Raw genomic sequence first — 72,089 nt, 5'->3', positions numbered from 1 at the left:
AGTTTCCACACAGGATGACATGAAGAAGATCTGTCACAGTGCGGACCACAAGAGTGATGGACGGACCCCATGGACTGTATGACTTTCCATCATGGCGTCCTGATATTTTTCTGTCGCTTTCCACAGTATGTGCAGCATAGGATTCTAATAAAAGCCTTGTATGTGAGCAGATGAGATGTGAACAGTGTCATATATATGTTGATATTAATGGAATCTTCCTCTACTCTTGTAACATATTACCTCGGCCAATCAGCCATATCTGTTCCTCTTATCACATAATATAAGTCACCCCAGGTCGTCCTTTGTTGTCACTTAGGTGTGTTAGTCCTTCTGGTTAACCATTATTGTGATAAGCCGTGATAAGACTGTGGGGATTGTCCCGCCATCATTCTATGTCCATGTGTAAGCCGTCCACACCATTAGGAAATATCAGAAGAGCCCCATAAAGCTGCTCATACACCCCCAAACCTGTCCAGTCTTCAATGAGGAAAGGAAAGTAAGGGCCCTATTAGGCTAAGGCCCCATGGGATGATATACAGCACTAAAGCGCTGCCGGAAAAGTCACGGTGGGAACGCATTGTGGTTCTTCTCGCAGCGCTTTGAATAGAAATTTCACAGAGTTTTCCTCCTCGGACTTTCTGTTACAATGATACATATAGGAAAGACGCCGGAAACCGCTGAACGGATTTGAATGAAATTCGGCAAATCGATAGACATCGATTTAACCTCGATTAAAATATAGTCTACTTTTTATCTGGTAAATGACATGGTTTCATGACTGTTATGAAATTTTGTTCCATACTATATTACACAGCTCTTAGCAGCAGTCTTATCTCAGCCAGAGCTGTTATCTATATGTGTAAACACACTTAACCCTCAGTGTGTACACACCTTTGCATATTATCTGATCTGCTCCAGGCAGTGCAGACAAACTGACCTGGGCAAACACCTTTGATCCACGTTGGCAGTTTGCCAATTTTAAACATGCCTGGAAAAAGAAAAGCTAATTTATTGCAAACAACAAGAGCTATGAAGGAGCCAGAAGTCACAGAGTTCTCCTCAAGCGGACCTGAGGGGGATCATTGACGCCAACAACACGCTCATTATATGGCATTACAGCGAACTGCTGAGATGCCTGAACGATCACGGCCACAGAGCGAGGAACGAGTTCAGTGGCAGGCCAGCTTGACAGCTGCCGAAACGCCGGAGTAGGTGGATCATCAATGCCAACAACACGCTCATTATATGGCGTCTCAGCGAGCTGCTGAGATTCCGGAACAATCACAGGCACGGTGTGAGGAACAAGTTCAACAGCAGGACAGCTTAAGAGCTGTTGAAATGACGGAGCAGGCAAACCATCGCCGGCAGCAATTTGTTAAATATAGGCAGATCATCCACTCCAACAACCCGCAGACGAAGTCGCGGGCAGAGGCTAGTATATACACTCACCGGCCACTTTATTAGGTACACCTGTCCAACTGCTCGTTAACACTTAATTTCTAATCAGCCAATCACATGGCGGCAACTCAGTGCATTTAGGCATGTAGACATGGTCAAGACAATCTCCTGCAGTTCAAACCGAGCATTAGTATGGGGAAGAAAGGTGATTTGAGTGCCTTTGAACGTGGCATGGTTGTTGGTGCCAGAAGGGCTGGTCTGAGTATTTCAGAAACTGCTGATCTACTGGGATTTTCACGCACAACCATCTCTAGGGTTTACAGAGAATGGTCCGAAAAAGAAAAAAACATCCAGTGAGCGGCAGTTCTGTGGGGGGCGGAAATGCGTTGTTGATGCCAGAGGTCAGAGGAGAATGGCCAGACTGGTTCGAGCTGATAGAAAGGCAACAGTAACTCAAATAGCCACCCGTTACAACCAAGGTAGCCAGAAGAGCATCTCTGAACGCCGCACAGTACGTCCAACTTTGAGGCTACAGATGGGCTACAGCAGCAGAAGACCACACCGGGTGCCACTCCTTTCAGCTAAGAACAGGAAACTGAGGCTACAATTTGCACAAGCTCATCGAAATTGGACAATTGAAGATTGGAAAAACGTTGCCTGGTCTGATGAGTCTCGATTTCTGCTGCGACATTCGGATGGTAGGGTCAGAATTTGGCGTCAACAACATGAAAGCATGGATCCATCCTGCCTTGTATCGGTAACGGTTCAGGCTGGTGGTGGTGGTGTCATGGTGTGGGGAATATTTTCTTGGCACTCTTTGGGCCCCTTGGTACCAATTGAGCATCGTTGCAACGCCAAAGCCTGCCTGAGTATTGTTGCTGACCATGTCCATCCCTTTATGACCACAATGTACCCAACATCTGATGGCTACTTTCAGCAGGATAATGCGCCATGTCATAAAGCTGGAATCATCTCAGACTGGTTTCTTGAACATGACAATGAGTTCACTGTACTCCAATGGCCTCCACAGTCACCAGATCTCAATCCAATAGAGGAGCATCTTTGGGATGTGGTGGAACGGGAGATTCGCATCATGGATGTGCAGCCGACAAATCTGCGGCAACTGTGTGATGCCATCATGTCAATATGGACCAAAATCTCTGAGGAACGCTTCCAGCACCTTGTTGTATCTATGCCACGAAGAATTGAGGCAGTTCTGAAGGCAAAAGGGGGTCCAACCCGTTACTAGCATGGTGTACCTAATAAAGTGGCCGGTGAGTGTATATATATATATATATATATATATATATATATATATATATATTTACATTTGGGGGTAGTTTAGCATCAAAGGTAAGCGTTTTCCTGGACAAGGAAAGATGTAAAAAAAAAAAAAAAAACATTTATACTCACCTTCCCTCACATCTTTTGGGCCAGCTTGCGCTCTCTCTCTCTCTCGGTCTGCTTGGTGATGTCATGTGCCCGGGGTCATAGATGAGGTCTATGATTTGGTCGAGCGCCATGACTGTGTGACCATTGTGGCCCAATCACAGGCCTCAGCAATGACTCCAGGCTCATGTATGTCACCAGAAGGCCCATAGGGGTTGAGGGAAGGTAAGTATAAATGTTTTTTTAATTTTTTACACCTCTCCTGAACCTCAACCTGTTGTTCTCGGATGTGAATGCCTAGAAAACGCTTCCATAGAAGTCTATAGAGGGGCTCCAGGAGACAGAACATCCTAAACTATTTTAGGCAATCTCCTATGCCTATAATGGGGTCCACCGGGTGTTTCAAAACTGAAAGCGAAAGAGAATAAAGTCCTCCGTGCAGGACTTTTCTCCCCAGCTTCTGCAAAGGAGCCATCAGGGCAGATGTGATCCCAACCTTAGTGGCAATAAATGGAATTGCAAGATTTTTAGTATCAATATAGATAATAACATGGAAGATTAATAAAGCAATTAATAAAATATGTGTAATATAAAAACGTGATTTAAGCGACAGGACATTTGCTGGTGACACTTTCCCCTTAATTTCATACTCCACCCTTGATAAACAGCTTATGGGTAAGTAATTGCAGGTGAAGGAATAGTAATAGATCCAAGGAACCATCGTACGTGATGTGCCCTGACTCTTACCTTGACATAACCCATTCCTACAATTCCTTACTCCATGTGGCGGTTGTATATTGTACAGCTGAACGCTGCTCCGTGCTGGCGTCATAATGATCGTAACACCCAGGTGTGCGCTGCCACATAATTGCAGACTCCGGGTTAATGTAATTAAAGGTGTTTAACCGGTTGCTACGATATGCATATGTAAGACTGCGCTGCCGGCGGGATGAGCCTGTTTTGCTGCTATATTTTTAATTCTTTGATGAGTCTCATGGTAAATGAATATGGAGTCAGGGGAAAATAATTTCATTAGTCATAGAAGATAATTCTGCGGATCTGCTGTTACTGTTGATAAGGTGCAGATTGTTTAAATAAAAACAAGTAATGCAAAGAAATTGAGTTACATTAAGAGCAACTCCGCACACCCCGACTGCCGCATGCAGCCAAGAGCCTGTATAACCCGCAATGGCCAATGACAGCGCGATTTACTTATCTACTCAAATGGTGACATCGTTGACCATCGTCGTCATTGACCATTGGGTGCGTCTTCAGGCACATGCTGCAACCTAAGGGAAAGTTCACATGGGGTTTTTTGGTCAGGAACCTGAGGCGGAGGCCGCCAAAAAACGGGTAGCCGTGACTGAATGCCGGTGCACTGCATCGGCATCCAGTCGCGCACTCCGCTCCGGATTAGGCCCAATGAATGGGCCTAGTCGGGAGTGTCTTCAGGCCGAATCGCGAGGTGAGCCTGGCTGCATCTTCGGAGTAGTCGAGCTGAGCGTGTGGCCAGCGCTGCATCTCGGCATAGGAATGCATTGACCAGCGTTGATTGGCCGAATGCCATACAGAATACAGCATTCGGCCAATCAACGCTGGTTCTGCCGGTGGAGGCGGAGTCTAAGATCGGTCCACAGCAGTCTCCATTCTGGTCTGATATTAGAATCCGCCTCCTCTGGCAGAACCAGCGTTGATTGGCCGAATGCTGTATTCAGTATGGCATTCGGCCAATCAACGCTGGTCAATGCATTCCTATGGGAAAAAGTCAGCTCCCGCATATCGCAAGCTGACAGGGATCCCAACTTAATACAGTGACTTTGGCGTGTTAGATGTCCCCAGGCATGCTTCCCCTGCTGTCCCAGTTGCATTCCAGGGTGTTGGTATCATTTCCTGGGGTGTCATAGTGGACTTGGTGACTCTCCTGAGTCGAATGGTGGGATCCCCGGAAACGAGCATTTTTCCCCATAGACTATAATGGGGTTCAAATAGTCGAATATTGAGCAGCTATTTGAAATGAATATATATTTTACTGTGTGCTCATCTCTAAAGATGAACTCTCCCGGAGAGTAACAAGCTTTTAAGATGAAGTGTCAGAAATAATATTAGAACTTGATCTGTGTCATTGTAGCAGTTTTAAGAGCTCAGCTGTGCCATTTCCAGGCAGTCACACTTACATTGCTGATCCCTATGGTCCCCTACAGTGCAAGCTAATGTCAGCTTACAAAAGCACAGACATGAAATGCAGCCCCAAGGCCGAGTTCACACTGTGGTGACAGTGATTTGGCTAAGGAAGAAAATGCAATACTTGTGTTTTCCTAAAATAGCAATTTTCTTAAAATAGACGGATCTAAGAAATCTTCCTAGAACTGTTACCTGGACTGAAGTGCACTAACAAGTGTAACCAACAAAGGAAATGGAGCGAGCAGGTTTCTCAATGAGGGTACAAGGCAAACAGAAGGATCCCATAAGGTAATTACAAGGCGCAGCAGCTCCGGACGCATGTTATGTGGGTTATCGCATGACCAGTAACAAGGATCAGCCAGTTATCAATAAGGCTATGTTTACATCTGCACCTGGGTCTCCGCTGAAGATCGGCAGAGGAAGGAGTCCTCCATGTTTCCACCTGACGGACCACATTATAGTCAGTGGGGTCAGCGGACTCTGTGTGTTCCTGCTGTTTTTGCGCTCCACCTCTCTGTTGTTTGGGTGCCCTGACAAACCAGACCAATGGAGAGGCGATGCTGGTGTGAACGTCGCAGTCCATAAAGAAACCTATTGTGGTTTATTTAACACTACAAATGAAACGGTGTGTCCAAACTTGTGACTGGTGCCATACAAATCATAGCTCGGGGTTAGCACCATTGCACCGAGGCTCGAAGTTTCAAGGGGTTTTCCAGGCAAAAATATATTTAAAAAAAAAAAAAAAAAGGTCTGTTAGTGCTATTAATGGGTTAATAAGTGCACCCCTATAACTTTAGCAGTGTTTTGACTGATTTCTGGGTTTCTCTGGGAATGCTTTGTATCCGATGCATTTGTTTACATGGTGTAGCTTCCTGTTGCAATGCATTCTGGTAGTTATAGGCTATCACACTATATCCCTCTAACTCCTCCCCTCTCCCTGTCTCCCTAGATATTCCTCCCACTGCTAGCCCTTCCCAATTCACTCAGCCCACCCCCCTACCCTATTATACTTTTCCTGTCTCCCTTCTGCGGGGAATGGCTCCTCCTCTTTTTTGACTGCACTGTGCCATAGCCTTCAATACATCTCTATTGTCTAGGCTCCCAGAGATGTAGTATTGGCTCTGGTTCTGTTGCGCATGTGCACGCTAACATCAATGAAGCCGAAGAAGGAAGCCTAGACAGGAAGAAGATATGTGAGTATGATGGAGTGGATAGGGTGGTAGTAGTGACGATCCGTTTCCGGAAATGGGGAAGTGGATCATCACCGGATAATCAGAAAATGTCCCTGGGGCATTCACAGGACCACCTTAGGGATATGGGTAAATACACAGTTTTGATATTATGTAATTTAGAAAGTAGGTGGGGGAGGGTATTTAGATTAGTGTAGGCTTTTACAGTTATCCCCACAACCCCTTTAAGCCTGACCAAGGGCAACGTGGAGTTTGTAAGATTTCATATGAGTCCAGCTACTCCGGTTTGCTTTGTCTCCAAAAACATACCGATAGGTTCATTTGGAATTTAGATTGTGAGCCATGTGGACAAGGGCTGATGTGAGTAACCCCCTGCACTATACGTCAGAGCTCCATAAATATATTACGAGATGATAAACAGCTGATACGACACATTACCATATGTTAGTATTATTAATGATCCAATAGAGTGGGAACTCTACAAACAGGCCGGACACTTCCCCATTGTCCCCTGTGCCAATGTGACCTGATAAGCTTAAACACAGTTCATATTGTTCCACTTTTATTGCTGCAAAAAGTCATCAATCTGGGAGAAAACAGTCTTGGAAACAAATGTGATGTGTCATTTAATAGAGTGCTTGGCGGTTTTGCGTAGTGTTTCATGGCGGTGGCTCCCTGTGTTGCCAGCCTGTTATCTTACCACAGGCGGTGTGCGCTCGCTGTAAAATCTAACTCTCCATTTTCTGCTTGAAAAGATCATTGTTAGAAAAAAATGTCACAAAGAAGAGGTCACGCTGATTTATTGGCAATTAACCCAACGCCGTTTTTGTGCATGCTACAAAATGGCATCACCGCGAGTATCTTGCCTGATAGTCTGTCTGCTCATTCACTTGACTACCAGAGAATTAAAGGGGTTGTCCAGGCAAAAATGGACAACCCTTTTAACCTGTAAATTAGCTGGGGGTTTTGAAAAAAAAAAATTCATACTCACCTGTCCCCGATGACTTGGTGTCCTCCCATCGCGCTCCGGTTCTGCTGCTCAACAGGTCTCTCCCGGAGTTCCACTGAAGCCACTGATTGACCGCAGCAGTCACTTAACCACTGAGTCCCATTAGTGAAAAGGTATGTGATGTTACTACATGTGACATCATGGGTCCTCTTCCGGAGGCCTGCTGAGGCCGCTGATTGGCCTCAGTGGTCATGTGATGGCTGAAGCCAATGATAGTCTTCAGCGGAACTTCAGAAGAGACCCTGGAGAAGCCACAGCAGAAGAACTGGGACGCATTTTCTTCTTTGCCTCCAGCTGATATAAAAATTAAAGGGGTTGTCCAATTTTGCCTGGACGATCCCTTTAAAGGGATCCCATCATTGGATACCCTTTTTTCTCACTAACACATAGGAATAGCCTTAAGAAAGGCTATTTTTCTTCTCCTACCTTTAGATGTCTTCTCCGCACCGCCGTTCGGTAGAAATCCGGGTTTTCTTCAGTATGCAAATGAGTTCTCTGACAGCACTGGGGGCGGTCACCAGCACTCAAACAGCACTGGGGGTGTCCCCAATGTTGCGAGAGAAATCTCCAGCGACGCCCACATCTTCTTCTGGAACACCCTCTCCCTGTGTCTTCTTCCGTCCTGAGTTTCAATCTACTAGGTTTCGGGCCTCTGGCAGAGATGACTGCGCATGCCCGGGTCACAAGAAAATGGCCACTTACGCAGTAAGCTGGCGTAAGCGGCCATTTTCTTGTGGCCGCTTACACAGTACACTGGTGTAAGCGGCCATTTTCTTGTGGCCCGGGCATGCGCAGTCGGCTCTGCCCGAGGCCTAGCAGATTGAAACCCAGGGAGCAAGAGGAGGCGCCTGGGTCTGTCCTGAAACACTGAGAGTCTGGTGAGACTGTACTGTGCTGCTTGTTCATGTAGTTGGTAGTAAGCCACAAGTATAGTTAGTTTTTACTGTTTAGTTAGTGCTCGGACGAGCAGGTTTTTTTAAAATGTTTTGCCTGAAGTTAAGGCTTTATTTTACTTTCCATATTCTGTGCCTGATGTGAAGGTTTATTTATCTTTGCTATTTTTCCAAATGAACCTGTTTGCATCAGACACCGTGTCCCTATCTCTGACTGGTTGGGTCCGCACCATTACTGCTACCGAGCTACCTTCCCCACAGTGGAAACAGGTAGAATACGTGTATATACATTGCTATCGGCCCTTTAAGTCTAGTGTATATAGCAGGGAGATTCCAGCTCTGCAGATTTCTGAATACAGCTTTGAACATTCAGTCTGCAACAATAGTGATAAGAAATTTAATTTATTTACTAAGTTGCAACTACAGATGAGCTAACCTTTTTGGATCCAACTAGATTTGACCAAATTTTCCAAAAGTTTCAGGCTTAACCCAAATATGAAATTATTGTGATTTGCCACAATGATTTGCTGTTATACTCTGAGGTCTCTTCAGACCCGAGACTATAATCACAGGACCAATTACAGGTCTCAGTGGTCCTGGCAACCTGTAACATCTACAAGGAGGCCGGACTATAGCTTAAAGGGGCTCTATCATTAGATTTTCATGTTTTTAGCTAAAGACATATGCCTGAATAGCCTTTAAAAAGGCTATTCAGGTGCTGCTAATCGTTAGTAGAGAGACCCCCCGATTTTGCTAATTACCGTGTAAATCAATATGCAAATCAGCTTCAGGGTGCACGGTGGGCGTTCCGTGCACCCCCTTGCTTCATACCTTCTGGACGGCCACCGCTGTTTCCAAGCCCTCTGCCTCCTGCTTATTCACTGCCTCCATTGTCGGCGGTTTATATTGCAGCGCGCTACTGCGCATGCTCCAGCGCCAGCTCGCAATGTTCTCTACGGGAAAATGGCGCTGGAGTGTGCACAGTAGTGCGTCAGAGGGAGCGCTACTGCACACGTGCGTGATTTCAATAGAAACCGCTACTGCACACACTCCAGCGCCATTTTCCCGTAGAGAATATTGCAAGCTGGCGCTGGAGCATACGCAGTAGCGCGCCGGAGGGAGCGCTACTGCGCATGTACGTGACTTCAACAGAAACCAACGACAATGGAGGCGGTGAATAAGCAGGAGGAAGAGGGCTTGGAGGCAGCGGTGGGTGTCCAGAAGGTATGACGCAAGGGGGTGCACAGAACGCCCACCGTGCACCCTGGAGCTGATTTGCATATTGATTTACACGGTAATTAACAAAAACAGCGGGGGTCTTTCTACTAACGATTAGCAGCACCTGAATAGCCTTTTTAAAGGCTATTCAGGCATATCTTTAGCTAAAACGAAAATCTAATGATAGAGCCCCTTTAAGATCAAAGAAGAAGGCCCAGGATAGGTGAGGCAAGGTGCGTAGAAGTGTTTATTATGTTACTGCACCTTGTCTTGTTATATTCCAGGGTCTGAGATTAATATTAGCACTTCTGGTTTGGGCTAAACTTTTGAAATCAAATAGGCGGAAGAAACCCAGGAATACTTGGCACAATGAAACTTGTGATGTTCGCCCGTCTCTAGTAAGAACCTTTGATGTCGCCTATTTCTGTAAACACATAGATGTTACAGTATTGCCGTACATGGATAATAGGATTAACGTCTTGATAGAGTTCCTGATGAATTGCACATAAACGTTAAACTGATAATTATACTCGCAGTAAAACGTATCGGTGTTTATTTTCGAGGGATAATGGGATTGAGAAGGATTTTAATACTTTATGGAAAGTGACAATTTGAAATAATGAATACTTCCAAAACAACAATTAGTCAAAGTGTCATTGGAATTAAGGGAATGTAATGCTTCATTGAATTCATTTGTGGAGTCCCTAGAGATATTCCTCGACTTGATTCTCAGCACTTGTGTCTTTGTTGTGACTTACAGTCTGCTCTGATTATGGGTATTAGAAATTAATACCTAAAATGTTCCTAAAATGATAAGCTTCAGCTGGGGAGATACACTGCCATGAGAGGGCCCCATAGAAACAAATAAAATGGGGCCCGTTCTGGTGTCGGTTAATAACACAACCCCCATTATCACCTGGGACAGGATAGCAGTACTTTTTTTTTCTTCTGGTCTTCCTTCTGTTATTCTTTTTTTGCTTGTGTTGTAGACGTGCGGAGAGGGGTCCGTTCACAAATTTTCTTAACCTATTAAAATAAGGAGATGTAGCTAATCAGAGCTTGTACCCCATAGAAACCACATGGGCTGCCTCTACCGTACGTATGTCTTGAACTCCATGTAGAAATAGAGAGATTTGTTCATTGAGAACAGTGCTGTCACCCACGTCTGCTCTGCTAGCTGGATGCCATGTGATCCTGGTGGCCTGTTCAAGTCTACAATTGTTATTGGTTTACTCATGTGTGGTCCTGTCTCTATACTTTGTTCCAATTCATTCCTGGTATCTGTAGTACTACCTGACTACTGGCTTTTCCTGACTATGCCCCGACCTTGATCCTTAGTTAGGTTTTGCTCCTTGGATATCTTCTAGATATTCCTGTGTTATGCTCGCATTCATTTATCTTCTGCCTAGATGCTGCTCCTAGTATTTCATGACTGCCAAGTCTCTGGTACCTGCTCCTGGCATCTCCTGGTTCTGAAGTCAGTTGCTTTTCCTGCTATTTCCTGATCCTGTCCATGGCATGTTCCTCATGTCCATGATCCTGGTTCCAACTCCTGGTCCATTTCAGGTATCCATTTTCCTGTTTGCCGTTCCTGATCCATTCCTGGTGTACATACTCCTCGCACCACCCTGGTGTCAGGGTTCTAGGTTCTTGCACTTGGTCTGTGCTTGAATGCTTGTTTTATTCTATACATATGTCATTGTTCCTGTCATTGTTACGGTGTCAGGCTGTCACGTGTCAACCAGTGTCTATATTATTGCGCTGTCCCACCACATGAGAGAACACGGGTTGCCTGACTCAATTTTTTTCCAACAGTGAACTGCGGACGTTCAGAATGAAAAAATCCATTTATTGTCCAAAATATCAGAAATTTTACCACTTACAACACTTATGTTCCATCCACAAGCTAGAGAATAAGAGTATGATTCCTAAAAGTCTGACCGCAGGGACACCCAGTAATCACAAGTATCGAGGTCCTAAAGTCTCCTATATGACTGGAGTAGTGCATATGAGTGATCAGTTCTTCACTAGAGTTGAGTGATCTGGATCGGAAAAGATCTGATCCCGATTGGCGATCGAGTAAATTTCACGATCGAGATCGGCGTCGGCTGGAAAATGATCGAAAATCGGATTTTAATTCTCAAGATCAGTTCAACCCTACTCCATTAACATAAAGTAAATAGGGTTGAGCGATCGGGATCGGGAATGATCGGATCTTGATCAGCAATCGAGCATATTTCACGATTGCGATCGGCTGGAAAGTGATCGAAAATCGGATTTTAAAAATGATCCTTAAATCTCAAGATCGGCTCACCCCTATTCTTCACTCACTTCTATGGGACTGACAGAGACAGCTGATCATTAGGGGCTACACCGCTCTTATAGGAATGTTTCAGTGTTGGCTGTGCGGGTGCATCACTCCACTCACACAAGAAACTGGGATCCCTTGATCACTAAAGGTCCCATGTTTTAGACTTCCTGCTCGACTCTTAGGCCGGGTTCACGCAGGGTTTTTTGGGATGGATTTTGATGCGGAATCCACGTCAGAAGCCGGCTCAAAAAACCTCCTCCCATTGAAATCAATGGGAGTCGGTCATTTCCTTTTTCCGCGAGCGGGAACAACATGCTCTTTCTTCAGGTGGATTCGCCTCGCAACACCTCCCTCCCAACTAGGCTCATTAGTTTGTGCCTAATCCGGAGCGGCTAGCTGTTTTTTGGACTAGACTCTGAGGTGGCCTCCGCGTCAAATTCCAGTCCAAAAAACCCTGTGGGAATAACCTTGATGTGAAAACCCCTTTAAGAAGTTTGTATGCAACACACACAGATTTTTTTTTCCCTCGATCAGTATGTCTTTGGAGTATGGGATGAAGCCCATGCAAATACAGAAAGACCATACAAACTCCTTACAGATTTTGTCCTTGGCAGGATTCAAACCCAGACTCCAGCATTGCAAGGCTGCAGTGCTAACCACTAAGCCACCTGAACATGCAAAGTCTGAACATTGCTGGTGTTTTCATAGGTCAGATACAATCTTTTTCAATACCACAGTTACTTAGATGATCATCTTGTAGCTTCTATGTAAATCTTAAGGCTGGGAAAATGCCTAGGTATTTGATGTGGTTCCTCTATAATTCATCAGTATCTTGATGAGAGATCTTGCATGCTTTTGCTTTTGCAGCTTTGCTGCCGGCAGACAAACATGTTACGAAATAATCTAGGACACTGTAGTTTGGCAGATCTTGGACTGCGCCGTTCATGAGCTAATCCGCGGCACTAAACATCTGGACGTGCAATCAGAATTAGATACTGGAACTAATTTTGCTGAGGATTTTCTTTTCATCTTTACTTGATTTTCAGGAATCTTTAATCTCTTGATATGCATTAAACATTCCTACTGACAATATAATAAAGAAGATCTGTCATCTCCGCTGTCATGTCTGTTTCAGTAAATACTTGTATTCTCCTTGAAAATACAATTCTGGGGCATCTTTTCTTATAAGGCTCTGTTGTACCGTTCCTCATTCATTTGTTCTGGAAATTTCAGGAAAAATCAGGAACTGGGTGTTACCATTCTCCTTGTCAAAGAGGTTTGTCTCTATACTGTCTGGTACTAGCAGCACCGATTTGACCCAAATGTTCCAAAAGCTTTGGGCGCACCCTACAGAACCGCTAAGGCTCAATCACAAGACTCAGTGGTGACCCAGGGGTGTGAGCCGTCAGCCAGAAAAGTACACCGGGAGAAATCTGCAAGGGGAGGTGAAACAAGAGGAGTATAACCACGGGCACATCGGCCATAAGGCGACCTCAGGTGGCACCTCCTGGCATAAACTGAGGGGCGACATTTCTTTTTACATCAGCCACAATCTATTGGATTATTCCGCTGATATTTTTCTCACCAATCCCATCCAATCTGACTTCCACTTCATCCTCCCGAGGGCGCTCCAGCATTCTTCAGTCTTCACGCCCTTGAGGCAGATGCAGAGGTAACAGAACAAGAGCTTGGATCGTGAATAAAACATCGTCCGCTACCTGTTGGAATAATAGGTAGTGGCCTAACATTAGACCTAGGCTGAACTTGTTCGGCAGTCAGTACCGGGGAGGTGAGTAATTATAACAAACATTTATACTCACCTCTCCTGGGTGTCTGGCAGTCCAAGGTATCCTCTTCAGGTCTCTTCCTGAAAAGTGCTGAGGAAAAAAATTAGATGTGTTTCTGATGCGGTCTATTCCGTAGTATTTTTTTTTGCCGTGGTTTGCTACGTGGGGTCTTAGCCTATAACAGCTTCTACTAGACTGGGAAGGTTTTATACAAGACTAGCTGTACCCGTGACTTTGTCCGCAGCCCCCCTGACCCTGGCGTGAACCACCTGCAGCGCAGCCCGTGGCCCCCATGTCCCTTTCCTTGCGGCCGCTGCGGGCCCCTCCTACAGGATGGTGGGTCGGGAGGCCACGGCCTCGCTGCTGCGCCTCGGCCCCCCCCCCTTTCCCGCACCCCCGGCCCTTCCCTTACCCACCACCCGCTCCCCCGGCCCCCATTTAGAGATTACAGTGACCTCCTACATCCCCCCTTCCCCCCAGCACCAGCCACCTGTGACCCTCACCCCCCTCCCTTCCACATGTGCAATCCAGGCCCCCCCTCTAGTCACCTTCGACCCTGTGGCCCCATTCCCCCCCCCCCACCCCCCTCCCTAACCCCCACCACCTCACCCAAACCCCCCCCATTACGCACCAGCTGTTGTAATCCCCCCCCATCCGCTAAGCAACCTGCCGATCAGTGTCCCCATAGCACTTACCATGTAGATGCCGGGGAGCTGTGTGTGTTCATCATCAGCGGTCATACGTGGTGTTTCCCGAGGCGTCTGTGTTGGCAGCCGCAGTGTACCGGGTTATGTGCAGCTGGCCGCGTTTGGGCAGGTTCCCGCTGCTGTATGTTACGCCGGCCTGAGGCTATGTGTGGCCGGCCGGCATATCAGCGTACGGAACCATGTGGCCAGCTGCCATGTTCGGAAAAGTGTATCCGTGCGGTGGCCACGCCCACAATATGCCGCAAACCTATGGGGCCGCTGTGCTGGCAACCAATCCCGCCCACACACCGCCATGCACCTATAGGAGTTAGGTGTGACTACCAGCACTGACGTCATGCCCGGGTCGACAGCGGAGGAGAGAACTTTTGAGGGTCGTGGTGGCGTTTTGGGGTGAGTGAGACACATTTAAAGTAGCCTATTACCCCTTCCTGGCCAATATGTAGGTGTGTGTGAAATTTGTAAGAACTCCATTCAGCCGTTCGGGTGTGATTGAGTAACAAACATCCAAACACACAAACTTTCACATTGATAATACAGGTATTAATAGGATTTAGGAGGAGGAGTATCTGTCCTGGCCACATCCATTAACTGCAGGGATATACCTGTACATACTTTTCATTTGAAACAATAGGTTACTAGTCACTAGGCTGTACTTGCTCTTGCTACTGCTTCAAATGGTAAGTCTAGAGGTGGCCCGTGATCAGTGCGTGGCGGATACAGCAAGAACGTACATGTATGCTTGTCCTTAGGGTTCATGGTCATGCTGCAGCAGCCACATGTGGTCAAAACTCCTCCCTCACACGTCCTCCAATTATATTGCACAATAGAGCTACATGCACACAACGCACACATTGGCTGTGAAAAACAGATGCAACGTCTGTTTGTTTTTTTTTAATCACAGGTGTTTTGCATTCATGGGCTTGTGCGTAGCCCCATTAAAAGCAATGGATGAAATTTATCAACCCATCTACGTGAGTTTTCTGGCATAGATTGGTGATAATGTGATGCCTCTTAGGTGCTGGACCTTTCTGTTCTGAGCATGTGGGTAAAACGGGATAGGCCAGGGACTCCTTGTTCTGACATGTTTATTATAAGTCATGCCAGGCAGGTACTAGTGTAGATTTTCAGTTCCATCCTGCCATGTGGATGTGCACTTGCTTTTTTTTAAGACTATGTTCATACAGCAGAAAATGAAGAGGAATTCCTCTTTATTTTCCACCACTGGTATTTTTGCCCGGGGTCTAGCTGTGACAGCATGCTGATGCCATCCATTGGCATTCCATCGCGGCTTCCGGTTAGTCCGAGATGAATGGGCTTAATCAGCCGAGAGTCTCGAACCCGGAATCTGCGGCAAGATCGAGTAGGACACTACTTTTTTTCTGCTGCGATCTCCAAATCCGCCCCCCCTCCCCCAATTCATGTCAAATCCCACTGTATGAACGTACCCTAATAGGGTCTGCCATTTTCAAACTGAAAGTGGTGGAGAGAAAAGTCCTCCGTGCAGGACTTTTATGTTCGCTGATTTGTGGCGGTTTCTAAGATTTGCAGATGTGAACTTGGCCTTACATTTGGTTCACACTAGCGTTTGGCTTTCCATTGTTTGGGTCCACATGGGAACCTGAATGACAGAGAGCCTATACCTGTGATGGCGTACCTATGGCATGGGTGCCAGAGGCGGCACTCAGAGCCTTTTTTTGGGCACCCATCCGTGGAACAGATTATACTGTGTGAGGACCAACATGGAGCAAATTGTACTTTGTGGAGGCCACTGTGCAGCAGATTATACTGTGTGGGGGTCACTGTGGAGCAGATTATACTGTGTGGGGGTCACTGTGCAGCAGAGTGTACTGTGTGGGGGTCACTGTGCAGCAGATTATACTGTGTGGGGGTCACTGTGCAGCAGATTATACTGTGTGGGGGTCACTGTGCAGCAGATTATACTGTGTGAGGGTCACAGTGGAGCAGAAAGCTCTATAAAGCTCCATTTGTATGACCATATTTTACAGGTCTGTAACTGTGTGCAATTGTGGTTACGCACATTATTAAGGTTAAATTGCTGTGTTGGCACTTTGTGATAAATTAGTGGGTTTTGGGTTGCAGTTTAGGCACTCGGTCTCTAAAAGGTTCACCATCATTGGCCTATACACTTAAAAAGCGGATACCTGAGGACACCCGTGGACCCCATAGACTATAATGGGGTCTGCAGGGTGTCCACCGTTTCAAAGCTGAAACCAGCAGAGTAAAAAGTCTTACTTTCAGGACTTTTCTCCAGACTACGAGCTCCATCCACATGTTAAAGGACACGACTGGTGACAGCTCCTACATCTTTATATATGTGTAATGACAGTAACCTCATACCTCCCAACCATTCACGATTTCGGTGTCCTGTCCCGTGGTCCCGGTCGGTATGTCCCAGTTTCAACTCAGATCTGCATCCTCCGGACACAGATCGGAGTTGAATATATATGCGACTAAAGCAAGGAGCTCAGCTCCTTGCTCTGCCGCGGCGCTCCGACTAGTGGATGTGTAAGTGCGATGTGATGATGTCACATAACGCCTACAACTCTGTTAGTGAGACTGCGGAGAGAGCAGTGGGGGAGCGTTGGAAGGTGAGTATATGTGTTTTTTTGTGTTAAACATTGAGGTGGAACATAATGAAGGAGGACCGTGAAACTGGGGGCAGATGAAGTGGGGGGGGGGGAATGGCATGAAACTGAGGGCAGAGATGGGGAGACATGATTCTGGGGACAGAGATGGAGGACATGAATCTGGGGGAAGAGATGGGGGGGCATGATTCTGGGGTCAGAGATGGGGGGACATGAAACTGGGGCAGAGATGGGGAGACATGAATCTGCTGGCAGAGATGGAGGGGACATGAATCTCGGGTCAGAGATGGGGGACATGATTCTGGGGGCAGAGATGGGGGGACATGATTCGGGGGGCAGAGATGGGGGACATGATTCTGGGGGCAGAGATGGGGGGACATGATTCTGGGGGCAGAGATGGGGGGACATGAATCTGGGGGCAGAGATGGGGGGACATGAATCTGGGGGCAGAGATGGGGGGACATGAATTTAGGGGCAGAGATGGGGGACATGAAACTGGGGGAGAGATGGAGGGGGACATATAATTTACAGGTGAGTGTAGGATTATACTGTATGGGGGCACATGAAAAATGAATGAGAATGGGCGGGGTCAACATAAAAGTGGACGGAGCTACATTTGCTATGTGCGCCTCACACTTTGTCCCTCTTTCAGTTCTTCAAAAGTTGGGAGATTTGTAACCTTTATTACAACATTGTCTGACCTTTGTATAAGCAATATTACCCCTGCTGCCTCCGATAACGCCCCCGCTACCTCCGATAACGCCCCTGCCAACTCCGATAACGCCCCTGCCAACTCCGATAACGCCCCTGCCACCTCCGATAACGCCCCTGCCACCTCTGATACCTCCGATAACGCCCCTGCCAACTCCGATAACGCCCCTGCCACCTCTGATACCTCCGATAACGCCCCCGCTACCTCCGATAACGCCCCCGCTACCTCTGATAACGCCCCTGCCAACTCCGATAACGCCCCTGCCACCTCCGATAACGCCCCTGCCACCTCTGATACCTCCGATAACGCCCCCGCTACCTCCGATAACGCCCCCGCTACCTCCGATATCGCCCTCACTACCTCCGATAACACCCCTGCTACCTCTTGTGTCACCCCCTCTACCTCATAGATTGTAAGCTCTTGGGCCCTCAGTCCCATTGTGTAATGTCTCTTTCTGTCTGTACTTGACCCCTACAAATTGTACAGCGCTGCCTAATATGTTGTCGCTATATAAATAAAATGTATTATATATATGTTATGAATGACGAACTACAAGTCCCAGCAGCCTCCCCTCCTCACTCCTGTTATTACCTATCCGCCCCCTCAACAGCTGCAAAGCCAAGTACAGAAGAGTGGGGGGGAGACACGTGACCTCCGCTGACACGTGACCAGCCTGCGCACTCCACATTCCTCCTCCGTGTCAGGCGCATGTCCAGGCCGAGCGGGATGTGTCACCATGGAAACGCATCGCCTGACTGCAGCAGATTTCCCGCGTCACAAGTATTCTCATTTTTTTTTTTTTCAGCTCCGCCTACTGAAAGGGTTAATACACGTCATCAGGCACAAACCCGTGTCACGTGGCCGAGCTGGCGGACGAGGCTACCATTTGCGTCAGCGCCGTAGCCTCGCCCACATTTCCCACAAAGGAACAAAAACAAAAAAAAAAAAAAAACACCCGCGAAAAGCCGGAGACGCGGATATAACAGCGCAGCGTGTCGTAAGGCGCGGCCATAGACTACAAGTACACGACTAGACCATAAACGAGCCGAACTCCGTCACACTGACCGTAAGCGCGCCCAACAATGAAGAGGAAATAGAACTGGTGAGGTAAAATGAAAGTCCTTGTAGACGACAGGGTGGGGCTACAGAGGAGTGGGCGTGGCGTGATTGGAATGGTTGAGAGACATGAAAGGGAAGGGGGCGTGTTTTTCTCTGAAGGATTGGGAGTGGTTAGCGGCGGTGGGGGGGCGTGGCTGGACGTGCGTGTCTCGCGCCGGGGGCGGGTTAAAGGAGGTGGGAGGAGGTTCCATTGGGCGCCGCGTTGCCATGGCGCCTCGGTGGGGGATTTGGTGGCGTTGCTTGTGCGCGGATGGAGGGAGCAGCTGCTGATCTCTGACACCGCCTCCTCCCCCCTCAGCACCGCCGGCCGCACTGCCACACTGTACCGGGACACGCTTCATGCCGGTGAGTAGCTTCCCGCTCTCTGCCCTTCAGCCTTGTCCTGCCTGTAGGCCTGGAAGGTGACCATATGTGACCCGGGGGCGCTGTGCTAGTCTCCCCTGCCTTCTACCTGCCTGCAGATGTGTCTATGGGTAGCGTGCCGCTTGTACGGACATTGGGCTCTATTCACACCTGCAGCTTTCCGTCCGGTTTTTGGGCGACTTTCCTGATTTTTTTTGCTCTGTGACTTTTCCTGCTTTTTGGCTTTTGGTGCGTTAGAAACAAAAGCCTGGTGTAAATCTGCACGTGTGTGAACAAGGTGCAGCTGCCTGGTGTGTGCGGCATTGTATGGGGTGGCCCTGGGGTGCGCGGCGGCGCGGCGTGGTGGTGCTCGGGGGGCAGAGGGTGGTGCTGGCTGATATGGCAGCGCAGGCTTTGTTTCCACTTAACCCCTTAGCGCCTGCACCACAGCACTGCCACGTCTGTCTTCTCACTTCCTCGCTATTTTCTTCTCTTATCTCCCTCCTTCCTTTGCTTTTTTTTTTTTTTTTTTTTTCGCCCTTTACACCCATTTCCTGTTTTCTTTCTACGTAGGGTTAATGCCGTCAGACGTTGCGCCCTGGTGTCCGCCGCCCGGGGTCACCGGTGCCATGTGCTGGCCTGCACTTTGCTCCACTCTTATGCAACTTTATATCCAAGATGGCGATAGATTTGTGTCATTACTGGTTACTTTGTTGCATTGTGTTGCGGTTATTCCTGCTGCGTCTATATTGGACTATTTACTATGGCGTGTTCCTCTACTGATGAAACTGTGACATTGCAAGATAACGTGTGCTGAAGTGTAACCATGGGCCCCCCCCCATAGCAAAACTGGGGGCCACACTGTCATGACCGTAGTTCAGAACTTGCAAAGTGTACAATTATTTTGGTCAACTTTACGCCTTGGGCGATCGCACGCAGTGATGTCACAGGATAGAGATAACTTACACAATGATATCATAGCTCAGGGGTAACGCCCACACATGACACTGTACGCTATGACATCACAGCATGGGAAGTAAGTAATGGAGGCTTGTTCTGTTTTCCACATGTCCATAGTTATTGCTACACCTTAGGACTTAGTGGGAATGGGCCCCCCCTTAGTTGCCAGGCCCCGTGATCTGTGCCCTAAAAAGAAGGCGTGCAGCTTTTGACCAGTCTATCTGGGTTCCATTAGTTTAGTCTTGTGTAATCACCTCCCTAGCAATGCCGAAATATCAGGATGTATTGCAAAAATTTCTGCAACCGTCCCCTTCATTTGTGGCCTGCAGACGTTTCATTCTTTCCCGCCATGGCCGTCCCATGCAGATCCTTGGAATTGCAGAAATGACTGCAGCAAATATGTCAGCCGTGGCTATATCCTGGATCCGCTGTGTATACCTGCATGGGGCGGATATAGCAGGCAGTGGATTGGTTTTATATTTTAGTGGGCGGGGGATTTGTGAGGCTTTGCTATTGTAATAGGGAACACCTTTTGGAGAGAGTTTGTCTGTTAAAGGAGAACCCAGAATCCGCATCGGCACCGATCATATATTGGCAGCGACCTTCTAGACAGGGGAGGGGTCGCAGAGGTCATGCACTTCACATGGAGAGGCCACCTCCGGGGCACCTACCATATTGGCATTGGGGTGTTGCACGGCCATGCTCCTGCAGGGTTACTCTGCTTTCCCCATTTTCTGTGCAGCGATTGAAGAGATCAATTTGGCTGACCAGTCATTAAAACCCTAAAATCATTTGTGCCCCTGGACGGACCATTGGTGGAGATTTGTCTATACCTGGAGGGGTAGTCTTGTATGGGTTGAGCATCAGGCATCCCTATGGCTATTGCAACGGCTGTAACCTCTCCAAATTATCCTACATGTTGGGTTATAGTCACATGATGGAATCTGACATTGTCTTCTGCCTCAATAGCTTCTCCAAAAATTGCCCCACACTGGAAAACCGAAAGTGAAAGTTTCTGTCTCATGCTTGGCCTACAATACAAGGGGTCTAGTGGAGTAAGAGGCCACGTGCTGCGGTAGGGCTAAGGCCTCATGTTGCAGAAACGCAGCTTTTTTTGTTGCAGGTTTTGCTGAGTTTTTTTGAGCCAAAGCCAGGAGTGGATGGAGCAGGAGCAAGAAGTACAAGGATAAGGGCCCCACGTTGCGGAACCGCAGCTTCTTTTGTTGCGCGAAAGCCAGGAGTGGACTGAGAAGAAAGCAGAAGTATAAGAACTTCCTATATATTTCCCATTCCTTTTGCATCCATTCTTGGCTTTGGCTCAAAAAACTGCAGCAAAATGTGCAACAAAAAAGCTGCGTTTCCGCAACGTGGGGCCTAAGGGTGAGGTGAGCAGGACGCTTCTTTTGTAGCGCCCATCACTTATCCCCCTTGGAAACAATAGTGGGTAGGTTTTATGGAGAGGATTTTGTGGTTAGGTCTCCTTCAAATTCCTCTCCAAATTCAGCCGTGTGAACATACGGTCATTTTACGCCTTGGAATTTTTAAAAATTTAGCAGAATTTATTATTTAGTGCCGAGGATTATAGTAAAAATAAAACATTCTGAAAGAAAAAATAATCTATTCTAAAATTTTATATTTGGGTTTGGAAAATAAACAATAGAAGGGAAGAGTAAAAATAAAATAAATAAAAATAAATCAAATCTAACCCAGAGTCTCGTGTTGTATGGGGTCTGGCCACGTATAAGCAGATGATAGCCCGGCCGCCTCATGTACAGATGTGGCCGCTATGAATGATGATTAACGTCTATTGTCTTCCGCCAACTGATTTAATGAAGTGCCGCCTGTGTGTAAATGGCACGGGGTGTTTAGTTTTGCTGGCTGTGGGCTCTTTGTCCTCGGCTGCCTGCACTCTGCTCGTTTTATAGTCCGTCATCCAGAGACTGTATTAAGGTTGTCATTCAGCTGGAAGCTCCAGAGCCCTTTGTGGACCCTCCTGGCTGGGGTGAGGGGGACGCCCTGCATTTAGGCTCATCCAGCTGTTTCCTATAGGAGGGAGCAGTATATGGCTGGGTGTGACAGACACGTGGTGAGCAGAAAGCTGAGCCAGCAGTAGCTTGTCCTCGCTGGTCACAGGCCGGGACTCCTCCACCCTCTGGTTCATCCTCTTGTCTGTTTCTACATTCCTACGGGTTCTCCTTTCGGCTTCCTGTGTGAGCACGTGCCAGACTTTACCCACTTGTCGTGTTTTCAGCCATTGGGCTACTGGTCAGATCATTACTATTGTATAAATTCACACCAGAATCATTCATGTCTGCATGGAGACCCGAAAGACGGGGGTTCTGTCCACTTAAAAAGCGATTACCTGTGAACCCCATAGATTATAATGTCCTACGGAGACGCCAACGTAGGCGTGAATCCAGAAATATACATAATCTCTTACTAATATTTGGATGAAATTTGGCACATAGATAGTTTGTAACCTCGATTAACACATCGGCTACTTTGTATCCTGGTAAATGACATGGCTTCACGACTGTTGTGAATTTATGTTCACATACTATATTCATACTATATTATACTGCTCTTGCAGCAGCTTATCTCAGGTCCCAGTGCTGTTATCTCTCTGTAAACACAGGCTAACCTTCAGTCCATTGGGTACAGGGATTTGCATATTATCTGATCTGCTCCAGGCAGTGCTGACACACTGGATGGGAAAACACTTTTAATCCAAATTGGCAGATAGATGGATCATCAACGCCAACACTAATAAATAAATATATATCCTCAACTGGATTTATTTAGCTTACAAACCTCTACAGTAAAGCTTTTTAAACCCCCGTTGGGGCAATAATTATAATTATTTATTATATAGATATAATATCATATGTCAGATTACCGGTGCAAATGATCATCGACATTTGCACCAGCTACAGATTCCAGCACCTGTACACGACCTGGTAGAGGAGTCACCCCAATTATGAAGAAGCAGCACCTCCTTATACATCAGCACTTCTACCAGGACGGGTCTATATAGATGGGCGTTCAATACACCAATCTCCATAAGTATGTTCCAAAGTTTTGTTTTTTTTTTGTGGATACTGAAAGAAGTTTACCGCGTGCACATGAATAGTTTGTGCCTCATAAAGTCTAATGAATGGATCAGGCAAATGATATAACATAACGGAGAAGCCTGTCGAAAATCAACGTAGGAAAGCGTCCCAAACAAAGGACCTCATTCTAGTCAGTGCAGTCCACCGGGCTCAATGCATTACCGCTGCTTAGTGGTCCTCCGCTCCATTGCTCGAGTCCTCCAACAGACTCAAATAACAGAGAGACGACGCTAGTGTGAACCTAATACAGCCAATAAGTTTTAGCATTCATGGACTATGATATTGATTTATCCTTAGGAGAGGTCATCAATATCAGATCTTCGGTGGTCCAACACCAGGAACTCCCACCTACAAGCTACATGAAGCGGTCGCAGTATTTGGGCAGGGGCCGTGGTCTCCTCGGCCGGCTCTGTAGGTTTCTTTAGCGGCCATGCTTGGTATTGCAGCTCAGTCCTACTCCATTGAAAGTGTCTGCGCTGCAAATAGTTGATGGAAAAGATGATCCTTTGTAAGAGATCGTCCTGGGAGTTGCGATTTACTTGCCCGGTCCATGGATTGTCAGTGAACGACCTGAAAGTCCTGACAGTCTCGACCCCCTGAGTCATGTGATCCGAAGCCACAGTCTCGGACAGGGTAAAACTGGTAACGCCCACTTGTCCATTTGTTTAATTTTCCTGGAGTAATAACAGAGTGAGGAGGACGCCATACAAAGTGCTAAGGAAAACAAATGTTCCAGAATTGAAACAGACAGAAGACAGATCACGTCAGAGAAGCTATCGGATCTCTGTAGCGCCATTCGCTCAATGTGCTGCTATTGTCTGGTTACGTATTGTTGTACCTATGAACCACTTGTACGCCGTATGTACTCACGGACGCTCTTGCTTAGTACAATAATCCATTGCTGATAACGTAATCCCGCGGCCCTCATTGTATCATGTCCTTGATAATTGGTATTTACTCGCCCCGCTTGTGTAAACTCTGGATATGTGTTGTATAATTATGGACGAAGATACAGAAAATGGGAAGCAGATTGTGAGGTTTATTGATACAGGGTGCTCAAGAATCTTCTAATCTGTTTATAGATCCCCATTTATAGTTATTGGAGTGACAGGTAACTTTCTGTAGGCTCATGTTACCCCCTATTGGATCCTGTAATGTTTAATATCACACACTGATAGATTATTTATATATATATATATATATATATATATATATATATATATTTATTTATTTACACTCACCGGCCATTTTATTAGGTACACCATGCTAGTAACGGGTTGGACCCCCTTTTGCCTTCAGAGCTGCCTCAATTCTTCGTGGCATAGATACAACAAGGTGCTGGAAGCATTCCTCAGAGATTTTGGTCCATATTGACATGATGGCATCACACAGTTGCAGTCGCAGATTTGTCGGCTGCACATCCATGATGTGAATCTCCCGTTCCACCACATCCCAAAGATGCTCCTCTATTGGATTGAGATCTGGTGACTGTGGAGGCCATTGGAGTACAGTGAACTCATTGTCATGTTCAAGAAACCAGTCTGAGATGATTCCAACTTTATGACATGGCATTGCATTATCCTGCTGAAAGTAGCCATCAGATGTTGGGTACATTGTGGTCATAAAGGGATGGACATGGTCAGCAACAATACTCAGGCAGGCTTTGGCGTTGCAACGATGCTCAATTGGTACCAAGGGGCCCAAAGAGTGCCAAGAAAATATTCCCCACACCATGACACCACCACCACCAGCCTGAACCGTTACCGATACAAGGCAGGATGGATCCATGCTTTCATGTTGTTGACGCCAAATTCTGACCCTACCATCCGAATGTCGCAGCAGAAATCGAGACTCATCAGACCAGGCAACGTTTTTCCAATCTTCAATTGTCCAATTTCGATGAGCTTGTGCAAATTGTAGCCTCAGTTTCCTGTTCTTAGCTGAAAGGAGTGGCCCCCGGTGTGGTCTTCTGCTGCTGTAGCCCATCTGTAGCCTCAAAGTTGGACGTACTGTGCGGCGTTCAGAGATGCTCTTCTGGCTACCTTGGTTGTAATGGGTGGCTATTTGAGTCACTGTTGCCTTTCTATCAGCTCGAACCAGTCTGGCCATTCTCCTCTGACCTCTGGCATCAACAACGCATTTCCGCCCCCCACAGAACTGCCGCTCACTGGATGTTTTTTCTTTTTCGGACCATTCTCTGTAAACCCTAGATATGGTTGTGCGTGAAAATCCCAGTAGATCAGCAGTTTCTGAAATACTCAGACCAGCCCTTCTGGCACCAACAACCATGCCACGTTCAAAGGCACTCAAATCACCTTTCTTCCCCATACTGATGCTCGGTTTGAACTGCAGGAGATTGTCTTGACCATGTCTACATGCCGAAATGCACTGAGTTGCCGCCATGTGATTGGCTGATTAGAAATTAAGTGTTAATGAGCAGTTGGACAGGTGTACCTAATAAAGTGGCCGGTGAGTGTGTGTGTGTGTGTGTGTATATATATATATATATATATATATATATATATATATATATATATATATATATATATATATATATATATATATAATCAATGTGTGTGTGTGTTAGCATATGTCTACTCTTATTGCAGTATTAGAATTGATGGCCCACCCTTAGTATTGGCAGTCAGTACTAGATCCGTGGAGCTCTGGGGCTTGGTATACCCCAGCCATGAGGACTATGGGTTTGTGTATCCTTCATAGGTTTATATCGTGTTCCTAAGTCACTTGGCGCAGCAGCAGCTCAGTCCCGTTCATGTGACTGGGGGTGAGCTGCAATACCAAACACAGCCACTACCCAGTGTACAGCGCTGTGCTTGGCATTCAGTGAAGAGGCCGCAGTGTTCTGTATGTCGCTGCCCCTTCCACCTGCTGATCAGGGCCGGTCCCTTGTGTCCTGTTGCAATCTATAGGAGGGGGCTGCAGCCCCTATACTCACCGCTACAATTTGTATGTAAACTATACCGCAGGCCATGCTGTCTCAGTATCGGTAAGACCCCACAGATGGAATATTGATGGACTACCCTTAGATTAGACCATCAATGTTACAACTGGATATCCCCTTTAATAGCATGTTTTAAGGAATTCATGCAAAATGTGATATTATTGGAAGTGTTATATTATTGGCAGCAACAACAAAGCTTTTTTTTGTTACATTTTGATTCTGATGTTAAACTTTAGAAAATCAGTGTGAACATAGTCTTACAAGTTTAGAGCGAGTCACTGGTTTCCCTACGTGTCCGGCTCGATCTCTTACAAGACGCCGGAGTCTGTCGCTCTTCTGCCACTTTATGTTCTGGACTAGTGAACTTCCTTTCCGGCGGGACGACCTGTTCTCTTGGAGATGAGCATTGTACAAGTGCTGGGTGTCTGGCCGCAGCGCCGCAGGGCCTCTCCATAAAGTGAACACTCATCCATCAGGCTGTGGGCAGGTTTTCTCTGTTTTTCACTAGGAAGCATTCATTGGCGTGAGAGCTTTGTGTCTGCTGAGAAGGCGTCTGCACCGCGTTATACAGGGCAATTCTGTCGCCGTTTTCTTAGTGTGTGGTTTATTTATGGCAACAGAAGAAAAAAATGTTGTGACGCTCAAGAAGTTTACACAATAATAATAATAATAATATATAAATCCTATCCTACTAATATTATAAATGAAAAGTTTGTATGTTTGGATATTTGCTCCTCAATCACGCAAAAACGGCTGCAGGGATTCGGCTCAAATTTGGAACATGCATACCTTGGAACCTGGAATGATACATAGGCTACATATTAAGCTACTAAATGCCCACACAATGCCACCGCAAGTCCCGAATTCACCATTCCGCAAGGCTAATGGAGCCGAGATGACGTCATACGCTCTGCTTCAGCCGCTTTCCGATAGGCCCGCGGCATTGTGTGGGCAGCGCTGAGGACGCTGTAGCACATGCCTCCCGCTGCAAGCTCCGGACTATCCCAGAGCGAGCGACCATGCTGTAGGTGCGCGAGAAGTCCCTCCGCTGTGCCGACTCAACGTTTCAACCACTGCTGTGGAGGGGTTGCTTGCAAACGACAAGTCTGCCTGTGGTGTTGCAGCGGCTGCTGTCAGATTCAGTGTGCGCAGGGCAGTTTGGGGAGGAGGGGGAAGGGTGGCATGAGTGGGGGGCAGCGGGTAACAGGGGGGGGGGCAAAGTGGCGACCATTTGGGGTGGGGAGCAGGGGGTCCAGGGTTGGGGTGGGTAAATGGGGGGAACGCGGGAGGGGGAAAAGGGTGAGGAGGGGGTCCAGGGACCCACAGTCCTACGAGGGACCCTGGGACAGTGGTCACACACACACGTGCGAGGGTGCTTGGGGGTTACCGGACCACACCTGCATATACTGCACAGCACAGTGGTGGTGGTGAGGGGGGCAGCTGATGAAAGGAGCGGGCGCCGCGGACGAAGTCGTGGGAAATGCTAGCATAATAAATAATATATAATATATTAAAAAAAAAAGATGGATAGAAATAATTTGGAATCCTCTTATAAGTAACAACAGTCTCTAATGGTTACATGTCATTCACATAATAACAGCGCACAATGGAATGAAGTGGATCGCCGCCAGAGGAAACTTTTTTTAAAAAAATTTTTCCCTCTCCAAATAGTCTCAGCACTTCTGTCTGACATTCTCATGACTTTTATAATTTGTTCCATGTAATTCATTTGGGGCTAAAAAACAAACAAACAAAAAAAACCAACCCCAAATATCTTTACCATTTATTTTTAGAGTAATATTTATTTTATTTATCATTAATATTCCTTTTTAGATGAATAAGAAAAAAATTAAGTACCGCTCAGTTCACACCGACGCTCGTGTTATGTTCGGGGATTCCGTTCCCCTCTCCACATGAAAATTGCAGATGTCATTTTTCGACCTTTGCGGGTGGACACCACACAGACCCCCATTATAGTCTATGGGGTCGGTGGGTTTCCTAAGGTAAACACTTTATTATGCAGATTTGGGTTCTGGACTGTAGATGTAGGGTAAGAAAGACATTTGGGATCCAGTTGATTCCAAGGCTGTCGGACAGGAATGTTTTTTCTACGCTGTCCGTGTACTGAAATGCATTAGCGCCTATTTGTTGCCTCTTTAAATAGGTGCGGGTTTTAAAGTGACCCAAAATAAATTCCCCCCCCCCCCTTCTCAAAAGCAAAGTCTTGGGAGTGATTTATTTTTAATCTAAGGGGGCAGCATTAGACCAAAAAGTTGGAAGTGACTTGATCAATGAGCCCTGATGACCGCGGTCTGTAGTTTTTCCCAGATCACAGACAGCACTCTGAGCTCTTAGTCGGATTGGTCGTGTGAATAGAGCCCTAGTCTGTACGATTGCCCCCCTGTCCCGTACAGTTTACCTTACCAGTTTACACAAGGGAGTTCCATGGACAAAACCTAATTTTATTGTGTCTGCCTAAAAGCCGAGATTAAGGACATCCAAGCGTTGTGTTTGTCTTTAGGTCTCTGGTTATATTTACACAGGACAATGGTTTGTTCAGGCTTTTATCCAGTAATGTGACCTCAGCAGGTGACAGCAACTCCCCCCCCCCCCCCCCTTCCTATATAATGTTGGGAATTTCGGGCAACCTGGACCTGAGATTGGCCGACCACACTTCTTATTATAGTGGAGTCAAGAAGGAGAAGAGCGTTTCTGACCAAGATCGAAGATAAGGCCCTTGGGGAAGGGTGGGGGGTGATGTCAATATTTTGTGACGTTCTCCTGACCTATAGGCCAACGTTTCCATAGGCCTCCATTAGCCAGACTTCCGGTATAGTAACAATGTCTTTCTATGTATTTTGATCACATTTCTTTTTGGGTATTGAGGTATAACTATGTTCTAGATGAATTCTTGGTGAGGCACTTGGTATATCTTGAGTATACGGTATATTTTATCTTGTATTAGGTACTGTATTCCCTTCCAGTAATAAGCAGCCGTATACCGCCATCCCACAGGATCCTGCTGAGTAAAGGTGCTGATATGGCAGGCTTGTGTAATGCACGCTTTGTCGGCATCATTCACACCTTGTCCATTAAGGCTTAAATTGATCCATAGATGTAACCGGACACGCCACAGAAATGGCTGATGACATTGTTTTTACGTTGTGTTTGGAAGGGGTTCTCTTGGGTGCTTGGATAATCCAGCCATACTAGATAGAGGTCCAAGCCTGCACCACCGATAATGATTAAAGGGATTTTTTCTTTTGCCCCTAACACATAGGAATAGCCTTAAGAAAGACTATTCTTCTCCTACCTATAGATGTCTTCTCCGCGCTGCTGTTCGGTGTAAATCCTGGTTTTCGTCAGTATGCAAATGAGTTCTCTTGCAGCACTGGGGGCGTCCCCAATGCTGCGAGAGAACTCTCCAGCGCCGCCTCCATCTTCTTCAAGAACGGCCTCTCTGCACGTTTTCTTCTGGCACTGACTTCAAACTTCTAGGCCTCGGGCAGAGCCGACTGCACATGCCTGCCAGGCACAAGAAAATGGCCGCTTACAATACTGTGTAAGCGGCCATTTTCTTGTGGCCGGTGGGCATGCACAGTTGGCTTTGCCCAAGGCCTATATGTTTGACCTCCAGTGCCAGTTGAAGATGCGCAGAGAGGCCTTTCTTGAAGAAGATGGAGGCAGTGCTGGAGAGTTCTCTTGCAGCATTGGGGACCGCCCCCCCAGTGCCGTTTGAGCTCTGGGACCCACCCCCAGTGCTGCGAGAGAACTCATTTGCATACTGACGAAAACCAGGATTTATACTGAGCGGCGGTGCGGAGAAGACATCTAAAGGTAGGAGAAGAATAGCCTTTAAGGCTATTCCTATGTGTTAGGGGCAAAAGAAATGTATTTTTATTGATAGGAGCCCTTTGAAAAAAGGAGTTTCCAGGACTTATTAATCGGTGACCTATCCTTATCCTCAGTTTAGATTATAAATTGCAGCTCATCAGGGGCCCGGCACCCTGGAGCCCTGCAGATCAGCTGTTCTGCTTTACAGGTCATGTGACGTCAGGTTCATTGGTCACAGTTCAGACACATTCAAATGAGCGGCCTGAGCAGCGACACCAAACACGTCCGCCATATAAACGTACAACGCTGTTCTCACCCCAACACTGCAGCCTCTTCCAACATCTGCCGGGTCTTTCGTTACAAAACCTTTCCCCAGCTCCTTGTGTCCTTCAATGCTCCTCAGATTCTTCCGCAGTTGAATCACACCCTCAAGCCCCCACCGTTCTTGAGCCATGCTTTCAGTTTTGCTCTCTGTCAGGTGGGTGGTCTTAGACTGAAGCAGACGAACAAGGACCACCCACCTGACCCTAGGAAGTAGTTATTGTGCTGAAACTTACAGAAATGATTGTTCAGGAAGGGCGGGGGCTAGAGAAAAAATTCCCACTTCACCAGCATCAATAGTGTTAGAGGTGGAGGTGGTGAAAGGTCTATTTTTTTAGCCTGAAAATGTTCTCCGAGCGTCACAGGAGTCCGGCTCTGGGTATTGTGAATTTTAGGCGTGGAGATGGCGATGTTGTCATCTATATATACCTGTACCAGCCCTCGTAAGACGTCCACCCCGCAAGACTAAAGTACACGGTATTGTCTCTTAGTTTCCTGCTGAAATAGTTGCTAGGAAATGGCTCAAATATTTTGATGTTCTCATGGTAACAGACAATACTTTATCATTTTTACCATTTTTTTCTTTTTATGTTACACGGCGCCGGTCAAAGGGCTTTACATGTCTATGGCGCGTCCTATAAGGACCTGAGAGCTGGAAAACTCATCGCCTTGGACAAGTAAAGGACTAAGGCTGAGGCCCCACGTTGCAGAAATGCAGCTTTTGTTGTTGCAGCTTTTGTTGTTGCAGCTTTTGTTGTTGCAGCTTTTGTTGTTGCAGCTTTTGTTGTTGCAGCTTTTGTTGTTGCAGCTTTTGTTGTTGCAGCTTTTGTTGTTGCAGCTTTTGTTGTTGCAGCTTTTGTTGTTGCAGCTTTTGTTGTTGCAGCTTTTGTTGTTGCAGCTTTTGTTGTTGCAGCTTTTGTTGTTGCAGCTTTTGTTGTTGCAGCTTTTGTTGCAGTTTTTCAGTGGATTCAGCAGAAAGTAAAAATATAAGAACTTCCTAAATATTCCCCATTCCTTTTGTGGCCGGTCTTGGCTTTAGCTTAAAGGGGCTCGAAGCCCCTTTAAAAAAACCACAACATAATCTGCAACAGAAAAAGCTGCGTTTCTGCAACATGTGGCTTCAGCCTAAAGGATACAGAACGGAAAAGAGAGGCAAAATCCGCCTAAAAAAAATAAAATTCAATGGGAGTCCGGAGCAGATTTTCCCTCTAGAAGAATTTTCTGCCTTCCCTTCATTTCAGTGGGTTTGCAAGGTCCTGGTTATAAAGCTTTTTTACTTTCCACCCCAATCTTCAGGTGAATTTTGCCTTAGGGCTAGTTCACACGGGGCAAGTTGGCAGTGGATTTTGACGCGGAATCTGCCTCAAAATCCACTGCTCCCGTTGACTTCATTGGGAGCCGTTCGCTTCTTTTTTGCCACTAGCTACTGTAGTAGCGGGGGAAAAGAGGCGAGCGGTCCTATCTTGCTCCGGCCCATTCATTTGGGCCTAATCCATCACGGCTGCTGCCACAGAACGTGTACACATGGAACTCCGTGTGTGAACATACCCTAAGAGCTAGTTCACAAAGTTTTTTTTTTTTTTTTTTTTTTTTTTTTTTCCCCTCCAGCACATACTATGGACCTGGAAACTTCTCTTGAAAAAAAAAAGTCAGTGGTTTTTGCAAAAAAACCACATGCAAAACTGCGGTGTGACTCTTCCACCTCCCATTGACTTCAATGGGTTTTTCAAGGTGGAATCCGCCTGAAGATAGGTCATGTCACTTTACATATAAAGGGAAAGATGGATGAACACTCCAATTTTCGGGACCAATTATCTGATAGGTATGGGAAGGGGGGGGGGGGGTGATGGTTTTCTCGGTTTATTGATCATGGTGCTCTTGTCCTTTTTGAGTTGTGTGTTATGTTCTGCTACGGCCTGGGCACCGTAACGTGTAATAAATGCCACAGCTGATGAAGAACCTCTTTTGCTAAATGTCAGTCGATCGGTGATTGACAGGGGGAAAGTCTTTTCTATAGCGCTGCTCGCCTCCTTATGGTCTCTGGGTTCGGACATCTTTGTATGTTTTTGGTGGGACGGCCAACCATCTGCTGTGAATGGGGGGTGTCCTGACTTTTGGGTTGTTGGAGTTCTCCGTGCCAGATTCTTGCTCTCTTCTTCTTAATGAGAATACGTGCATGCTCATCCAAGCATGCATTTATACGGGTGTAATAGCCGCGTTCTTAGGACAGCTATCTAATGTGTCTGCTTGCTTACGATGGAAACGGTCTCTGTATAGCTATAGATGCGTCCCTGGGGGCTGGCGGCATGTAGAATTGGTCGTGTGTGTCCTTTTTGTAGGAGACAATGGGTGCAATGTAGTGAATTCAGGCTTTGATTCTCCCGAAGTGATTTCTTGTGTGGAATGACCCAGCCGCATGGTTAATGTACCACTTTCCCTTTTCACACCTTACATAGCCCGAGGGGGGATCTTCAGGATTCTTAATAATAGCCTGTTGTAGAGACTTTTCTTTGGGCCTGCGCTTGCAGCTATTCACATTCAGATTGTTCAGGATTTGCATCACAGTCACATACTTGAGTCGGATGAAAGCGCCGGCTTTGTTACCCCTTCCTCTAATTTCCAAATGGGCACCTCTTGCCACAGGCGCGTCCTAGTAGTCCTCGCTCTGCAAAACAAAGGAGATTGTGTCCAAGGGGCGAATGACTGGTGGAGTTAACGTTTTTATTCTTCTCTAGCGCTCTGCTTCTTGTGCGGGGTTAGTGTTATCTCTAATGTCTGTTGTTCTGGTCCGTCTCCACCTGACCCACCCCATTGACCAAGCTTGCAGGTTTCGTCACAGTGTCCCCATCTAAAATCGCTGACACCGGTGCGAACTGAGCCCAAACTTACTTGTTATTAAAATGAAATAGAAAACAGAAACTTATTCCTTTAATCTTTGTCTACGTTTCAGGCAGGCGGTCCCCGGGGTCTGCTAACAAAGGAAACTGGGATTGGACGATCTCTGTGTTGTCCAACCCCTGTAATAACCTGCTTGCAAAGTTGGTCCTACATATTAGATGACTATTGCTATTGCATTGATCCACTAACCTTTATAGAAGAGATCCAAAACTTAGGCCCGGTTCACATCTGTGTTCGGGAAGTCCCCTTGGGGACCCCCCTGAACGAAAAACTAATCTGCATAATAAAAGGGGTTTCCTTAGAAAATCCGCGGACCCCATAAACTATAATGGGGTCCGTGTGGTTTCTGCATGAAAAATTCAGAGAGAAAAGCGCTGCTTGTGGATAGGGGAACACCACAGAAGACACCACCACAAACTCCCAATTTTTTAGCAATGTACTAAAGGTATACAGGTCTAGAAGGATCTGTGTGTTGGGTGGAGCAGGTATTCATTTAGGCCGGGCAATGCTTCATTGGGGGGGCTAAACAAGGTGTCCATCAAGAGAAAGATGGCTGCCTCTTTAGTGTCAAGGGAGTGTGTCTCCAGAACCCGGTCTCACAAATTGATGGCTCACCTGAATCAGACCGTGCTTTCCCCTTGTGCCTTTATTGCAGAAAGATTGCAGGTTTTGTCGATTATATTAACCATTTGGCGGACATTGCTATCTGCAATCACCTTGTTGCTCCAAGCAGCTCATTTGCACATGTGAATCGGTCTATGTACGCGATGGCTTCTGGTGACACTCCCTATAAGTGGTCGGACATTGACTTCCAGGCCAGTATCCGATAGAAGTCGCCATCTAATGCTTCAATGAGAGCTAAGGAGTAAATCCCACTAACACAATGCACAATGTTATCTAATGGCGGGGTATACGGGATGTGCAGATATTGCCGCACATTAATATGGAATAATCCGCACATATCGCTATTCTCGCTGGAATTCACTCTGACAAGTCTAACAAGATTCCTCTAAATATAGAAATGTAATACTTATTTGTCTCCATGAGATTCTTGTACGAGCCTTCCACAATTCATGTATACCTTGTGAAACCTTATCTGTGCTCCGAAAACGATATTATATCCCCTGGTATAGACCCAGAGGGTGTATGGCGACTTCTCCAGAAGTGCTTGATGGGAACAAGTAGACCTATTGGTTTATATCCTGAAGGAAGAGTGACCCATCTATGGAGGAGAACCAGATCCCCGAGGCCCGGGCACATCTGCATTCGGAAAGTCCACTTGGGGAACCCCGAATGGAAACCTATGGTGGTATGGGATTCCTGTCGGCCTTCACTTACCCCCTGGATATCCGATGCTTGCTGGATTCTTTGCTTGGACAAGGTCACTTACACAAGAAAATCATCTGTGCTGGTTAAAGGATTAGTTTGTGGCCTGGACTATGATCTATTGTTTTTCCTTCTGTTTCTTAGTAAACCCCTCACCAGATAATATGACTAAGGCCTTGTACACACTGCAGATAGCGACTATTTGTTCTGTTGTACATTCAGGAATCTTTTCCCCTACGACACAGATGAGCGCGACCAATGCCGATGTCTGTACAAAAGTTGATCTGCCATGTTGGATTTTTTTTCTTTTATCAATGAGTGCAGCCGTGGGTCATTCCTGCCGTCCACGATGGGAGCCCAGACCAGGTCACAGGTCATCACCGGTGACGGCAGAGATAGGGTGACAATAGCCAGACTGGATAGTAAGGCCCATTATAGGAGAGCTAGCAGAGAGAAAAAACCTTCAGCGTACAGAAGTGGTTTTATAAAACCCTGATCTAGGCTGAGATACCATTACTAGGAGTTAGAGGCGTAAAGCTGGAGATGGGGGGTGGGTGCACTCAGAGACCCCTGCAATCGGGATAAATGAAGCTCACATAGTACCCGCTCTTTGCAAGGTGTCTGCCGCAGTTATCAATGTCTTGTGGCCGCAGGAGGATCTTCGGCCACATGTAAGTCACCACCTCAGAGCTGAGGCCATCACTTGTCTATATAGATCTCTTTCTCTATTTGCAGATTTTCTTTTTTGGAGCCAAACTCAGGAGAGAATAAGTCCGAAGGCAGACGAATAAGCTCCTTTATATTTTCCATTCGTTTTGATGACGCTCTTGGCTTTGGCTCGAAAAAAATCCCTGCAAAATAAATATGCGTATGAGAGTAGTTGTCACTGCTAAGTACATAGCTAACCCCGTATACCTTCAATAGTCGGGTGTAATACACTGCTGGACAAGGGCCACACGATTGAGTCAGAAGACCACGGTGTAGACCAGGGGGTTCACTAACTTTCCTGGTTTGATGGTCACGTTCTCATATGGCCTCTCCAAAGTACCTCATGTCCTCAAGGCTTTGTCCTGGTAATATATGGAGGGATCCAGTGCACCAGTATCTATGCAGTGCACCATTAGCACTTGTCCGTCCCTGCTCCTCCTCCGTCACATGGACAATACTTATGTGAAGGCTTCTTTTTTTTTCCTCTTGTTGACTCCACTTTTGTGAGGACGTGCTCTCACCAAGTCATCTAGAGACTCTCAAAGCAAATAACTCGCCAGCAACCAGATGACCCCGGGAATCGCAGACAGATGTTCTTAGACGCACTGAAGACACTAGGAGTTTGTTTGCACTGAACACCAACAGCTGCAGGGACACAAGTCTATATGTCTGTGACTACGCTACTGAGGGTCACCAGCGCTAGGGTGATCCTTAAAGGGATCCTATCATTAAAAAGCAATTTTTTGTGTGACACATAAGAATAGCCTTAAGAAAGGCTATTCTTCTCCTACCTTTAGATGTCTTCTCCACACCGCTGTTCAGTACAAATCCCGGTTTTCGTCGGTATGCAAATGAGTTCTCTCACAGCACTGGGGGCGGGCCCTAGCTCTCAAACAGCACTGGGAGCGTTCCCAATGCTGCCAGAGAACTCTCCAGTCCTGCTTCCATCTTCTTCAGGAACGGCCTCTCTGCGCGTCTTCTTCCAGAGCTTGGTTCAAACGTCTAGGCCTTGGCTAGAGTCGACTGCACATGCCCAGGCCACAAGAAAATGGCCGTTTAAACAGCTTACTGTGCAAGCAGCCATTTTTCTTGTCGCCGCAGGTGTGCCCAGTCAGCTCTGCCTGAGGCTTAGAAGTTTGACCCCAGTCCCAGAAGAAGACGCATGAAGAGGCTGTTCCAGAAGAAGATGGAGGCGGTGCTGGAGATTTCTCTCGCAGCATTGAGGACACCCCCCCCAGTGCTGTTTGAGTGCTAGGGGCCGCCCCCAGTGCTGTGAGAGAACTTATCTGCATACCAAAGAAAACCCAGATTTCACCTGAACGGCGGCACGGAGAAGACATCTAAAGGTAGGAGAAGAATAGACAAAAAAGGGACAAAAAATAGCTTTTTAATGATAGGATCCCTTTAAGGATACCAGATATTCCACTTCATCTGCTTTTTAGCAAACCTTGCATGTTTTTTCTCATCTTTATTTTTGCATTAAGTCTAGACGTTACAGCTGTAAGTTCTGCTTTATGTTCCTTTAGACCCTATAGATTGCACATGGTGATAACGTCTAATAGTGTCCTCTTCTGTATAAATATTAAGTCCATACAACCAGATCTGTTTTCCCTCCTGTCAGGCTTTGATAAAGACCGGCAGCTGCACTTGTGGCCTGAAGCTTTGAGCGGGGCGCGGGGCGAGCAGAGACACTAATGCCGGAGTTGTCCTGGATACTGACATCTCTCTGCATTGTAATCAAATCTCCGCTTTTTGTCGGGTGTTTTGGGATTCAGATCTGACCTCCAATCTCAGCAGCTGCTGCGGAGAGATGGACAATGCCCTGCTGTAGTGGGAATAGACACAAAGGGGTCGCGGCGTCGCTGCACAATATGGCCATTTACTTAGTAGGATATCAAAAGGGCCTTTAGGGTTTCGTTAATAACTACAATATATCTATTTATATGGCATAATATGACATTAGGTACAATGTGACTGATACAGGATTGGGGGGGGGGGGGCTGTCCGCACTGTGGGGTGTAGGGTTATGGTTGTAGGGTTTACATGGGTGACATTAGATAACTCACAGTGGCCTATCTGGTAGAGACTTGGCTACCTGCACCCGGTTAGGCTGAACAAGTGTTCAGGTTCCTGAACAACTGCTTTTGTTCCAGCTTGCACGTACCCTTTAAGGATTATGTCTTGCAGTCTTGTGCGACCCGGACACTTGATGGACTTGAATGACCATAGGGCGGCCATTCTTCTCACCCACACTCCAGCGTCTTCCCATTGAATGGGAATGACCTGTAGGCCGACCCTCTGTTTGCAGCGGAGACTTTATGTGCATTTAAAGGGGCTCTATCACTGGGAAAAGTCATTTTTATCTAAACACATGCTTGCATAGGCTATTCCACACTTACCTTTTGTATGTAGATTGCTTCAGTGGTCTCTGAATAAGTCCGTTTTTATTCATATGCTAATGAGCCTCCAGCCAGTACAGGAAGTTCCCAGCAGCCTCCTCTCTCCCATTATCTTCTATGTGTGTGAAGCAAACAGGAAGCGAGTCGTCATCATCAGCAGCAGCAGGAGCCGTCTCCCATAGAAGGCAATAGGAGAGGTGTGCACCTTCTATCGTGCACTAGTCTAATTAGCATATGAATATAAACGGACTTATTCAGAAACCAGTGAGGCAATCTACATACAAAAGGTAGGTGTGAAATAGACTTTCTAAGGGCTTTGCAAAGGTGTGATTAGTTAAAAATGACTTTTCCTAGTGATAGAGCCCCTTTAAAGGATTCCTACCAAAGGAATGGAGTAGTATCACCAAATGGACCAAGAGGTTTGCCAGGACTTACTCCACTCCTTTGGTAGAGACATTAAATGATCATCAGTCTGTTTTGGGGTCTGACCCCCGGGACGCCAACAAATGAGTTGAACCTCTTTATAGCATTACGGATCGCTCATCAGTTTGCAAGTGTTAGGCAAACCCCTTTAAAGGGGTCATCCGGTGTCTAGTATTGATGCTTTACGTTTGACCTATAGACATTAACGGGACAGCCCTGCATTACTTACACTCACAGCTACAATATGTACAGCCAGTGTTCAGTATGGCTGTGATATGGAAACCTTACCTAGAGTCCTGCTGACTTGGTGCAGGTGATTTGTGGCAGTCCCAGGTGTCAAATCCCCCGTGAATCTGGTATTGGTGACCATCAATACTACAAAATGGATAACCCCTTTAAGCACACGGATCCCTTATCCACAGTCCACAGGGTCCTATCACTGGGGCCCAATTGGCGGATCCTCGAGCGAACTGAAACCCCTACAATGGAAAGTCTAGAGCTGTGACCTGGGAGCTAAAGATCCGCAACACTTCCACCCTTTCCTTTTTGTAGAGGGTAACGATCATTGGTTCCCAGACCCCACGCTGACCATGCAATGACTTAACCCTATAACCTATGGTCGACTTTGCTGTATACTCTCCCTCCATGTTTGATCTTTTTTATGGTATATCCTGCCGGTCTGAAGTCCCTGACATGTGTGACAAGTTGCAGAGAGTTGTCAGTCCGTGTAGTAAGAATAAGTTGTGCTGTTTGTGTTACAAGGCTTGTGGCGTCTTCACATTTACCTTCCACAATGTGTTGGCAGTGTAAGACGTCTTGTCCGCCGTCTTGTGACTCACTTGGAAGTGTGGGGGCTTGTTTCATGGTAACCACATTGCGGCTCCTCTTGTTCCTGCTTCATCTTTCAGACATAATGGAGATTGGGTTTGTGAGTCTTGGGAATTGTCCATTTCACGTGTCCCAACTGTCTGTCGGGGAGGTCGGCGCAGGGACCATATGTCTCTGGGGGGGGGGGGGGGGGGGATGCAAATGCTCCTGGAGGCGTCGGATGGCGAAAGTCTTTTTTTTGTAAGTGACTGAGGGGTGGCGATTATTTCTGTCACCGTTTCCATGGATCCCACATTTATCCCATTTACAGCAATCATTCAGAATAGCCTCAAATATACAAAGAGCGACAAAGTGACAAAGCCCAAGCAGATCCGCGACGTGTGCGTGACGTCAAAGCAGAACTCTCGTCTAGTCCTCTACCTGGATGTTGTATAGGGAATTTCTACCCAGACTAGTAGATGAAGTCATGGCAAGGTCTGGGTGGATCTTCATTATATTGATATTACTTTATTGCTATTTTCTATGTAGTTTGCTGAATGTTCACCGTCATTGGAATTCAGTCACAGTAGCAGTTTTTGCAAAAGCTGCAACAAAAACCGCAATGCTCCCCCCCCCCCCCATTGATTTCAATGTTTTTTTTCAAGGTGGAATCCACTTTGTAGGTAGGTCATGTCTCTGAGGTGTGCAGGTTCTATGCACACCTATGTGTGTAGATTTAGAGTTGGTAACAAAAATAAGATGTCCCCTAAAATTTTGCAAATTCTATGGTTCTAGCATTAAAGGGATCCCATCATTAAAACTCATTTTTTCTGCCTACCACATAGGAATAGCCTTAAAGGGGTATTCCCATGTCGCATACTCACCAGTCTTCACTGCTGTAAAATCTTCTTTCTTCCTGGTTTCTTGCATCATTTGGTGGGTGGGGTTTCACATGCAACCTGCCGTTTGCTCCGTCCCCAAATTAACATGTAGCTCCGCCCACCCATATTGGACTATGAAGTACAGGCAGCAGCAACTCCATTCTGTGTTACATACAGAGACTGCCTGTCTCTGCCATAATGAACACAACTGAATTAGCTAGCCTGATAACTGGGAGAACAGAAGAAATGAAAGCAGCTCCTCTCCCCTATCTGAGAGCAGGAAGCTAGGTCACATGTGTGGTGTAGACACAGGAATAGCTAGAAACACAGGCTCGCTCCCTGCACTCAGCCCCTCCCCCTCCCCCCTGAGAGCAGCAGATACATCACTTGACTCATGAGCAGATAAGTCAGGGCTGTGTCAACAATGAAGTGAATAAAGTAAGATAGTGGTCAAACAAAGCAGTTTTGCTGAAGCAGTGTATTTAGGAAAAGTCTTACATTCACATTAACAAGCAGTATAGATAGGATCCTTGTGACGGGACAACCCCTTTAAGAAAGGCTATTCCTCTCCTACCTTTAGATGTCTTCTCCTTCGCCACCATTCGTTATGTAATCCGGTTTTCATTGGTATGCAAAGGAGTTCTCTCGCAGCACTGGGGGCGTCCCCAATGCTGCGAGAGAATTCTCCAGCGCCGCTTCCATCTTATTCAGAAACGGGTCTTCCTCCGGCGGTGGCTTCTAACTTCTAGGCCTCGGTTAGCCAACTGTGCATGCCTGCCGGCCACAAGAAAATGGCCACTTACAGTACTGCACAGTTGGCTTTGCCCAAGGCCTAGAAGTTTGACTGCCCGCGCCGGAAGAAGATGCGTGACGACCCCGTTCCAGAAGAAGATGGAAGCGTCGCTGGAGAGTTCTCTTGCAGCATTGGGGACGCCCCCAGTGCTGCGAGAGAACTCATTTGCATACTGCCGAAAACCGGATTATATACCGAACGGTGGCCCAGAGAAGACATCTAAAGGTTGGAGAAGAATAGAGTTTCTTAAGGCTATTCCTACGTGGTAGGCAGAAAAAAAGAGTTTTAATGATGGATCCCTTTAACTTTACGAACATGGAAAATTGTGTAGACCGGAAGTGTAGTATAATGGTGATCATCATACGACTGACTTTCCATTTATATACGACCTTTTACTAACAATCTTTGCAAAAAAAAAATGTCAGTACCCGAAGTACCCATGAGTAGATTCTCCATCTGTGATCACAAATTGCTAAGCAAGCCGTACATACGCCTGTACTGTATGGCCGGGCTGAGGGTGCGTGTGTCAGCTGAGATGGCCGTCATCGTAATGAGACTTCTGTGTATGGCCGCTTTATATATTCATATTATTTTATTGTCCTCTACAGAGAGAGAAGGTTTCATGGGTCCGGTGACGGGAATGACTCCAGACAAAAACGTAGAAACCCCCGGAGCGGAGAAAGTCGCAGGATTAAGTCAGCTTGACACTATGGGCAGTCTACCAGAAGAGGTTGGCGCCGACAGACCAAAGGCCTCCGCCTTGGACTCCGCTCCTGCAGACGAAGAACTGACAAACTTGAACTGGCTTCACGAGAGCACAAACTTACTGAACAACTTCAGCCTCGGCAGCAGCGAGGGGATGGCGGCAAATAACCCCCTGTATGACATTGAAGGGGACAGTTCCCCAACCGGTTGTCGAAACCCTGAAAAGTCCTCCGGCTCCTCAAAACCTCCATACTCGTTCAGCCTCTTAATTTATATGGCGATTGAGCACTCCCCCAACAAATGTCTGCCGGTGAAAGAAATCTACAGCTGGATCCTCGACAGGTTCCCGTATTTTGCTACTGCCCCTACTGGCTGGAAGAATTCGGTCAGACACAACCTGTCGTTAAACAAATGCTTTCGGAAGGTTGAACGCAGCCACGGCAAAGTGAGTAGAGAATGTCCATGTTTAATTCACGCTACAAATACCGTATGGGGAAAAGTGCGGTGCCCCCTATTGGTCATTCACATAGCAGCCATTCTGATTGGTTCAAGTACACTTAGTGATCTATCCTGGAGCCAATGGCATGGAGGAAAAATAATTGCAATAATCTGTGTCAAACTACAACTCCCAGCATGCTCCATTCACTCACATGGGAGTTTCAAGAAGAGCAGGGCGAGTATGCATGCTGGGAGTTGTAGTTTTATAACAGCTGGAGTGTTGAAGGTTGCCGACCCTGCTCTATAATATCCCCCAAAAATTCACCTGGTAGATTATATGTCTGCCTGCAGTTTTACAAAAGTAGTTTAGTGATATTACCTTATGGAAACCCCTTAAATCTCCACTTGGAGGGAAATTTTCACTCCCTTGCGGGAACCCCTTGGGATTTCCAGTTGACCAATGGCCGGGGAATACCTTCTCTAGTTTCTGTTCTGATCAGGATTTCTTGGATGTTTTTCGTTCACTTGTCAGGTATCTTTGAGAAGGTGCAAAAGCCCCGACGTGGAGCCGTTTCTTAGCGGGGCAGAAGACTACATAAATGTCCTTCACCCCCCCAGCAATATTCGCGTCCGTCCATGTAGCCATGGCTGTGGTGTGATCTGTAGGGTGGCCATATACCGTATTTTTCGGACTATAAGGCGCACATAAAATACTTCGATTTCCTCAGAAATCGAAAGTGCGCCTTATAGTTCGGTGCGCCTTATATAAGGCTTGAAGCGGCGGCCGCCGGCAAAGTCTCCATGCCGCTTCCATACACTGCAATGGGAGCGCGCTATTCAAATAGTATTCGTTCATCTCTAACTATTTGAATAGCGCGCTCTCATTGTAATGTATGGAAGCGGCAGGCAGACTTTGCCGGCCGCCGCTGCTTAAAAGGATTCTGCTAGAGATGAGCGAGTACTGTTCGGATCAGCTGATCCGAACAGTACTCGCTCAACTCTAGATTCTACCATTAAAAGAACTTCTTCCCCCTGACCACGTCGGAATAGCCTTAAAAAGGCTATTCGTCTCTTACCTCTTCCATAGCCAGCGCCGCCTTCTCCCTGAGCTGTGTTCGCGCCTTCCGTGTCCCCTTCTGTGTTGTCTTCTTTGGGCCTCATGGATGACGCATGCGCAGTCGGCTCTGGCTGCGAGAGCCTGTTAGAGCCGACTGCGCATGCGTCATCCATGAGGCCCAAAGAAGACCGAGACGGAGCTGCGGAAGAAGGCGGCGCTGGCTATGGTAAAAAGGTAGGAGACAAATAGCCTTTTAAGGCTATTCCGACGTGATCAAGAAGGAAGAAGTTCTTTTAATGGTAGAATCCCTTTAACTCCTCGCGTGCCAAGCGCTTCCATTCATTTCAATGGAAGCGTGCCATTGAAATGAATAGAAGCGGGGGGTTAAGTGGCCGCCGGCAAAGTCTGCCGGCTGCCGCTTTCAATCACATATAAGATGCACCGGACAGCGCTGCGCCTTATAGTTCGGTGCGCCTTATATATGGACCTAGGCAGGACTATAAGGCGCTCATGGGTAATGCGCCTTATAGTCCGGTGCGCCTTATAGTCCGCAAAATACGGTAATACCATAACCTGGCTAATATAGTGGCGGGAAAGGAAAACCTCTTGGGGTGTTCAGTATAGCTCCAACCTCTGAGCGGTCGACTTGCAGAGTACAGACGGTCATAAGTACATCGTTATAGCGTTACAGGAGGGTTGTCCAAAGATTCGTAGGTTAGATAAGACCTTCCTGGGGGGGGGGGGGGGGCCTTAATGTGGATACCCCACTGATCCTGAGAACTGAAGTCCTTTGTCCCCTACTTGAAGGACGCGCCGATGTTGAGGTAGTTGAACCCACTGTCTCCGTAGACTTTCAGTGGATCAAATGCACGACCACTGCACCCCTGCAGACATAGGGGGTTGCCTTGTTTTTCTCTCCAGCGCACGTTGGCTTTTTTTGGATAATGCAGCTAAAATGAATGTGATTTTGGGGAAAAGGTATTTTTGATGAGAACGTCCCAGATATGAGCGTCATCGAAAACCAGTGTGGGGGTGGGGGGGGATATAAATCAGTTGCGGCTATAGGTGCGTCTATATTTGGAAGTGTTTCCCACCAGCCGCACGTTTGCAGGTCTCGCTGTGGTCTCCGATAACCGTCTGGTTCGGGTTGTCATGGCAGCACTTCCTTCTCCCGGCTCTATTCTTCAGCGCTCGGTAATGTGAGACCGGAGTCTGTTCCTCCAATACTAAAGCCGAGCGCTCCTTTATCAAAGCCGAGAGAACGCCGGGCAATCTGTGATCTCTCACATGCCCAAAACGTGTATTCTATGGCATGGGGGCGCCTTGGAGGATGAGGCCGGCCCCTAATGCCATAGTCTGACAGTCGCTCCCAATAATTCGCGGCCAGACTGCAGGACATGTAATGGATTTTTAATGGGGGGTTTCTGTCCCCAATCTCATTTTTACGTACTGGTGACCTATGCACTTGATAAGTCATCAGTATGTGATGTGTCAGGACCTGACACCCAGGCCCTGCGCAGATCAGCTGTTGCAGCAATCCTCAGTAGTGGACAGGGTACAGCAGTGTAAGGAATAGCAGGGCTGCTGCAGTTGTCCAGAAGCATCAGTTTGTCTTTACGGACAGGGGTGAACCTGCCTTTTTTTTTTGCCGCCCGAGGTGGACGACAGAAAGCTGCTTCCCCCCCCCCCCCCAGGAGGAGGGGGCGGAGCAGAGGGGGCGTGACGGAGTGAAGGGGGTGTGGCTCAGTGGCGTTAGCAGGCAGGGAGAGGACCTGCTCTCTGCCTGAGCGTGAGGGGAGGCTGCTGGAGCAGCACTGCATCCACAGGGCCTCCCCAATCCACCGCTCGGTGCTAAGCCAGTCCAGAACAGCTTGTCCTGGACTGGCTTAGGTAAGCAAAAATGCTGCCCTCCCCGGGGCCTTGGCATAGCGCCGCCTGAAGCGGTCGCTTCAGGTCACCTCATGGGAAGTGCGGCGCTGTTTACGGTCCCTGTCAGGACTTGTTACTCCTAAGACTTTGAACTTTAGTGCATATGAGACAGTTGGTGCACTGGGGGCGGGGTTTCAGCTTACTGTTACTCAAGTAGGAGGAGTGATGTCATAGCATTCGAGGATCTACTCTGAGTGCATGTAGGAGATGGTAGGGGTCAGAGTGGCAAGAGCAACGCTGAAGGCTGCCCCCAGTGCACCCGCTGACACATTTGAGGCAATGACCTGATTGACTTAGGCATCTGATAATTGACGTGACTATTACCTTTCTGTCTGTATGACTTTCTACTGCTTTCAGAACATAAATTAAAGCAGCGCCCCCTTCTGGTCATCCTCCCAGGCCCCTTCACCTTGTATTAGTTCTGGTACTCTGTGGCTGCTGCATACAGCTGATCGGCGGGGTCCGACTCCTGACACCTCACCAATCTGCTCTTCATGACCTATACTAAGTCTAGAAAGGAGTTTTCCACCAAACCAAGGGGATAACAAGGTCACACCTCTCAGACCCACAGGAGAACGGGGAACTGGTGCCAGTCCATACCAAGTAGGTGCAGCCCCTAGACCCGCACCCATGGCTAAGGCACAATGCCCATAGCCCAGCGGCAGCACCATGAAATCTATTTGCCTTATTGATTCAGTCACCAAGTTGAAGACATCTGTTCCGCTGACGGATTCCTTATACATTTACATTCCTGACATATAACGCTCATGTCCTCAGTACGCAGTGACCCCGTCTCCCTCAGCCCTAGGTCTGCTGTAATCCCCGCACTGCGTAACCTCCACTTTTCTTCCCTTCTCAAATATTTGCTGTCTAAGAAGCCGAATTGTGTAAGAGCTGAGAGCGATCTGCTAAGACGCCTTGCCAAACATCTTGAGTTTTAGTGTCTCGGTGGAAAGTGTCTGTCCTTCTAACCTTGTACTGAGCCGTCTTGTGCAATTTCTTCATGCACTTATTATGTGTTTTTGTTTTTTTTAGGTAAATGGAAAAGGCTCTCTATGGTGCGTGGATCCGGAGTACAAACCTAATCTTGTGCAGGCGCTGAAGAAGCAGCCATTCTCTGCCGCACTTGCATTGTACACCCCTCCCGCCTCTCCTACCAGGTACGGGGCCTTGGATACTTGGCAGAAGTGAAATGCTCCATTTGGGTTGTATTTGCAACGTTTATGGCTTGTCACCTAATTTTGTGACGCACAAACCATGATAAATCCGCCCATGTGTATAGTGTGTGGCATAGAGTAATAATCATACCGTCCACGTAAGGCCGATCTCTGCAGTAATATCCAGTAATACATATGGCCGCTCTTCTACTACTTTGTTTTTACTGATTTTTCTTTCAGTGCGTCTCCTCTTTGTCTCACATCTGCACTGAAACAGACTCAAGGACACGCTGCGAAAGGTTTGTCAACTGGATTTTATTTTCCCCCTGAATTATTGCTTGAAATGAAAACCATATTTTCTGATACGTATGTCTAATAGATAATATTTCGGACCTGTTAGTGCCATAGACATCAGCCTGTACGGATGTGGCCTCAGTCCACTGACACAACCCTCTTGACCAGTTAGCTAAGGCTAAGTTCACATCTGCATCGGGTGTTGGTCCGGCGCAGATCAGTCATAAATCTCTGGATGCAAAAATGCGGCAAGCTAAACTTTTTTTGTTTGGCAATTTTAATTTAAAGGGATTCTATCATTAAAAAGCAATTTTTTTTTTTTTTTTTTTTGGGCTATTCTTCTCCTACCTTTAGATTTCCTTTCTGCGCCGCCGTTCCGTAGAAATCCCGGTTTTCGTCAGTATGAAAATGAGTTCTCTCGCAGCACTGGGAGCGGTCCTCAGTGCTCAAACAGCACTGGGAGCGGTCCTCAGTGATCAAACAGCACTGGGGGCGTCCCCAATGCTGCGAGAGAACTGTCCAGCGCAGCTTCTTCTGGAACGGGGTCTTCACGCGTCTTCTGGCACTGGGGGTCAAACTTCAAGTAACACAGTAAGTAAGCAGCCATTTTCTTGTGGGCATTCGCAGTCGGCTCTGCCTGAGGCCTAGAAGTTTGACCCCCCCCCCCCCAGTGCCAGAAGAAGACTTGTGAAGACCCCGTTCCAGAAGAGGCTGCGCTGGACAGTTCTCTCGCAGCATTGGGGACCGCCCCCAGTGCTGCGAGAGAACTCATTTGCGTACAGACAAAAAACAAGATTTCTATCGAATGGCGGCGCAGAGAAGACATCTAAAGGTAGGAGAAGAATAGACTTTCTTAAGGCTATTCCTGTGTGATCAAAGAAAAAAAAATGCTATTTGAATGATAGAATCCCTTTAAGAAAACAAACTGGTATCTGACAGACTCCATTGCAGTCAGTAGGGCCCTCTGACTCTGTTCATGTCCACTATGATATTTGTTTCTGGTCATCTGACGGAACAAAAGAAGCGACTGACCGGTGCAGATGTGACCATAGCCTAAGTGAGCTCTTACAGCCTTGTCCCTGACGGATTAGATCTGCCATGTGTGGCCTTTCAGTATTACTGGCTGCGTGGGATGTCACATACGCTAGTACTGTAATTCTGTGTTTATCTGGGGATTTTGCACTTGTGTTCATTTTACGGGGTCCATCTTGGTGGCAGAATATCTTCAATCCTAAGAGGTTGTGGTGTTTTTTTTTTTTTTTTTTTTTTTTTTTTTTTCCTTGGCTCCTAATTTTGTGCAGCCTAGAACCAGGCGCTAATGAATGTGTTTGATATATTCACATTACTGATCTTGGAGGATGGCCCTTCTGACCTCGAGAACTTTTCTTCATGTCTTGCAGATTCGGATATTGATGCTGCCACTGCAATGATGCTCTTAAACACCTCGATCAAGCACGAAGCTTCGGATTGTAAGAATTTTTTATTTTTTTTTTTCCCTCCACCATTTCTGATTTCAAATTTTAGATTTTGCCCCCTGCATTGCTTTTGTGCGTCTTGTAATTTCTGTTAGGGCGTCTTTACATCTGTGTTCTTGTCTCCGTTCTTATGGCCGCCCACTGATCTCCTAAACCAAAAAGGAACATGGGCATTTAAAATTAAGGGAGCCCATTGGTTATAATGGAGTCCGTCAGGAGTCCTTATTCTTCTACTGCAATCTCCAGAAGTCTTGTTTGCAGGACTTTGTCACCCAGGATTTTTGCCTGACTGCGCCATAGCCTGGCCGTGCGGTTATTACGTTGCTCATGGCTGCGTAGCTTCATGTCCAGCGTTGGAGAGTCCTAACATTCAATTATTATCACTAGAGAAAGCTGCAGACGACTATAACAAAGAGCACGAGATGATCTATAGGAGTGCTGCGAGCTGTGGCTTATTGTTTTAGATGGATCGTACCAAGTTTTTAAGCTTGTCATCTATGCACCGTATAGGTCGGGGATCAGCAACTATTGGCCCTCCAGCTGCTGTCAAACTACAACTCCCAGCATGCTCCATTCACTTCCATGGGAATTTAAAGAAGAGCAGAGCAAGTATGCATGCTGGGAGTTGTAGCTTTACAACAGCTGGAGAGCCGAAGGTTGCCGACCCCTGGTATTGGTGGTAGGCCTGTGAGCTGGCACTCCATTTATCTCTGTGGAACAGTAAAACAGAAGCCGTGCACAGCACCCTGAGTTTAAAGGGATCCTATCATTGGATACCCTTTTTTTTTTTCTCAATCACACGTAGGAATAGCCTTAAGAAAGGTTATTCTTCTCCTACCTTTAGATGTCTTCTCCGCCGCCGTTCGGTAGAAATCCCGGTTTTCTTCGGTATGCAAATGAGTTCTCTCGCAGCACTGGGGGCGGGCCCCAGCGCTCAAACAGCACTTGGGGTGTCCCCAATGCTGCGAGAGAACTCTCCAGCGACGCCTCCATCTTCTTCTGGAACGTCCTCTCCCTGTGTCTTCTTCCATCTTGGGTTTCAAACTTCTAGGCCTCAGGCAAAGCCAACTGTGCATGCCGGGCCACAAGAAAATGGCTTCTTACACAGTAAGCTGGTGTAAGCAGCCATTTTCTTGAGGTCGCTTACACAGTAAACTGGTGTAAGCGGCCCTTTTCTTGTGGCCCCGGGCATGCCTGAGGCCTAGAAGATTGAAACCCAGGACAGAAGAAGACACAGGGAGAGGCTGATCCAGAAGAAGGTAGAGGCGTTGCTGGAGATTTCTCTCGTAGCATTGGGGATGCCCCCAGTGCTGTTTGAGCGCTGGGGCCCGCCCCCAGTGCTGCGAGAGAACTCATCTGCATACCGAAGAAAACCCGGATTTCTACTGAACGGCAGTGCTGAGAAGACATCTAAAGGTAGGAGAAGAATCGCCTTTCTTAAGGCTAGTCCTACGTGTTAGTCAGAATAAAAGGGTATCCAATGATGGGATCCCTTTAATGGCCACAGGCACGCTTGATAGCTGGTCCATTCAAATGGGTGTGGATGGGACCCTCTTGTCTTAACCAGTGGGAGTCCCGGCAGATAGAGCGCCTCTGGTCGGACACTTATCACCTAGCCTGTGTATATAGGTAATAAGATCATATTCTGACCATTGCCCTTATTCTTCTCCAGACCAGAAACCTCAGCCCCTGAAGGCGGTGTTACCTAAGAAACGCAACTACACCAGCGCATTCAAGCATTGCAACTCTCTAACCCTTCAAGAAAACGATTCTGCCGTCATCAACATCGATCCCAAGGAGGATCACAACTACAGCGCCAGCGGCACCGACTCTCAGCGATGCGAATCCCGTTCCAGCGTGTCTTCCTTGTCGTCGGTGGACGAGGTCTACGAGTTTATCCCAAAGAACAGTCGGGCGGGGAGCGACGGCAGCGAAGGCTTTCACAGCGAGGACGAGACCGATATTGACTATGAAGAAGACGCACTAGGCGACAGCGGTTACGCTTCCCAACCCTGCGTGAACGCCTCAGACAAAGATTTGCAAGGCAAGAAGCTGCGGAAAGAAGCATGCCAAGATATCGACGACGAGCTGAAGGAGGCGGCCGGCTCTCTGCTCCATCTGGCTGGGATTCGCACTTGTCTGGATTCCCTTTTAAAAACTGCAAAAGCCCAGTCGCAAAAGCATAGAAAATAATCGCGATCCTGCCCGGCTTTCGCTTTATTTGGATATATCTAATTTTTTTTTTATTTTTTATTTTATTTTAATTTTTATTAAATTTTTTTTTTTTTTCTCCTGCCTTCATCCACTCAAACCGTGGCAATATTCTTCAGCTTTTATTTGTTCTTTAGGAGATCAAAGCCATAAAAGACGTGGGCTTATTATTATATTATTATTATTTCCCCCCCACTTGAATATTTTTTTCATTTTTTTCCTCAAGATTACTGCCTTAGATGATTTAATATTTTTTTTTTCCATATTATTCCAGAAACGCATGACGTGTAAACCTGCGGAAAAAAATAAGCTATTTAATTTTTTTTTTTAATTATTATTTCAAACGTAACTGCAGAGGAATCCTCATAGACCTCACCGAAAAAAAAAAAAAGGCTGCTGGCGCAACAATGACTGCTGTACGTGCAACGAAGTGATAAAATAATTCAGTATTAGCGATTTACTTTTGCCAACTATTTATACGTAGAGTCGGTTAGAAAAAGTGCGCAACGCACAAAGCAAAAGTTCCCCACCCTTTACCTCACCGACCCAATGGCAACGTTCTCTAGACCACAACCCTCCTCCCGTATACGCTGGTCTCCGTGCGGACGTCTTCATCTCATGCATTTCGTTAAAGCCTAACTCCACGTCCTACCTGTAGGTTTATCGCCGTCGCTTACTTTTGTGCAGCTTCCACTTTTTGCAAAAAAAAAAGTTCAGGTTACCCTGCAACCACTGTACTTCCTGTTCGGGCGACCACGCGGTCGTCACCTGCTGCTACGTGTCTTAGTGGTCACAGGAAGTTGGGTCCGCTTAGAACTATGCATTGCAGATCAATCCACGGAGCACAAGAACATGGCGGAAGGAATCGCGCAGCTTTAAGGAGTGTAAAAGGTCAGAGAATCTTATAAAGTATATGAAGTGGAGATAGGCTTTAACCGGGCCGTCTTGTGATACCGGTCACCTTGCATGAATCTTACGTTACCCGTCCTATAGCGGGGTACACACGAGTGCGTGCGATATAGTCGCCATTGCTTTGCAACATTCACCATTTAATAGCATTGGTGTACAGTCCATAGGCGTTCATGTACATGGTTTTGTCGTGGCTTTTTATTTTTGTCATTTCTCTAGGTGTGTATATAGGGGTAAAGCCTAGTATTTCGTTCCGGGTTCTTTCACCGTTCTATAGATGGAAGTTGCCGGGTAGATGAGAAAGCAGCGAAAATGCTTCGTAGTCAGAATGTGCAAAGAAGTCGAAGGACTGGATTCATTGACACTTATGAATTGTATAAATGATGGTTGGTGCCCATAAGAGTAATGGGTGCCTGAGGATTGTGTGTGTATATGCGAGTGTGTGTATACATAGACTGGGGCTTCATACAAAACCCACAGACCTATCACAAGGGGTTAAGGACCCAGAAATCAGAACCACTAGACAGAGTCTTCCTAAGTGCCAATTAGGATATTGTTGAATTAATAAATAATCCCCCCCCCCCCCCATTACCCTCATTTACATTAGTGGGGTGACCCCGAACCCTTCTCCTGGAGCCAGGACTCTTCCTTAAAGGGTTGTACCAAGATATGAGGTTGGTGCAGAAGAAACGGAGCCGTGTTCTTGGACACGGCGATCTGACCCCCACTGCTCCTGACAATAGGGAGTAACTACAAATCTTGGTACAACCTCTATTAAGGATCAGGGAATGAGCCGCTGCCGGACACCCCCGGTGGGATCTTCTCTCCTGCGATCACAAGTGTTGGGGAGGTTGAGACGTAACGCGCACTTTTCTTATTTCCGTACACATTAGATGCTTTGCTGGTCTGGCCGGTGTTTACCTAATGTGTGTGGTCACGTTAAGAAAGTGAAATGGTTATGTTTGTGAGAAGAAGGATGGGGGCGCCACTATATTACTTTTTGGCAAGTTATAGAAGACCTTTCGTGTCCTGGGACACATGCGGTTTTATATACTAGTAGAAAGCTGACGGTTTTCTGAATTCAAGGCACTTGTCGGCCTTCACGTTCTGTTTCCCCGGGTTGGAGATATCCGTGCCGTTACCGATGTCTGAATCAGTGGTCAAGTAGAGTTAAAGTAAAACGTTTTTCGGTGCAGTGGAGCACCTTCATCAGACTCTTTTTGTTAGTATAGCACTGAGTGCATCGTATAGCATAATGCAGTAGTATAAGTACAGCCACTGGTCTCTCCGCTTGTGTGCCCACAGGGTCCGCTTGGAGACAATTGGTGGTCAGTGGTGAATGGACGCGGCACCAGGGAAAAGCCGTAGCGCTGTGTGGAAAGGCGCGTCTTTCCACACAGCGCTACGGCTTTTCCCTGGTGCCGCGTCCATTCACCACTGACCACCAATTGTCTCCAAGCGGACCCTGTGGGCACACAAGCGGAGAGACCAGTGGCTGTACTTATACTACTGCATTATGCTATACGATGCACTCAGTGCTATACTAACAAAAAGAGTCTGATGAAGGTGCTCCACTGCACCGAAAAACGTTTTACTTTAACTCTACTTGACCACTGATTAAAACACAAAGAATTTACTGGCACATTCTACTGTGTGACGTTCCATTATTGATGATAAGCAGGGGTGGGACCCTACGCTCACACCAAACCGCATCTCCTACTGCAACCCTCTTACCGTTACCGATGTCTGTCCACTGTCAGAAGGGGCGTCCCTGACAGTCTAGCTGGGCTGTGAGGAACGCCCCCCACTGGCAGTATTCATCCATAGCCCTGTACTGTCAGAGGGGGGCGTTCCTTACCATCCAGCCATGATGCTAAGCTATGAGGCACATCACCCCCTTCCCAAAGTACTTGTTCATAGATTAGTACTGGCGGGGTGCGCCCCCTCTGACAGGGCTATGGACGAATCCTGTCAGCGGGGGGCGTTCCTCAGAGCCCAGCTAGACTGTCAGGAATGCCCTTCTGACAGTGGGCAGACATCGGTAACGGCACTGATTTTCTACAGCCCCATGGCACACAATGGGAAAGCCACTGTCTGCTTTATAACGGTATATAAAACTGCATGTGCAGGACGACATGAAAGGTCCTCTTTAAAATGACTTTTCCAGGACTTTATAATTGATGACCTGTCCTAGCACCCCCACTGATCAGCTGATTGAATACACTTGGAGCTCTGTGATCTGTCTTGGCACCCCTACTGATCAGCTGATTGAATACACTTGGAGCTCTGTAGCCACGGGACAGGCACAGCGCCGTACTTGGTGTAGTGGTTGTGAATGGTATTGCAGTTCTCATTAACTTGAATGGGAGAAAGCTGCAGTATCCTTTATGGCCACTAGACCATGCATAGCGCTGTTGCCTATGGCTTATCCCATCCACAATGAAGACTACTATGTTTGGTCCTGTACGTGGCCCTCTTATATACTACATACACTATTACGCGATGCTTCCAAACACGGGTCTCCCTTATTTTATTTCCCCCGACCTCTAGCGCTCCCCGCTCAGCGTCTGTCCTGATTTATCATGTATATACCGGCTGCCATGTTAGTGTCTATAGCGATAGCCTGTGTTGTAGCTTCTGCAGCGTATAGCATCACATTATGTCCATTCCTGACCCCGATCATCAGATTAGCGGCTGCAATTTTATAGATGCTCAATTTTGGGTGCTTCCTAAAAGACGTGTATACATGTAAATATGAAGTGAGAACATGTTCTTTGCATTTAGCCTGGACTTTTATTTTTATTTTATTTTTTTTCACTGCCCATTACATGTAAATATGGATTCAATTTACCCTTTTCAAAAAAAGGAAAAAAAAAAAAAGATAAAATATCAAATCCAATATTTATTCTCATTTACATTTCCTCCTCCCATAAATACTTGATTTGCGCTTAACGGAAGCGTCACCACTAGAGGGCCCTAACGTAACCACATCCCTCGATCGCATCTCTGTCCCATTCATATCGAATGAGGCTGAGCTGCAATACCAAGCACAACCACTATAGCATGTATGGCGCTGTGCTTTGTAGTAGTGAGGCTGCAGCAATCCATATCCTAGTCCTGGATAACCCCTTTAATCGTCCCCTTCTAAGCTCCCCGGAGGTAGCCAATATATGACATTATGTGAAATCTCTTTAAAGGGGTCACAATAATCTGGTTTCCCCCTCCCCAATACAGCCATAGAGGTGACTGATAAAATTCTGGATGTTCCAGCCACCACTAGGTGGAGCTAACTGTATATGGATGTCATTGATTCCAATGTATAAATTGTATACAGTAAATTATGACTTGTAGGAAAGTATACAGTGTTCTCTATAGAAGTCTAAGCGCCCTTCTGTATATGTAGTACACCTATAGAATCCATACAGAGTCCTTCTGTCCATGTAGTGTCACCTCCAGGGGGCACAACTATGGCGCGGTTCACCTCTGCGTCCCACTATCTGGATGAAATATACAGAGAGAAGTCTAGGAAGCAGAACTTTTCACTTTTCGTGCAGGAACCACATGGACCCCATTATAGTCTATGGGGTTCACGGGTTTCCTTAGGTAACTGCTTTCTTTATGTGGATAGGTTTCCGGTTGGGAAACCTGAACGCAGATGTGAAACGGGCCTGTGACTGGTGGAGGCGCCACATGACACAGAGTAGATTTCTATACGGCAAGAAGGAAGGGTTCAGCATATGATACCATCCGGAATTTGGACATGATTTTGGGATGGAGTCCACCTCAATCTACTCCAGATTTAGTCTTGTCATCCTGTCCTAAAAGGAGCTTCCCCATAATCCAACAGGGGAGGTTTTGACCACTTGGACCCCCATTGTAAGTCTAAGTGTCATGTGTGACTATCTCGGTCAGTCCTATAGAGTTAGTGAGGAGCCGCACTGAGCGCGCTCGACCACTGCCCCACCCTGAGGACACAGGACCCGCCGCTCTTGTGATCCCATCACCAACAATCAATATCCGATTGGAGGATGGATTTTGCATTGGATTACAAAACCCCCAACAAAAAACATGTTTTCCTCAACATGGGCCTTGGCCTTTTCCCTCAGGCCTTCGATCATTGGCCGTGCCCTTCATCAGGTCACTCTCTTCGCCTCTCACGCCCAAGTTTATCAATTCTAATTCCATGGTTAATCTCCATTACCCACATGGTGGCGCCGCTGATCATGTGCCGATCATCCCTTTGGCCCCGTGATACAGGGATCCCTTCTTGCGGATGTGACTGCACCTTCCAATAGTGTATAGAGTCTACCTATGGTGATAATGATGACATGGGGGCGGGCGGGGGGATCATTCCACAGTCACTTATCCATTGCTTATGACACATTCGTTACCCGATCAGTTAATGAGTCATTTTCTGATGAAACCTTTTTTTTTTTTTTGAAATTGAATCTGCAGGGACTATTACAGGTTGCAAAATGAGTTCTATGACCATTGCAACGGAACGTGACCATATTGTACGGGATTGGCTGCCGCACGTAACGGGCCTCGCGTATCGCAACGCTCGCCACACGGGACTGAGCAACCAATCCGAGTTCAGCTTTCATTTACTACACTGCACTGGAAAAATAAAACGTGGATTCCGATTGGCTGCAAAGTCTGTTTCCTCCCGGGATGTTTCGAGGCGCGAGGTCCGCTCGCTGCGCGACGGAGCCAAAAATTGTCTTTCTTTCTGAATTACTGCCAGTGCCATTATTTGTTTTCTGACCTTATAAAGTGCTTACATGACGAGTATTACGTTGCCATCCTTTAGTGATCTAAAAGACAAATGACCTTTGTGACCTTTGCCAAGTCATTGTATCTATTATTTATTGAAAGAAATGTATCCGAGGCCTCGATCAATGTGAAAGATTTGTTTAAATTAATCGTTACTCTTATTATTTTGGGTTAGTTGGAGAAGGTGTATAGGTTTGTATAGATGAAACTGCCAGTAGAAAACCAATGGACCCCTCCCCCCCCCCCCTTTTTTTTTTTCCCCCTCCCCCGATTTAACCCCCCTCAGCATAAAATAGTTTACAGATGTTTAGTTTTTGTATGCTAACCTCTGTTAATGGAAATGTTTATAAAGTTTATTTTTACCAAAGATATGCAATTCCTTCTGATAAAAGTATTGCAAAATAAACTTTTGTTTTATAACATTCACGAGTTGTGCGGTTTTTTTATTACTCCCCCCCCCCCCCCCCATTTCCTGGTTTTAGCTTCCTGGATAACGCCATTGTCTCAGTAGTGACTAGAGATGAGAGAACGGCGTTCCATTGAATTGGTATTCGATCGGATATCAGGCTGTTCGAGGTGTTAGATTCCAATACCACGAGGCAAACGCAGTAAAAATTTGTATCCACTCCCACCTTCCCTGGCGCTTTTTTTGCACCAATGACTGCGCAGGGGAGGTGGGACAGGAACTACGACAACGAAGGTATCGGAAAAAGTAATTGGCGGCTGACATCAGGTGACCTCCAATTTAGACGAATAGTGGATTTAATATTCGGTTCATATTAGACTGTGAGACAGGGATAGATGTACAGGCAGGGTTAGCTAGGGATTACCTTTATTTAGGGGGGAATGTCACTCACACAGCTCTTTGGGGCTTTATCTGGTCGGGATCCCTGTCAGCTTGCGATATGCACGAGCTGACTTTATCCCATAGGAATGCATTGACCAGCATTGATTGGCCAAATGCCATACAGTGTACAGCATTCGGCCAATCAACACTGGTTCTGCCGGAGGAGGCGGAGTCTAAGATCGGTCTACAGCAGTCTCCATTCTGGTCCGATGTGCTGACACAGCTCTGCTATACCTGAGATCAGACCACAATGGAGACTGCTGTGGACTTAGACTCTGCCTTCTCACAGATGAGCCTCCTGCAGAACCGAAGTGTACAGTGTACAGCATTCGGCCAATCAACGCTGGTTCTGCCGGAGGTTCGTCTGTGAGGAGGCGGAGTCTAATATCTGTCCACAGCAGCGATCTCGGGTATAGCAGAGTTGACATAGCACTACTACACCTCAGGTGTAGCAGAGCTGTGTGCTCAACACTGCTACATATGAGATCGGACCACAATGGAGACTGTTGTGGACTGATGTTGGACGCTACTTGGGGTCTAAATGTCGGAGCAGCCACTGCAGATCACAGACTGGATGACCGCTGGTGTGTTTGTGGAGGATCAGTCATTGAGTGGACTTTTAGGCCCACTTCGCATCTGGGTTTTCCGTTCAGGGAATCCTCTTTGGGACCCCCCAAATGGAAACCTAGTCCGCATAGAAAAGTGGTTACCCCATAGACTATATTGGGGTCCGTGTGGCCTCTATGAAAAATGTGGCGAGAAAAATACTGCTTTCTGCATTTTTCATGTGGAGAGGGGACTGTAATGGGCCGAATGAAGATGTGAACTGGGCCTTAGCTGGGTTGCACACGATGACTCATTCCAGCTTACCCATGTTCACATCTGCGTTTGGTAATCTGTTCAGGGAGTCTGCATGGAGAGCCCCAGAATGGTCTACCAAACGCATTTGCAAGCGGTGTGCAGTGTAAGCACATGGATCCCATAGACTATAATGGGGTCCGTGTGCTTGCTGCGAGATCTCTGCACAAATCATGCGGACAGAAAAGTAGATTGTGAAGTCCTTTCCTGTCCACATGTTCCCGGCGGAGATTGGGCGGCAAGCACACGGACCCCATTATAGTCTATGTGGATCTGTGTGCTATCACTGCACACTGCTTGCAGATGCGTTCGTTAGTCCGTTCAGGAGGGGTTCGAACAAAGATGTGAACGAGGCCTTACACCTATTTCACCAAATCCAGGCTGTCAGGTTTACGGAAATAGCTGAGCCGTTTCCAAAATTTGTGAGCAAACCTAAACCTGTTCTGCAACTACAACCCACAGCATAAAGCGCCGCCGGTGCTGCAGAATATCGCACCGCTTTGTCCCCTGTATAACTATACACCATCCTCCTCTATGTGACTATTCTCCACGTCCGGCCGGACTCTTATTGTTGCAGTTTCTTTTTATACTTGGCTACCGCTGGGCTATGACATCACCTCTGACCAATCAGGACACTTTCGGGAGAGGAAGTCTCCATCTGGACAGGAATGGATCGCGCAGCAGCCGCTTCCCTCCGCGCAGCAGTCGCTAAGCAACGATCCGGAGTCGTCTTTTTGCACGAGAATTTAACCCTCGTGATGAACCAAAGTTATTTTTATTCCTTCTCCCAAACAGTCGGTCTAAAATTATCCAAACCATTATCTGATCACACCAGGTAACACCGAGTCAGAAGAGATGGGAAGAGACGGCGCTGACTTACCAGCTAAGGGTTTCCTGGAATCCTAAAAAAAATAAAATTTAAATCCAGTCTTCGGGTAAGGTCACACTACTGTTATTGCCATCCACTACTGCGTCATAGGAGGAAAGCAATGGGCACAGACTGAGCCCCCTCCATCTGCCCAAATCCCCATTGACCATAATGTAAAAAAAGCAAAAAACTTATTCCATCGTGGGTTTTTTTTTTTTTTTTTTTTTCCTTCCGTCAGAAAAGTGAAAGTGTCCGTCCTGTTGTTACATGTTGGTCAGAGCGGGAATTAAGTAGCAGTGGCAGTGGCAGTAATCCTCCGGTGTATAGGTCCCTGGTGGCATGAGTATACACCAAATCTATTCCAGGTGTAGGTCCCATCTTTGGCACATGGGATCTCCTGTGATCCACCAGCGGCTCTTAGGGCGCATTCACACGGAGTAACGCGGCGCTGCTTCTAACACGATAACTCGCATAAGAATCAGCGCTGCATAACAGAATCAGCGCCGCGTTACTCCCTGTCAACGCCGCCTTAATTCCACACAAAGTACAGAGCAATGTCAAACTGAAGCCCCATGTAAAAATACATCAGGATCAGAACAACGGACATTACAAAACCCTCTGCTTGTGCCGGTCTGCATTCACTAGCATGTAAAAAAAATAATAGAAGAATGTGTCCAATATATATATATATATCCTATTAATATTATAAAGGTGAAAGTTTGTGAGTTTGGATGTTCGGATGTTTGGCGGTCAATCACGCAAAACCCGCTCCACCGATTTGGCTGAAATTTCCCACAAACATAGTTACTACACAGGATTGCGCAATAGGCTACTTTTCATCACAATAGCGCACATATGTTTTTCCCAGGACCCCCACAAAACCCAAACTCACATCACTATCTCTGCAATCTCACACACTTTGGACCATAGCAAGCCCCAAAATTCATATTACCCTCTAAAGCAGAGGTCAGCAACCCCTGGCACACATGCCAAGAGTGGCACTCCTATAATATTTCACTGGCATGCCAGCAGCACAGGACCTGCAAGAGTTAAATGAAGTCAGAGCGTCCCTTCAGTGCTCTGCTAGAGCTGAGGCATAAGGACGCTCCCCTTCTCTCACTGCCCTCCAATGAGAGGGGTGCAGGAAACCCAGGGGTGGAGCTTAATTGCTCAGGTCTCTGCCTGCTATAGTGATAGCTCCTGCCATCTGCACCCTGCAAAGGTTCCCCGAGGAGGAGAGGAAGCTGCTAGCAAAGTGAAAGTAAAAAGCACACAGGTCCCTTCCTTTAGTTCCTATTCTCATTAATGTCAGGCATTTGGGGTTATTAGTTTAGTCTTAGTAACTCCATGTGCCTCACATTAATAGGAATACACCCCATCATGTCCCTCATATTAACCCCTGTGTGCCTCACATTAATAGGAATAACCCCCATCATGTCCCTCATATTAACCCCTGTGTGCCTCACATTAATAGGAATAACCCCCATCATGTCCCTCATATTAACCCCTGTGTGTCTCACATTAATAGGAATAAACCCCATCATGTCCCTCATATTAACCCCTGTGTGCCTCACATTAATAGGAATAACCCCCATCATGTCCCTCATATTAACCCCTGTGTGTCTCACATTAATAGGAATAAACCCCATCATGTCCCTCATATTAACCCCTGTGTGCCTCACATAAGAGTTACTGATATGTAAGACATATGGAGGTACTAATAAAAGACCTCAGTAATGAAGATACTTAACTATTACCTCCAAGTCTCTCACATATCAGTAACTCTTACACAAGGGTTAATGTGAGGGACATGATGGGGTTAATTGCTATTAATAAGAGGCGCATGGAGTTACTGAACTGTCATGCACAGGGCCAGACTTTATGTTGCTTGCTCAAGAGTATCCTGTGCCCAAAACTGACATGTACTGGCGGAAAATAACAAATCATACAATGTCGTATAACGAAGTATATTAACCTGAAATCCCTCTGTCCCAAAGACACTATGTACAGTTTATACCAACACCGTATAGCGGCTCAAATACAAATTACATTCAACACAAAAGTCTCACGTATTCTCAGAATTACAGCAACAAGATACAAAGTTACATTTCATATCCCATCCCTTATACACAGTACGAAAACTTTACCCGAGCCTGTATATACCCACTGCTACAATCACCGCAGACCAAGTCGCGGGTACCAGCTAGTATCCAATATATGCGCGCTTCCCATTGAAATCAATGGGCTCTGTTTTGAAGCGCCTCGCTCGGACCCGTGTATGCGTGTCTAAATGAGCCGCGCGCTTACGCCGTGTGAAGGGGCCCTTAGGCTGGTTTCACATCTGCGCTCGGCGACCGTTCAGGAAAATCTGTCCCTCATTCAACTTGAGAAATACGGAGAGAAAAGTCTTGCAAGAATTTTTTTTCCGGAAACCCGGCTGATCCCATTATAGTCTTTGGGGTCCGTGGGTAACCACTTTTTAAGCAAAATGAGTTTCCAAAGAAGAACAGAAACGTCAGCGCAGGCGTGAACCTGGTGCAAGTGCGTTGGGGTTTTAGCAGCAAACCGCATCCACTTCACATGACGTCGTACACATCCGCCGGGTCCTCGGCGTGCGGCATCACTGGTGTATATTATTACTAGTCCTGGTGCTTGTTGCCAGCCCAGATTCACAACATCGTTTTTACGCTGTGTGCACATACCCCTAGTCAAAAACTTTATTTAATAGAGACAAAACGACAGCGTGTAGATCAGACCTGGGCAAAGTCCGGCCCCCGGGCCATATCCGGCCCTCTGACTGATTCAGTCTGGCCCGCACAGCTTTGACTAGGGAGGCGTGTCTAGGGGGCGTGTCTTAGTGCCGGCCGAAGATGGAGATGTGGAGCGTGTCATAAAGTACTGAGAGATGTAAGGTGAGCTGCGGGGGAGAGAGAGAGAGTGTGTCTATATGTGTGCGTGTCTATATGTGTGTGCCTGTCTATATGTGTGCGTGTCTATATGTGTGCGTGTCTATATGTGTGTGCCTGTCTATGTGTGTGTGTGTCTATATGTGTGCCTGTCTACAGTATATGTGTGCCTGTCTATATGTGTGCGTGTCTATATGTGTGTGTGTCTATATGTGTGTGCCTGTCTATATGTGTGCCTGTCTACAGTATATGTGTGCCTGTCTATATGTGTGCGTGTCTATATGTGTGTGTGTCTATATGTGTGCGTGTCTATATGTGTGTGCCTGTCTACAGTATATGTGTGCCTGTCTATATGTGTGCGTGTCTATATGTGTGTGTGTCTATATGTGTGTGCCTGTCTATATGTGTGCCTGTCTACAGTATATGTGTGCCTGTCTATATGTGTGCGTGTCTATATGTGTGTGTCTATATGTGTGCGTGTCTATATGTGTGTGCCTGTCTATATGTGTGCCTGTCTATATGTGTGCGTGTCTATGTCTGTCTGTCTGTCTGTCTGTCTATGTGTGTGTGTCTCAGTAACCTAGGGGCAGAGATGGAAGGGGAATGTTATACTAGGGCAGAGATGGCAGATGAAGGCGGGACATGAAACTGGGGGAGAGATGGAGAGGGGGGGGACATGAAATGGGGAAAATAAAGGGGGATATGAAACTGAGGGAGAGATGGAGGGGGGGACATGAAACTGGGGGTATATGAAGAGGGCACTTAGACTGGGGGACATTAAACCGTGGAGGAAGCTGTAGGGGGACCCGTCTGCCTCTAGTTGCCCCCAGTTTAATGTCACCCTCCAGCTACCCCTACAGTTTAATGTCTGCTTCCAGCTTCCCGATTTTAATGTCCCCCACTAGTTGCCCCCAGTTTCATGTCCCGCTCCAGCTGTCAATTTATTGCCGCCCTCCAACTACCCCCACTGTTTAATGTCCCCCTCCAGCTGCTCCAGTTTCATGTCCCCTCTAGTTTCCACCAGTTTATACTGGGACACCAGGAGAGGGACCTAATACTGTGGGACAGTTGGAAGGGAACATTACAATGTGGGGGCATATAATGTACGGGTGACTGTAGGAGGATTATACTGTGTGGGGGCGCATGGAAAGATGATTGGGAATGGGCGGAGTCAACGTAGAAGTGGGTGGAGCTAAATTTGTTGTGGCACGGCCCTCTAGCATAGTTTCAATTTCTTATACGGCCCCATGGGAAAATTAATTGCCCACCCCTGGTGTAGATGGTCCCTGTAGTATTCTGAGGATTGGCTCACTAGTCGTACAGGAACGTCTCTGCTGCGAGGACTCGATGTAAGCGGCATTAAGCTTCTGATAACGCAGCCGCTCCATTGTATAAAAGCTGCCGCACAATGGGGCTCATCATTCTGCTATCCCGTCCATTCACATGTGCAGAATACAATGAGAAGAAAGATGGCGTGTGACCGCTGAGCTGTGAGCCCGGTAGTCGTCCATCACTCTGCACGGGAACCTCATTCTGGCTCCTTACACCTGTCTCTTGGCTCCTCCATCACTTACTGAAGGTGAAAACACCGAAAACTGACAAGAATCATCACGACCACAAAGTAAGCAATATACAGTATTGTGCAAAAGTTATAGGCGGGGGGGGATTCAGCAAAGTAAGAAGGCTTTCAGAAATAGAAGGGTTAATAGTTAATGTTTTTGCAAATCACAACATCAGTATTTGGTGTGACCTTTGGCCTTTGCCTTCCATCAGCATTGTTAGAGGAGCCGGGACCCTATAGGGACCTTATAGAGGAATCCACCGGTGGCCAGAGATCACAGACGTCACCGATATGACCTGGTCACGCGTGTCTATGATCTGTGGGATGAGGGTTAGACTGGAGTCACCTTGCAAATGAGAGAGCTGACAATGCCCGAAAACCTCAGCGAGCATCTTGAGCTCTTGCAGAAAAAAACGGATGTGAGCAACGGACAGGATGGACATTTGCAAACAACTTAAAAAAATATATATCCAAATCCATTCAGCAGATATAAGCCCTCCTGGCGTTGCTGTAAATTCGTCTACTAGCCAAGTGGCCGGTAACACTGGATTCTCTGGGGGCGGGGTCTCTGTGTCATGTGATGTTACCGCCCACTTGACTAGTATTTTCTAATTTGCATCAACACTAAAAGGGCTTATATCTTTGGAAAGGCTGAATAGATTTGCATATCATTGTGTTGCAGTTAAAGTGAACCTGTCACTCCCCGGGACGCTGTACTCCTCCTCGCGCCCGCATGGTTCTTCACTGAATCCGGAGGAGCGCATGCGCTGGACCTGGGGTGCACGTTGGCGGTCGGCCTTCTAGATGAAACTGCCCGACATGCAGGATATACAGTTTGGGACGTTCACACCAGATGCCCTTTCTGATAATTCTGGCATTGCTTAGAGGGGGGCGAAGCCCAATACCCGAAAGTCAGCCCGGCCAAAGGAGGCGATGGCAGCACAAAGGCAAGGTGGTCTGGATGAGGAGGGGGGGTCTACACTACAAGGGGGTCTTATCTACTAGGGGGCCTTACCTACTAGGGGGTCTTCTCTATTAGGGGGTCTTATCTATTAGGGGGTCTTACCTATTAGGGGGTCTTACCTATTAGGGGGTCTTCTCTATTAGGGGGTCTTATCTACTAGGGGGTCTTATCTATTAGGGGGTCTTATCTATTAGGGGGTCTTATCTATTAGGGGGTCTTATCTATTAGGGGGTCTTACCTATTAGGGGGTCTTCTCTATTAGGGGGTCTTATCTACTAGGGGGTCTTATCTATTAGGGGGTCTTCTCTATTAGGGGTCTTCTCTACTAGGGGGTCTTATCTATTAGGGGGTCTTCTCTATTAGGGGGATCTATTAGGGGGTCTTCTCTATTAGGGGGTCTTATCTATTAGGGGGTCTTCTCTATTAGGGGGGTCTATTAGGGGGTCTTCTGGAGTCTATAGAAGGGAAATCCCTTGCAATAATGTCATTAAAGAGATGCTCAGACATAATGTGGCCTTCTGCTCCCCCTAGTGGCACATGTGACACATAACGGCTCAGAGACTACATGGCATTATGTGGTATTGTGCGCCCTCTAGTGGCCGCTATATTATTTACACTTACAATGAAAATGATAATATTAAATATACTGTAAGTTTGTCGGCTCGAAATGATAGTAATAAAACCTTTCCTACAGCTTGCCTTCTAGATTTCAGGATTTCTCAGAATTGCCGACTACCCATGTAATGTCCATGAGGTTCCCAATATAAGAGGTGCCCTTATGTAATACCTGGGGCATACTCTAATGGGCGCTCTTTCTGTATACATAACATAGATATAATATGTGTTGGTCACATAAGAAAAGGAGCGCTGCATCTTTGTGACCATCACATTGGGACGTGGCCATCCTGAAGGATTTTGTGAAATCTTCCATTAGATATTGACTAGTAGGGGCTTGTTGTAACTCTCCCTGCCGCGGGTGTCCGACAACACCATAGGATACGCCGGCAGTCTGTGGTCAGTGCGGGAGATCATCGGTTAAGTGGGCCGTCTTCACGACACTGTATCGAGCACAAGTCCACTACAGTGACCGCCCACTTGACAGTCAACTGATATCCTGGAAAATAACAGCACAAATTGTGGAGAAACAGATTGGATTGGAGAAGTCTGCCAGAATCAGAAACAGGGATAATACACACAGTGATGTCACAGTACAGAGATAATACACACAGTGATGTCACAGTACAGGATAATACACACAGTGATGTCACAGTACAGAATAATACACACAGTGATGTCACAGTACAGGGATAATACACACAGTGATGTCACAGTACAGAGATAATACACACAGTGATGTCACAGTACAGAGATAATACACACAGTGATGTCACAGTACAGGATAATACACACAGTGATGTCACAGTACAGAATAATACACACAGTGATGTCACAGTACAGGGATAATACACACAGTGATGTCACAGTACAGAGATAATACACACAGTGATGTCACAGTACAGAGATAATACACACAGTGATGTCACAGTACAGGATAATACACACAGTGATGTCACAGTACAGAATAATACACACAGTGATGTCACAGTACAGAGATAATACACACAGTGATGTCACAGTACAGAGATAATACACACAGTGATGTCACAGTACAGGATAATACACACAGTGATGTCACAGTACAGGATAATACACACAGTGATGTCACAGTACAGGATAATACACACAGTGATGTCACAGTACAGGATAATACACACAGTGATGTCACAGTACAGGATAATACACACAGTGATGTCACAGTACAGAGATAATACACACAGCGATGTCACAGTACAGGATAATACACACAGTGATGTCACAGTACAGGATAATACACACAGTGATGTCACAGTACAGGATAATACACACAGTGATGTCACAGTACAGGGATAATACACACAGTGATGTCACAGTACAGGGATAATACACACAGTGATGTCACAGTACAGGGATAATACACACAGTGATGTCACAGTACAGGGATAATACACACAGTGATGTCACAGTACAGAATAATACACACAGTGATGTCACAGTACAGGATAATACACACAGTGATGTCACAGTACAGGATAATACACACAGTGATGTCACAGTACAGGATAATACACACAGTGATGTCACAGTACAGGATAATACACACAGTGATGTCACAGTACAGGATAATACACACAGTGATGTCACAGTACAGAGATAATACACACAGTGATGTCAAAGTGTAGGATAATACACACAGTGATGTCACAGTACAGGATAATACACACAGTGATGTCACAGTACAGGGATAATACACACAGTGATGTCACAGTACAGGATAATACACACAGTGATGTCACAGTACAGGATAATACACACAGTGATATCACAGTACAGGGATAATACACACAGTGATGTCAGTACAGAGATAATACACACAGTGATGTCACAGTACAGGATAATACACACAGTGATGTCACAGTACAGGATAATACACACAGTGATGTCACAGTACAGAGATAATACACACAGTGATGTCACAGTACAGAGATAATACACACAGTGATGTCACAGTACAGAGATAATACACACAGTGATGTCACAGTACAGGATAATACACACAGTGATGTCACAGTACAGGATAATACACACAGTGATGTCACAGTACAGGGATAATACACACAGTGATGTCACAGTACAGGATAATACACACAGTGATGTCACAGTACAGAGATAATACACACAGTGATGTCACAGTACAGAGATAATACACACAGTGATGTCACAGTACAGAGATAATACACACAGTGATGTCACAGTACAGGATAATACACACAGTGATGTCACAGTACAGGATAATACACACAGTGATGTCACAGTACAGGATAATACACACAGTGATGTCACAGTACAGGATAATACACACAGTGATGTCACAGTACAGGATAATACACACAGTAATGTCACAGTACAGGATAATACACACAGTAATGTCACAGTACAGGATAATACACACAGTGATGTCACAGTACAGAGATAATACACACAGTGATGTCACAGTACAGGATAATACACACAGTGATGTCACAGTACAGAGATAATACACACAGTGATGTCACAGTACAGAGATAATACACACAGCGATGTCACAGTACAGGATAATACACACAGCGATGTCACAGTACAGGGATAATACACACAGTGATGTCACAGTACAGAGATAATACACACAGTGATGTCACAGTACAGAGATAATACACACAGTGATGTCACAGTACAGAGATAATACACACAGTGATGTCACAGTACAGGATAATACACACAGTGATGTCACAGTACAGGGATAATATACACAGTGATGTCACAGTACAGGGATAATACAGACAGTGATGTCACAGTACAGGATAATACACACAGTGATGTCACAGTACAGGATAATACACACAGTGATGTCACAGTACAGAGATAATACACACAGTGATGTCACATTATAGGGATAATACACACAGTGGTGTCACAGTACAGGATAATACACACAGTGGTGTCACAGTACAGGATAATACACACAGTGATGTCACAGTACAGAGATAATACACACAGTGATGTCACAGTACAGGATAATACACACAGTGATGTCACAGTACAGAGATAATACACACAGTGATGTCACAGTACAGAGATAATACACACAGTGATGTCACAGTACAGAGATAATACACACAGTGATGTCACAGTACAGAGAAAATACACAGAGATGTCACAGTACAGAGAAAATACACACAGTGATGTCACAGTACAGAGATAATACACACAGTGATGTCACAGTACAGAGATAATACACACAGTGATGTCACAGTACAGGATAATACACACAGTGATGTCACAGTACAGAGATAATACACACAGTGATGTCACAGTACAGAGATAATACACACAGTGATGTCACAGTACAGAGATAATACACACAGTGATGTCACAGTACAGAGATAATACACACAGTGATGTCACAGTACAGGATAATACACACAGTGATGTCACAGTACAGAGATAATACACACAGTGATGTCACAGTACAGGATAATACACACAGTGATGTCACAGTACAGGATAATACACACAGTGATGTCACAGTACAGGATAATACACACAGCGATGTCACAGTACAGGATAATACACACAGCGATGTCACAGTACAGGATAATACACACAGCGATGTCACAGTACAGAGATAATACACATAGTGATGTCACAGTACAGGATAATACACACAGTGATGTCACAGTACAGGGATAATATACACAGTGATGTCACAGTACAGAGATAATACACACAGTGATGTCACAGTACAGGATAATACACACAGTGATGTCACAGTACAGGATAATACACACAGTGATGTCACAGTACAGAGATAATACACACAGTGATGTCACAGTACAGGATAACACACACAGTGATGTCACAGTACAGGATAATACACACAGTGATGTCACAGTACAGGATAATACACACAGTGATGTCACAGTACAGGGATAATACACACAGTGATCACAGTACAGAGATAATACACACAGCGATGTCACAGTACAGGATAATACACACAGCGATGTCACAGTACAAGATAATACACACAGCGATGTCACAGTACAGAGATAATACACACAGTGATGTCACAGTACAGGATAATACACACAGTGATGTCACAGTACAGAGATAATACACACAGTGATGTCACAGTACAGGATAATACACACAGTGATATCACAGTACAGGGATAATACACACAGTGATGTCACAGTACAGAGATAATACACACAGTGATGTCACAGTACAGGGATAATACACACAGTGATGTCACAGTACAGGATAATACACACAGTGATGTCACAGTACAGAGATAATACACACAGTGATGTCACAGTACAGAGATAATACACACAGTGATGTCACAGTACAGGATAATACACACAGTGATATCACAGTACAGGGATAATACACACAGTGATGTCACAGTACAGAGATAATACACACAGTGATGTCACAGTACAGGATAATACACACAGTGATGTCACAGTACAGGGATAATACACACAGTGATGTCACAGTACAGAGATAATACACAAAAGTGATGTCACAGTACAGGATAATACACACAGTGATGTCACAGTACAGGGATAATACACACAGTGATGTCACAGTACAGAGATAATACACACAGTGATGTCACAGTACAGGATAATACACACAGTGATGTCACAGTACAGGATAATACACACAGTGATGTCACAGTACAGAGATAATACACACAGTGATGTCACAGTACAGGATAATACACACAGTGATGTCACAGTACAGAGATAATACACACAGTGATGTCACAGTACAGGATAATACACACAGTGATGTCACAGTACAGAGATAATACACACAGTGATGTCACAGTACAGAGATAATACACACAGTGATGTCACAGTACAGAGATAATACACACAGTGATGTCACAGTACAGAGATAATACACACAGTGATGTCACAGTACAGAGATAATACACACAGTGATGTCACAGTACAGAGAAAATACACACAGTGATGTCACAGTACAGAGATAATACACACAGTGATGTCACAGTACAGGGATAATACACACAGTGATGTCACAGTACAGAGATAATACACACAGTGATATCACAGTACAGAGATAATACACACAGTGATGTCACAGTACAGAGATAATACACACAGTGATGTCACAGTACAGAGATAATACACACAGCGATGTCACAGTACAGAGATAATACACACAGTGATGTCACAGTACAGGATAATACACACAGTGATGTCACAGTACAGGATAATACACACAGTGATGTCACAGTACAGGATAATACACACAGTGATGTCACAGTACAGAGATAATACACACAGTGATGTCACATTATAGGGATAATACACACAGTGGTGTCACAGTACAGGATAATACACACAGTGGTGTCACAGTACAGGATAATACACACAGTGATGTCACAGTACAGGATAATACACACAGTGATGTCACAGTACAGAGATAATACACACAGTGATGTCACAGTACAGGATAATACACACAGTGATGTCACAGTACAGAGATAATACACACAGTGATGTCACAGTACAGAGAAAATACACACAGTGATGTCACAGTACAGAGATAATACACACAGTGATGTCACAGTACAGAGATAATACACACAGTGATGTCACAGTACAGGATAATACACACAGTGATGTCACAGTACAGAGATAATACACACAGTGATGTCACAGTACAGGATAATACACACAGTGATGTCACAGTACAGAGATAATACACACAGTGATGTCACAGTACAGAGATAATACACACAGTGATGTCACAGTACAGAGATAATACACACAGTGATGTCACAGTACAGGATAATACACACAGTGATGTCACAGTACAGAGATAATACACACAGTGATGTCACAGTACAGGATAATACACACAGTGATGTCACAGTACAGAGATAATACACACAGTGATGTCACAGTACAGGATAATACACACAGTGATGTCACAGTACAGAGATAATACACACAGTGATGTCACAGTACAGAGATAATACACACAGTGATGTCACAGTACAGAGATAATACACACAGTGATGTCACAGTACAGAGATAATACACACAGTGATGTCACAGTACAGAGATAATACACAGTGATGTCACAGTACAGAGAAAATACACACAGTGATGTCACAGTACAGAGATAATACACACAGTGATGTCACAGTACAGGATAATACACACAGTGATGTCACAGTACAGAGATAATACACACAGTGATATCACAGTACAGAGATAATACACACAGTGATGTCACAGTACAGAGATAATACACACAGTGATGTCACAGAACAGAGATAATACACACAGTGATGTCACAGTACAGGATAATACACACAGTGATGTCACAGTACAGGATAATACACACAGTGATGTCACAGTACAGGATAATACACACAGTGATGTCACAGTACAGGATAATACACACAGTGATGTCACAGTACAGAGATAATACACACAGTGATGTCACAGTACAGGGATAATACACACAGTGATGTCACAGTACAGGATAATACACACAGTGATGTCACAGTACAGGATAATACACACAGTGATGTCACAGTACAGGATAATACACACAGTGATGTCACAGTACAGAGATAATACACACAGTGATGTCACAGTACAGGATAATACACACAGTGATGTCACAGTACAGAGATAATACACACAGTGATGTCACAGTACAGAGATAATACACACAGTGATGTCACAGTACAGAGATAATACACACAGTGATGTCACAGTACAGAGAAAATACACAGTGATGTCACAGTACAGAGAAAAATACACACAGTGATGTCACAGTACAGAGATAATACACACAGTGATGTCACAGTACAGAGATAATACACACAGTGATGTCACAGTACAGGATAATACACACAGTGATGTCACAGTACAGAGATAATACACACAGTGATGTCACAGTACAGGATAATACACACAGTGATGTCACAGTACAGAGATAATACACACAGTGATGTCACAGTACAGAGATAATACACACAGTGATGTCACAGTACAGAGATAATACACACAGTGATGTCACAGTACAGGATAATACACACAGTGATGTCACAGTACAGGATAATACACACAGTGATGTCACAGTACAGGATAATACACACAGTGATGTCACAGTACAGGATAATACACACAGCGATGTCACAGTACAGGATAATACACACAGCGATGTCACAGTACAGAGATAATACACACAGTGATGTCACAGTACAGGATAATACACACAGTGATGTCACAGTACAGGATAATACACACAGTGATGTCACAGTACAGAGATAATACACACAGTGATGTCACAGTACAGGATAATACACACAGTGATGTCACAGTACAGGATAATACACACAGTGATGTCACAGTACAGAGATAATACACACAGTGATGTCACAGTACAGGATAATACACACAGTGATGTCACAGTACAGGATAATACACACAGTGATGTCACAGTACAGGATAATACACACAGTGATGTCACAGTACAGGATAATACACACAGTGATCACAGTACAGAGATAATACACACAGCTGATGTCACAGTACAGGATAATACACACAGTGATGTCACAGTACAGATAATACACACAGTGATGTCACAGTACAGGATAATACACACAGTGATGTCACAGTACAGAGATAATACACACAGTGATGTCACAGTACAGGGATAATACACACAGTGATGTCACAGTACAGGATAATACACACAGTGATGTCACAGTACAGGATAATACACACAGTGATGTCACAGTACAGAGATAATACACACAGTGATGTCACAGTACAGAGATAATACACACAGTGATGTCACAGTACAGGATAATACACACAGTGATGTCACAGTACAGAGATAATACACACAGTGATGTCACAGTACAGGATAATACACACAGTGATGTCACAGTACAGGATAATACACACAGTGATGTCACAGTACAGAGATAATACACACAGTGATGTCACAGTACAGGATAATACACACAGTGATGTCACAGTACAGGATAATACACACAGTGATGTCACAGTACAGAGATAATACACACAGTGATGTCACAGTACAGGATAATACACACAGTGATGTCACAGTACAGGATAATACACACAGTGATGTCACAGTACAGGATAATACACACAGTGATGTCACAGTACAGAGATAATACACACAGTG

At 46.1% G+C, this 72,089-nt stretch overlaps 1 protein-coding gene across 2 annotated transcripts; it reads left to right on the top strand.

The window, feature by feature from the left end:
* Positions 1 to 18,732: 18,732 nt before the first annotated feature.
* Positions 18,733 to 49,721, top strand: FOXN2 (forkhead box N2). Of its 2 annotated transcripts, XM_075267004.1 has the most exons (6): positions 18,733 to 18,865; positions 40,893 to 41,434; positions 45,449 to 45,573; positions 45,811 to 45,869; positions 47,265 to 47,333; positions 49,012 to 49,721. In XM_075267004.1, exons 2-6 carry the CDS (start codon positions 40,907 to 40,909, stop codon positions 49,530 to 49,532), a joined length of 1,302 nt encoding a protein of 433 aa, XP_075123105.1. In that variant the 5' UTR covers positions 18,733 to 18,865; positions 40,893 to 40,906; the 3' UTR covers positions 49,533 to 49,721. The 2 variants fall into 2 exon arrangements, with proteins under 2 accessions (XP_075123105.1, XP_075123106.1); XM_075267005.1 differs by lacking the exon at positions 47,265 to 47,333.
* The last annotated feature ends 22,368 nt before the right edge of the window (positions 49,722 to 72,089 follow it).

Source organism: Leptodactylus fuscus, chromosome 3 (genome assembly GCF_031893055.1).
Source record: "Leptodactylus fuscus isolate aLepFus1 chromosome 3, aLepFus1.hap2, whole genome shotgun sequence".
Lineage (NCBI taxonomy): Eukaryota > Metazoa > Chordata > Amphibia > Anura > Leptodactylidae > Leptodactylus > Leptodactylus fuscus.
The sequence above is the reverse complement of the archived record's forward strand: the minus strand, read 5'-3'. Positions and strand labels throughout refer to the sequence as shown.

What these genes read in the sequence shown, in the direction of transcription:
- FOXN2 (XM_075267004.1), top strand. Translation starts at nt 40,907, where the DNA reads ATGGGTCCGGTGACGGGAATGACTCCAGACAAAAACGTAGAAACCCCC. An exon ending in CCTCCCGCCTCTCCTACCAG is followed by an intron (nt 45,574 to 45,810) that starts GTACGGGGCCTT and finishes TTTTTCTTTCAG; the next exon opens with TGCGTCTCCTCTTTGTCTCA. An exon ending in CAAGCACGAAGCTTCGGATT is followed by an intron (nt 47,334 to 49,011) that starts GTAAGAATTTTT and finishes ATTCTTCTCCAG; the next exon opens with ACCAGAAACCTCAGCCCCTG.